The 68,000-nt window shown below is 46.0% G+C and overlaps 1 protein-coding gene and 1 non-coding gene across 2 annotated transcripts; one reads left to right on the forward strand and one right to left on the reverse strand.

Annotated features, from left to right (window-relative positions):
- Nucleotides 1–11,411: 11,411 nt before the first annotated feature.
- LOC143409061 (small nucleolar RNA SNORD78) lies at nucleotides 11,412–11,472 on the reverse strand. Its single transcript, XR_013092573.1, has one exon. It is a non-coding gene; the product is annotated as a small nucleolar RNA SNORD78 (small nucleolar RNA).
- A 19,151-nt stretch (nucleotides 11,473–30,623) lies between these two features.
- Nucleotides 30,624–56,640, forward strand: Muc4 (mucin 4, cell surface associated). Its single transcript, XM_076867003.1, has 23 exons — nucleotides 30,624–30,651; nucleotides 31,126–31,259; nucleotides 32,505–32,669; nucleotides 33,507–33,662; nucleotides 34,287–34,417; nucleotides 36,218–36,306; nucleotides 40,716–40,895; nucleotides 41,066–41,191; nucleotides 41,830–41,949; nucleotides 42,287–42,495; nucleotides 42,984–43,074; nucleotides 43,501–43,668; nucleotides 44,010–44,111; nucleotides 44,577–44,807; nucleotides 45,751–45,888; nucleotides 47,362–47,543; nucleotides 49,144–49,303; nucleotides 50,179–50,358; nucleotides 50,754–50,827; nucleotides 52,122–52,186; nucleotides 52,268–52,500; nucleotides 55,066–55,228; nucleotides 56,445–56,640. The coding sequence occupies exons 1-23, from the start codon at nucleotides 30,624–30,626 to the stop codon at nucleotides 56,638–56,640; spliced, it is 3,321 nt and encodes a 1,106-aa protein (XP_076723118.1).
- The last annotated feature ends 11,360 nt before the right edge of the window (nucleotides 56,641–68,000 follow it).

Genomic DNA, 68,000 nt, shown 5'->3' on the forward strand with positions numbered 1-68,000 from the left:
CAGGGGGTCAAAATAGGGTGTGTGGGATCTGAGCCCAGGTCTCCAGGAGCATCCCCTCCTCTCCCCTATGTCTCTGACCCACATTCTACCCAGGTTCTACCTCAATCCCACTCCCCACACCAGAGCCCTCAAACTCCTTTTGCTGATTGCCTTGGGCTCTCTGGACCCTCATGCAGGCTCCCTGTCCCAGGAAGGAGAAATCTATCGTGTAGTAAGAGTCTTCCACGTGCTGGCACTGAGAAGATAGTCTAAGCCCACCACCCCTTTCCAAAACATGGCTTATAGGGTATTTCCAACTTCTAATCCTCACCTCAAGTGGTCCCTCCCCGTTCCCCATGCCCATGTTTCTTAGGGACTCTACATATCTCTCTCCTTCAGAGCCCCATTCTTCCCCATCCTCCCACCCTTTCTTCTGAAATGTAGCTGCAGCCATCTGCACCCTGAGAGAAGGGGAAAAGGACCCAGGACCACAGCTAGAGGGTGCCCAGCTCATTTCCAGTATGTCTAGTTTCTCTTTCCTCACATGTCCCTCCCACCCACCCCCAACCCCCTACCTTGGCTCAGGGTGAGGAGAGCAGAGCAATGGGTGTATCGGTAATTTTTTCCAGGTGGGGGAAGAAGGTGGAGATTGAGGAAAGAAAAGACCAGGCAAGGATGATTGGCACTGGGCCCCGCCTTCTTTTGTCCTCTTCCCTGGTACTCACTCTGGCCCCTTCAGGGAAGTACACCTGTTTGAGGCCAGCAGCCAGTGGGGACAGGCTCGGCTCTGCTCCTCGCGCTGCTGCTTCTGTGCTGGGGAGCTTTCTCCAGGGAAGACTGAGGGACTCTTTCAGGAACCATGAAGGGGGCCCACTGGAGGAGTTTCCCCTGGGTGCTCCTGTGCTCCTGCCTCCTTGGTCCAGCGGCCACCAACACAAGTAAGTAATGCACCTGGGGAAGCATGGGGGTGGGCAGGGAAAGAGGACTTCCAGGTCCCATCAGGGAAGCCGGGACCTGTCAGAGAGAGAGGGAGGGAGGGAGGGAAAGAGAGAGAGGTGTGTGGATGGGCAGAGGTGGGACAAGACAGGGGAGAACACTAGAAAGACACAGAAAAGAGACAAGCAGAGAGAAGCAGAGATGTCTGGGGGTGGGCAGAGGGTGGTCTGATTTGGGGAGCTCACGGAGGGAGCTGGGCTTATTTTACACAGAGCAATAGGCAGAGCAACAGCCAGGGGTAGAGACAGCGTCGAGGAGAAACTATGATTAAAAATCAGGAAAGCTGGTGACAGAAATGGAAGAAAAGCCATTTCAGAGGACAAGACGTGAGAAATGTATGAATCAAGGGATGGTCAACTGGTTGACCTGACGTTGGGTTTACAAACTTCCTCTTGGGCTAATGCCCTGGCACTGGCCTTGGCCTCCTGCCTATTCCCTTCCCCATCATGAACATAGCAGAGGGTGGGGTAGGCAGAAGGCCTGTTGGGGATGTGCCCCTCTGGGTCCCCCAGTTCTCTTCCCGCCACTTTCCAGGCTGCCCCTCTAGCTCCAGGATGGGGTTTTGTTCTGTTTCTGGTCACCTGAGCCTTCTGGGAGGATCTAGAGTCCAGGAGAGTGAGAGGCGTCAGACCCCAGACCAAAGTCAGAATCCCAGGTCCTTTCCCGCCTCACAGGCCTGGGGAAGAATCACACACTCTACAGATAGTAAGAGACACTGGGCTGGTAAAGTGGAATATTCTGCCTTCCTTGAAATTTTTAAGGGCTCGGCTAAGAGCAAATAAAACAAACCCCACCTCCCCGAACCTCAACCTCCTCATATACAGTGAAGAAATGGAGGCCAGAAGAGCCAGCCATGGCCAGCCACTCAGGGGCTTCTCCTGAGGACGGGGAAGAAGGAGTTGCCATGGAAACTGACTCTCAGGGCCTTGTGTGTGTGTGTGTGTGTGTGTGTGTGTGTGTGTGGTGGCAGCTTGAATTCAGGGGCCCTGGGTCACGCCTTGGCTTTACTGCTAACTGTCCTGGTCCTTGTGACCAGTTCCTATCCTAGCTCCCCAGGCCTTGCTTCTCCTGTGTTAAAAGCAGCGTGGTGACTGATGTGACCCTGACCCCAAGGTTCCTAAGTTTGTTTGTTGGTTGTCCTAGGAATTGAACCCGTGTTAAGCGCACACTTCGCCACTGAGCTACACCTCTAGCCTGGTTCTTAAATTTTGACATTCTGTGATTTAAAGTCAACTCTAAAAGTGTTAGGTACCAACTCTGCACTCAGCCTCGAAGTGCTAGGGTCATCAAACTCAGGAGAAGCCAGGAAGTGGGGTCTGCAGAGAAGATCCCTAGGGGCAAGAAGTAGGGTAGGAATGAGCCGGAAAAACAGAAAAGCAGGACCCAGAGAAGGAGGGAAGGATGATGAGGGTGGCAGCACATCCCCATAATGGCCTGACAAGATGTGGCCATGCCCAGGAGCTCCGAGACCTGTGCACTGCTAAAGGGGACCACAGGGAGCAAGGCCACGAGAGTAGGTGGGAATGGTGCTTGAGGTGGCGCCTGAGCACCTTGGTGAGGGAAAGCAGCCTCTAGGACAGAAGTGAGTCATACCGCTTGGGGCAGCTTCTAGGAGCCGAGGGGCCTGTCAGTTCTGTTCCTTGGGGATCCCTGGGCGGGTCGAGTCCAGGCTCTGCTTTCACACTTGCCGGCAGAACCCTCTCTTGAGCCTGGGTCACCTCTGAGGCAGTTGTTAGAGCCTCCTCTGGGAGGCTCCTTGGGCCACAGGGAAACCCTGGGTTTCTATGAAGGAAGTGCCATGCAAAGGCTTCCTTTAGGGAAAGCCCTGGCTCTCCAGGGTGAAGGTTGGAAAACGGGGTGGACATAGGTGGGCTGGACAAGGAGCAAGCAGAAACACAGTGGCCCCTGGTGGCTGAAGCAGAATGACTTAGAGGAAGCCCAGCCGTTCTACTTCTTTGCCTCACAGTTAGGAAGCTGGTCTGGCATAAGCCTCCATCTCCAGGATTATCAGTGGCCCAGTCACTGAGGGGAGGCCGCCACCCTGAGTGGCCACAACCAGGTTAGGGAGCTGTTTAGCAGGTAGAGGGTGGGGAGGAGACCCACAGCCACAGGGGACCCAGAGGGACAGGGTCCTGCAGGCCTTTTCTCAGAGAACCTCCTTGTCAGTCAGTCTGGGAGAGGCCTCCCAACCTGCCACCCAGGGCCCCAAAACCTGTACCTCTGTCCCCATCCTTGTAGGAAACCCTCTCTGTGTCAGGGACACCCAAAAGGAGAGCATTCCTGGACAAGAGGTCCTGTTAAGAAAATCATCCAAATTCAGGTCCATGGCTCAATGAAGAGCAGGATCTTAAAATCAGAGACTAGCATCAATATTGCCACTTATTGCCACTTTACCAGGGAGATCAGGTAAAGTCCCTTTAGCTCTGAAGTCTCAGGGTCTCAATGGCAAAACAAACTGGATGGGAAAGGGCTGACACAGAGGTGTTATGGGGATAAACCGTTCCACATCTGGTATAAGGTGGAAAAGCCTTGCAAACTTCATGGAGAGGGGCCACTTCATTTCAGAACAGGGAGGTGTGGGGCAAGGAGGGATCAGGAATGGAGTGGGAACCTCTGTTGTCTCAGGGCACATTCATTTACCCAAGGAGCTTGCACCTCTCCAGAGCCACCCCTTCCTTCCTGTGGCTTGGTTTATTTGAAATGTGGCTTACTGTGAACTGACCCTGAATACCAACCGTAGCCATTGAGCAGAGGCATGCTTGACCTGACAGCTCTGTTTCCTGGCTCCCTGCCCAGCAATCGCCTGCACACCGTGGTATCCGGGCTCAGCTTGGGGCAGAGATTGGCCTGTTACTGTTATTTGACATATGAATGCTTGTTTCTCCATTACCAGGACAGGCTGAGAAGCAATTGGCCTTTTATATGCTCACATAAGTGTTTTTGCCACCGCCTCTGTTCTCTGGTTTCCTGGAGTATTCAATACTTCCATAGGCACGTTGTGCAGCCCTTGGATCTGCTTCTCTTTGGGCCAGAACTGAGACCCCATTGGCCAGGTCTCCTCCAACATTTCAACCTTTTGCCTCAGATGTACATCTTTCCTTCTCTTAGGCTAAGTTAACTCCCTGGCACATGCTGAGTTGTCAAATCAAAATGAATTGAATTTGTTAGGTCTTCAAAGAGGTTTGAGTACTCAGCCTTTTCCCTGAGACTCTGAAGTGTTCCTCAAGAGGCCTCCACAAAGGTGGTCGTGTTCTTGGGGGACATCTCTCTGCATTGTAGGCATCTCTGCTGTACACACTGACTATATATAAATACTCCAACTTCCGTTGTGGTTTGGGTTCCCAAAGACCAGTTGACAATGGATTTGGGGGAATTCAGAAGAAGAAAGAGCTCACACTTTTGAGTTATTCATTCACTTGCAGGACTTCTACTTGTGCCAGGGTAAGTCCTGGTCCCTGCCTCCCAAAGCTCTCTAAGTGACCTGTTTAAGATCACATGACCTGGAAGTGGGACTGCTGGGACTAGAATCCAGGTCTCTTGAATCCAGGTTTCCATGGCAGTGCATAACTTTCCACAAACAAACTTCCAGACCAGCCTAGCCCATTCATGGAGGGAAGAACAGAAACATCCCCTGCTGAGCGAGTCACTCATTCATTCATTTATTAATTCAAAAACACCTACCATGCATCTGACATTGCTCTGTATATACACAGTGAAGAATGAAATAAATATGGCCCAGCCTCCTGGAGCTAAGATCGTGCCATATATAAACAGACATCGATAATTATAGACAAGTTCCCAACTGCAAATGCAGCCAACGCTATGTGGAACAAGCACAGGGTGCAATGACAGTAAATGGGGCTATGTTTAGATGGGTGAGTCTGGGAGGGCTCTCTTCAGGAAGTGCGAACTGAGACTGTGAACTGAGACTGAAGGCTGAGGAGGGAGCTGGGGAGGATGCACCAGGCACAAGCAGGCAGGGGAAGAGCTCATGTCGCATGGTAAAAAGTGTGGCCTGTTGGGGACTTAAAAGAGGTAGGCAGGTGCTAAAGTGTGCAGGGCCTTGTAAGGGGAGGAATGGATTATGGACTTTAAGTAACTCCCCTGCAGACAGTGAGGGGTTTTAGGTTAAGGAGGGAGGTGTTCAGGTGTCCTAATAATCTTTGAAATGAACTTTGGAATGATCACTCTGGAAACTATGAGGAAAATGGATTGGAAGGGGGCAAGGGTGAGATGGGAGACCAGTTAGGAGCCACATGGGCACCCACGCAGAAGATGGTGTGGCATGGCCGAGTGGCAGCTGCAGAGGTCTGGCAGTTGTAAAACCAACAGCAAGCAGAGGTTCTGCTCTAGTAAGGACACAGCCCCAAGGACTGTTGAGTGTGCCAGGACCTCAGAACTTTGCAGAGACAAGATAATCATGTAAAGCAGAACGTATTGAACCAAGTCAAGTAACTTACCCAAGTCCTACAGCAATGCTGGTCAGTCTAACTCTAGATCCCATCCTCTTAAGCACTCCATGGTCTCCATGTGGTCTTGGAGTACCAGAAATATCAGTGACATCTTCCCAGCTCTCTCAAGCTCCCCTTCTTTTTCCTCAATAGGTAGGATGATCATCAGGTTGGCCTGATGATCTTTAAGTTTAGTGGTGCATACCTGTAATCCCAGCAGCTTGGGAGGCTGAAATAGGAGGATTGCAAGTTCAAAGCCAAGCTCAGCAACTTAACGATGCACTGAGCAACTCAGGGAGACCCTGTCTATAGATAAATATAAAAAAGGGCTGGGGATGTAGCTCATTGTTTAAGTATCCCTGGGTTCAATCCCTGGTATAAAAAAGAAAAAGTTTATGTCAATAACATCAGGGAAAATAATTTAGAATTCACCCTTCTAGGCTGACTTTAAGGCAATAGCTTCACCTCTTATTTCCAACTATTCTTGCTAAAGTCATACCCAACAATGCCTGTCAACCAGACAGTTCTTTACCTTGGATACTGTCACAGGTCACTGGACTTCATTCTCTCAGCTTTTGGTGTGGCAGCACCTTGGCTACCCTGATGATAGCTCTATAAGTTTCAGGACAAGTCAAGAAGCACGAATTCCCAGCTGTAACCACTGCATCCCAACCCAGCCCCCACTTCCTCCTTTCCCTCATACCTCCTTCTCCTTAGATAAAGTTTGATCTCTAGTCTCCACCATCTTGGTTTTGGAGCTCATCTCTCCTGGCTCCCAACTGAGATGGGCACACCCTCCTAACCTTGGGTTGCCCTTGGAAGCTTGGTTATTGTCTGCGATGGTGGTAGTCACATCTTTCAGACCGTAACTGTCAGATCAGCTCCTGCTGGTCTTGGGACCACCATGACAGTTACGGGAGAAACAGATGCAACCTCATCCTCCTTCCAACCTCAGGTGAAGGAACCAGAAACCAGGGTTTGGAGACATAGAGTTCATTCACTCAACAGATGTTTATGAGGTTATTCCTCTATGCCAGGCACACTCCAAGGGCTCGACCAGTTAGTGTATTACCTTCTCCTGAATTTTAGGAGCAACAGGGGAAAAATATGTAACAACAGACACAACACTGGTCACAGGTGATTCTGAGGCTGATACAGGAATAGCCCCTGGCTCCTCATCTGGGGCTGCAGGTCCCTCAATCTCTTCACATTTTTCAGGATACCTGATGCTCATGTGTGAATATGTCTCCTCCTCAAGTGCTTTGCTTGGGCTCTTCCCTACTTTAGGCAGAGCTGAAAAGAGCCCCACCAATCTAGAAAGAGCAGCAGAGAAGGAGATATGGTTTATGGGTTCCTTACCTCCGATTCCAGGAAAAACTCATGACAAACAGATCAGGCACTAAGAAGAAGCTCGGCGCACAGCACACACAGGGTGCAGGCTGGCTGTCTCTTTAGGGAGTGACTTTACTACCCAGGTGGAATGTTATCTCTCATCCTCATCATTACCAAGGCCACCACTCCTCCTCCTGAATCAACAACACACCCCTCACCTTCTCACACCTGTGAGTCACCAGAGGGCCCCTTATGGGGTGTGGGGAGCAATGCCAACTTTGCCATCCTGAGAGGCACAGTGCAAGGGAGAAAAGTGGCCACCTCGCTGAGGGCTTTCTGACTCAAGTGGTGGCAGAGACCAGATGAGGTTTCAGGGACTCAGGTTTGAGGAAGGTCCCTCCCTCAGTGCTCTCACCATCACGCCCCCTGCTCTGATGGCATTTCTCAAGAACTTCTGTTTTAGAGTGTATCACACACGTGTCATCCCGTAGGGGTCTCGTCACCCTAAGGGGTCAACAGCCATCACAATTCACTGCACAACTCACAATTCATCCTCAGAGAAAGTAAATACCAATAAAATAGGCAAGAAATAGCTCAGTGTCATCATTTGCTCCCGAAAATGAGCCAGACTTGTCCTTAGGCCTCTCTGCATGTGGCAGGCTAAGAAGTTGGGGCAGGTCGGTCACCATTGCTCCAACTCGATTTCAACTCTCCACCTGCTTAGTGCCGGGGGCTGGGCGACAGCTGACCTCCTAGCACCTTGGCTCCTACCCTGGAGTCAGCCCCGCTGCTTGTCAGATATATGATGTTAGGCAAGTTGCTGGGCTTCTCCAAATCTGTTCCCTTACCTGTGAAGTGGGGGCCACCGTTAGTGAGATCAGCTATAAAGCACTGTACAAATATGAGAGATTAACATTTCTGTTATCCACTGAGTCAAAATGTGCCTACGGATGTATGGACTAGTTAATCACAAAAGACGGTCGCCACTCAGGAGCTCAGAGTGAAGGAGATGTCTCCCAGGGAAACTGTCTACAGTGTGGATGTGTCTTGGTAGTGCTCCTTCCTTCTGCAGACAGACCTATTCAGAGGAGTCTTAGGCACTCTCTCAGCCACAACCAGAGGAAGGACAGCCATCGAGAGTGGTCTGCCTCTGAAGAGAATGGCTCTGGGACCCTGGTTTCTGGCACTGTTATCACAGTCATGAGGGAGTGAGAGGAGCAGTTCTAACACCAGTCTCCATGGCACAGATGAGTCAACCAGACCCATGCCCTCAGGATCTAAGCAGCTGCTTTCCAGGGCAGGCAATTCAGGTCACTTCTAAGGACTCCTTGCTAAGGAGATGATAGAAAAAAAATCCCTCTTTGGTCCCTGTAATCAAGGATCAACACAACAGTGGTGTGTTAGAAGTTTGGAGTGGGGTGTACTAGTAAACTTTTAATTACTATAATGAAATACCCGAGGCAGGCTAACTTTATAAAGAAAAGAGGTTTATTTAGCTCACAGTTTGGGAAGAAAGGTGCATGCTCTGGTGAGGACCTCATGGTGGAAGAGTAGGAGCTTATGGGAATGAGCAATCACATTGCCCAAATTAGAAGCCATAGAGTGACTAGGGTCTCACGGTCCCTTCCAGTGGCACACCTCCATTGACCTAAGGACCTCCCATTAGGCCCCACCACTTTGGGGTCCCACCACCACATGAGGGCCAAGCCACCAACAGATGAAGCTCTGGGGGACAAACTCAAACCACATCCAAACAATAAACAGGGGTGGGAGAACCGGAATCAGGAGGCACAATTAAGAGGGCGAGGCTTCAGAGTAACAAGAATGAACAGCAAAGTGATGGGAGAGATAATTTGGCTGAGAAAGAGTTGGTGCCAAACTATGATGTTGGGGACAGGGAAGAGGAAGGAATTAAAGATGACTCAGAGGTTTCTGGCCTGGGAATCTGGGGGACAATTGGTACAATTACAAATACGGTTGAAGGAAGATGGGAGAAGCAGTCAACCTGGGCATGTTTCCCTGGACGAGAGGCAGAAAGTCCCTGAAGGTGAGTCTGGGTTGTGGGCGAGAAGTCAGGAAGAATCATAGATGTGTAAGGCTTGAAGATAGGTGTGATGTAGCCAGAAACAGGGGGGCAGGAGAGAGGGCAGAAGATGTCACCCAGAAGCACCGTGGGGGGTGGTAAAGGGAAGTAAAAAGCACACGGAGCAGAAGTGGAAAAGTGGAGCAGGGGCAAGAATCACGAATCATTCTGCTTCCCAGAGGGTGATACCCTGCGATGCCAGGGGACACCAGGCAAGGGGAGAATGTTGAGATGGTGCTGCAAAAATGTTTCTTAAATGAATGAACAGAAGAGTCCAGATGTTACATAGAGAGAGTGAAGCCTGATAATTCAGTTATTCTGGGTGATTAGGAAGGACAGTCACCGGGACGTCAGTGATGTAACTGAGGTAGAGGGTGAGTGACAGGAGGGCAGGATGAAGAAGAGGTGGGTGGTGTCAGCAGCTCTTTCAAGATGCTTAAGGGAGAAACCAAAGATAGGAACAAGGAGGGACAAGATGAATGATCGATGTTCATTGACAACTGCAGTTTAGTTGTAGTCAATGAAAATCCCTTTCTCCTCACAACAAGCCCATAGATTTAGGGATGGTGCGCCTACTCCCCAGACAATAAAACTGCATCTTCAATGTGCCCTGTTCCCTTGCCTTCCTATCTGCTGCAGCAGGAGACTCTAATCAATCCATCATGATTAGAAAGTTCTTCAAATAAACATTTGAAAGAAAGATTGCTAGCTTACCGCCCTGTTTGGCGAGATTTAAAATCAGGACTGCAAAAGTCTCTAAAGACACCTAACTGTATGTGACTGTTGGTGGAAGAGAAGGGGCGATGCAGAGAGATGCTGGGACAAGAGAACTGGTGGATGAGGCCATCAGGAAGGAGGGAGGAGAGCAGTCAGGACACTAAGGAGGGGACAGCCTTTGAGTGGAGATGTAACCTCTTTCTTAAGATGAGACAGGGACCTGGAGAAGTCACAAGGGTTTCCTGTTGAGAGGGTTCCAGGACTGGAAGGAGATCAAGATTCACAGCTTATACGATGTTGTGTCATGGGAAGTGAGAAGAGAGGAGAGGAGAGGATGGGTCTCTTTCTCTCAAATAGCAACTCCAGACAGTCAGCTCTCCTGCTCTCTGCTCTGCATTTGGCCAGAGTGAGATAAACAAGCTGCAGCTGTCTAACCATGGCTGGAACCTGCGCAGCCTGACTTTTTGCACTCTGGGAAAAGACAAGGTCGGTGCATTCTGGCAACGCTAGAGCAGCAGGCACAAGGCTGAGCGAGTGTATTTTTCAGAACACAACTTGATCAAAGACCCTGACTTTCTGTGCCTTTCAACTTCAGTAAGACGGCGTTAGTTTACAAACATTTCACCGGTTTTTGGTGGTGGTATTGTTTTTGCTTCGTTTGGTTTTGGTGCTGGGGACCAAACTCAGGGCCAGGCACATGCTCAACCATGCTCTGCCACTGAGCTACATCTCCAGTCCCTAAGAACATTTTAAAAAGCAGAGGCTATCAGTTTATTTTAAAGGCAGCATGCGGTCCATAGACCACCTTATCAGAATCACCCTGGGCATCTGTTAAAATACATATTCCTGGCCTCACCCCAGAATGAAATTAGACTCTCAAGGTCAGCCCAAGGATGCATTTTTATAAACTTCCCCAGGGATTCTGATTCATCCTATCTTTTTAGGACTATTCTTACCAAAAAGAACTCTACCCCACCAGTGTTTCTCTTTTTAATTTTTTTTTTTTTTTAATTAGAGCTTTATAGTTTTACATAATCGTTGGGTTCATCTCGACAAATTCACACATGTATGGGATTCAATTTTGGTTCATAATCCCCCTTTCCCTCCTGTCCTCCCACCTCACCAGTGTTTCTTAACTAAGAATAATCTATTTAAGATTAGTAGATTGAGTAATCTGCAAACTGTTTTCTTAAACAGCTGAATAATCTGTTGAAGGAGTAGCTCAAGATTTATTGTTCAAACAGTAGTGAAAGAAAAATACAGTAACTGAAGTTTTGTTGTACTGAATGAAAATCCCTTCCTCCTCACAACAAGCCCCATAGATTTACAGAGATGTTGCACCTACTCCCAAGACAAAACCGTCATTAACGTGCACTGGCTTCCTGGCCTTCCTGTCTGCTGGAGCAGGAAACTCTAATCAATCAATCTTGATTAGAAAGTTCTTTAAATAAACATTTGAAAGGAGGACTGCCAGGTCACTGCCTGGTTTGGCAAGATTTAAAATCAGAACTGCAAAGCAAAGAGATTCTCAAAGGGAGGGGAGACTGGGCGACTGGGACACCTCATACACAGCCAGCGGGACTGGAAATGGGCACAGCCTTTCTGCAAAGAAATTTGGCAGAGGGTATGAATAACACAAAAATTTGTCTAACAGTGTTAGCCTCATTCTACCAACAAAAATTTACATTAAGGAAGTGAGCTGAAATAATGAAAACCAAACAGAACCCTACCCACGAAGACAGTCATCAAAGCTTTATTTATAAATAGCAATATACTGAAAACAGCCTAAATGTCCAGGAATAAGTTAATTATAAGCTTTCCCTATGGTGGAATATTTATTTAATGTTTTTTCCTTCTTCAATGTTAAATTTGTCTACATGCTCATTTCAGTTCATCTGATCAGCATCATTACAGATATTTAATATTTGAAGGGCTGCATCCAGTGTTCCACAGGGGCATAGATAAACACACTCACACACACACACACACACACACACATGCACACACACGCACGCACTCACGCATGCATGCATGCACAAGTGCAGATACCAGTTCATTCCAGCTGTTCATACCAGCAACAAATGGAATAAGCATAAAGCAAGGTTTACTGGGGGAAGACTTGCAAGCCAGAAACAGTAGCATGCCCATGATCCTGAGCTCACATTTTTGCACAGAGAGGTTGGCTTGCTATAGGATGTGCTCCTATTTGCAGGGACATGGAAATTTGGCAATGGAAGTTTCCAGATAGGGGAATGGCTTTATTAAGAATGGGGAGGGGATGGAGGGGTGCCTTCAGAGCTCAATATAGAGAGTTTTCATACAACACCAAAGTTCTTGCTTTTGGGTTGAGCTCACCCAGTCCCCTGAGCCGGCTCTTCCAGGCCTCCAAAATGGGGCAGGGAAAAGAACTGTCATCCAAGACATAAAAGATTGGTCTCTACTTGGGCTATGTTCACAAGAATAATAACACAAAGAAATCCTCAGTGATATCAAGTAAAGTTAAAATTGTGTATAGTGGGTAAGTTCATATATATATAATTTTTTTATGGTATCAGGGATTGAATCCAGGGGTGCTTAACCACTGAGCTACATCCCCAGCCCTTTTGACTTTTGATTTTGAGACAGGGTTTTGCCAAGTTGCTGAGGGTCTCACTGAGTCTGGCTTTGAACTTGCAATCCTCCTGCCTCAGGCACTGGAGCCTCTGGCATTACAGACATGTGCCACTATGCCCAGCGAAACCACATGTATTTTTAAAGTATAGGGAAAATCTTGGAAGGAAAAAACAATGTTGTTGTCTGGGTAGTGAGATTATGGAATTTTGGTCCTTTAATTATCTGTATTTTCTTTTTTTTTCCTTTTTTTTTTAAAGAGAGAGTGAGAGAGAGAGAATTTTTTTTAATATTTATTTTTTTTAGTTTTCGGCGGACACAACATCTTTGTTTGTATGTGGTGCTGAGGATCGAACCCGGGCCGCACGCATGCCAGGCAAGCGTGCTACCGCTTGAGCTACATCCCCAGCCCTAATTATCTGTATTTTCTAAAATGTATATAATACTTTGTTTAGTGTATTTCAATTGAAATTACATAACTTTGTCCATAAAGATGAAGCTCATCTTTTATTAGACTTATTCTTAAATTCTTTATATTTTGTTACTATCATAAATATCATAGTTTTCAAAATATTGTTTTCTTTCATTGATGCATACAAATACAGCTATTTTTAAAAAATTTGATCATGTATATGGAAATTTGATTACAATTAATAAAATTAAGAGGATTTCTTTATTTTTTTTTTTTTCTTTTCATGGTGTTGGGGCTCCAACTTAAGTTCTCATGCATGCTAGGCAAGTGCTTTACCATCTCCCTCTAAGCTACACCCCCAGCTTTAAGAGACTTTCTTATGTAAATGATTATATTATTGGCAAATATTCATAGATTTGTTTCTTTCTTTCCATGGGAAAATGAAATTCTTTATACCCTCATGTCTTTTGTTTATTTTTCCTGTTTTATTGCACTGCCTAGCAGCTCCAACCTAATGTTTGTGCCATATTTTGTTTTGTTTGGTGTTGCTGAGGTTCAAACCTAGGGCTTTGCACACATTAGGCAAAGCCACACCTCCAGCCAATCAACGTTGATGCCTATAAAACACTGGATGCCTTTAAAATTAAGCAGTGAACACTGATATTCTTTTTTTTAAAGAGAGAGTGAGAGAGAATTTTTAAAAAATATTTATTTTTCAGTTTTCAGCCGACACAACATCTTTGTTTGTATGTGGTGCTGAGGATCTAACCCGGGCCACACGCATGCCAGGCAAGCGCGCTACCGCTTGAGCCACATCCCCAGCCCCAACACTAATATTCTTATTCCAGATTTTAAAGAAAATATTTCCAGTGGTTAAGTATTATGTTTACCATGGGCTTTTGATTGATATTGTTGATGAGGTCAAGGGAGTTAACTTGTATTTTTCACTTGCTAGGACTTGTAATAGGAATGAGTGTTGACTTTTTATCAAGTACCTTTCCTGTATCTGCTGGATAGTCAGGTTTTCCCTCCATTCTGTTTATTTGGTGACGTACATCAACAAGTCTTATATTTATCTTGTATTTCTGGTTTAAACTGAGTTTGATCCAAGTATACCAGTTTCAAAATCCAATATTAGATTTGGCTTGCCGATATTTTGTTTACAATGTTTCAATGTATAATATTACTGATAATCAATCCATAGTTTTCCTTTTTTATTCTGTCTTTGTTTGGTTTGTGTACTACTGTTATATTAACATTATAACATTAGACATGGATAGTGTTTTTCAAAACTTTGGGAGAATTAGTATAAAATTGAAATTGCCTATTCCTTGAATTGCCTATAAAATTATCTTGTTCTATCTATTTTTGGAGGAAGATAGATCCTCTTTTTTTATTTCTTTTACTTTTTCTTTTTCTTTTTTTTTTGTGATGAAAGAAATTGAACCCAGATCTCTAGCATGTTCTGTATTACTGACCTTCACCTCCAGACCCTAGATTCTTTTTTGAAAGTGCTGGCAATTTCAAATAGCTTATTTTGGGTGTTTTTTGTTGGTTTTTATTTTTGTTTTGTACTGGGGTTTGAACCCAGTACCTGGCACATGCTAGGCAAGTGCTCTGTCCCCTGCACTATACTTCCTGCCCCTTATAATAGTTTATATCTGGGTTTTCTGAGTTCAAATTTGATAAATTGTAAATTTAAAAAATTTCAATTTGTTCAAGTTTTACATTTTTTATAAATTCATCAGAGCATTATCTTTCTTAAACTTTTTTTCTGAAGATATATCCCCTTTTAAAAATTCCTATAATCTTCTTTTCTTATCCATATTCCTCCTTCCCAATTTCCTCCTTTCCCTTTCATTTCTTTCTCTCTTAACTTTGCCAGGAGGTTGGTTATTTTATCTTAGGAAAAAAAAATCTCAACTTTGGGCTACATTAATTCTATTTTTAATCCATGTCTTTGTTTAGTCCGCTTAGAAGTGTGTCTCTAGGAAATAGTTATTATTAATGAAAGTACACAATCAAGTGAGTCACTTCTTTCTTAATAGTCAGAGCTGATTCATAATCACTCCCACTCATTTGAAAGTCTAAATGACTCTCTCAAGAAGAGAAAGTGCTGGAATTACAGTCAACTGTAGGAACTGGACTTGAACCTAAATTCTTCCCTGGGAGTTCATCTCCCTGTGAACTTCCTCCTGTGAGCAATGAGGTTAAAAAAAAGCTGGGGGCAGTGGTGCACACCTGTAATTCCAGTGACTTGGAGAGCTGAGGCAGGAGGACTATAAGTTTGAGGCCAGTGTAGGTGACTTGGTGAGACCCTCTCTCAAAATAAAATAAAAAGGGCTCAAGATGCACTGGTAGAGCATCCCTGGATTCAATCCTCAGTACAAAAAAAGTTTGAGAGGCTGGGAGTTTAGATCAGTGTTTCAGTGGTAGAGCACTTGCCTAGCAAGTGTGAGGCCCCTGGTTTGATCCCTAGCACCACAAAAACAAAAAATAAACAAAATGTGACTAGTTAAATTAACATCTGGTTAGGATATGATCAGGGCCAGAATATGTATACCTACTCTCACCTTTCTGCCAGATTGGCATAAATGTTAAATTTTTTTTCTAAAAATGTAGGAATTTGTGGCTCAGTGGTAGAGCACTTGCCTAGCATGCATGAGGCACTGGGTTTGATCCTTAGCATCACATTAAAAAATAAACAAATATAATAAAGGTATTGTGTCATCTATAACTTTAAAAAAGTAGGAATTTAATTTACTCTAAACATAACACTGTACAGAAAATTCCAGATGTGAGCAATTCATAAATCTTAAATAAATTTTATCACAATGTATCATTCTATTTTTTATTAGTTATTGTTAATCTTTTTCTGTGCCTAATTTATAATAGAACTTTGTTATAGGTATGTATATATAAGATAGTATATGTAGGGCTCAGTTCTATTAGAGGTCTCAGGCATCCACTGGGCTCTTGGAATATGTGCCCAGGGAAGACATGTATTGGTGTGGTTCAGTGTAATATTTCCACACATGCATACAATATGCACTGAGCAAATTCCACCTTCCTTTGTCCTCCTCCCCCCACCACACACACTTTCCGACTGCTAGAATTCTAAAACTGGCTATTGTCACCTTGGAGAAAGCAACACTGTCCAAGGAAAGAGCAGTGCCACAGCCTCGCTGTTCATATTTCTTAAGAGAATGACACCTCTTGATTTATAGAAAAGGATTTTTAATGAAGAAGCAAATACTGCAAATGTGTTAAAACTATGTTTGCTGGTGTACCACAATAATGGTTATTTCTCAGCATCGGCCTAAGGGTTGAGTCAGAAAGAACTTAGCTCTGTGATTTTTTTGGTTTTTGTTTTTGCTTTTTTGTTGATGATGGAGGTACTGGGGATTGAGCCCAGGGGCTCTTTACCACTGAGCCAAATCCCTTTTTATTTTGAGACAGTCTTGCAAACTTGCTGGGGCTGCCCTTGAACTTGCAATCCTCCTGCCTCAGCCTCTCAGTTGCTGAGATTACACGTGTGCACCACCATACCCAGTTTAGCTCTGGGATTTTTTTTTATTGTAGATGGACACAATACCTTTATTTTGTTTTTTCTTTCCATGTGGTGCTGAGGATCAAACCCAGTGCCTCAAACACTGTGCAAGGCAAACACTCTACTGCTGCTCCACAACCCTAGCCCAGCTTTGTGATTTTTTTTAAACAAAACTTTCACTTTGGGGAAGCTGTTTTGTTGTTATTGTTGAAAAACATCAGTACAAGCTACTCAAACTAATGGAAAATAAAAAATGAAATTAGATGGTTTTCAAACGACTTCTGTGGTCCTTATCTCTTTATCTATTAAGGGCCACATCTCAGGCCCTAGGTATTTTTGCCTTCCTCAGCACCTTCTGCAAAAACCCAAAACCAACAAACCAAACAAAAAACCACTAATGCAATTGCAGTTGGATTCATTGATTTTTATGTTGATTTTTTCCCTTTCTTATTGTAAAAGAAATTAATATGAAAATATTCTGTAGGCCCCTAAAAGTATCTTGGGTCCCCAAATTTAGTGGCCTCCAGGCTTCACTTCTCCGCTGCCTTGCAGGCCATCACAGAGACATGGGGCCTTGGGAAACTGCCCATGAAGATTTGTTTTGAGTTCAGCCACATCCTCCCTATGTGATTTTGAAAATAGAACAGAATCAACTCCTCTTCCCAGTTAAAAAGAAAAAATGAAGTGGGAAGGGGACGTTCAGATTGAAAGTAGAGGGGACCAACGAATGAAGGACTGTCCATGAGGAAAACAAAAGGAGATCAAGACAATTATGTATCTGAAGATAAGGCAGGAGACCCTCCCCACCCCCGGCTCCCTAGGTCCTCACATTGTCCCCAGAAGGAGGGAGTGGCACTTTGGCTTGAGTTCTCCTAAATTCTCCTGTATTATTGTGTACTTTCTCAATCACTTTATACCAAGTAAATGAAGCTGTGTAACCAGGTGCCCTAGCAGAGGAGTTTAAGCAGGAAGGGTGTTCACAACGTGTCTCCTCATGGTGAGGACACCTTCTGAGAAATGCACTGCTAGGGTCATCACATCATTGTGCAAACACCAGAGTACTCTCGAACAAAGAGGGCTACAGCATCACTTGGGGTCACAACCTCATGCGACCACAGTTCAAGGAGGTCCACTGAAGTGTCCTTATATGGCTCATGACTATCCACATTCACAGCATTTTTTCTGCCTCTTCTTTCTAAAGAAGGTCCTGTTGGGCTGGCAAGGTCCTTGGGCTTTTCAGGTGGGTAATTGAGAAAGAAGAGAGGAAAAGAGGATCATGGAGCTCTTGCTGGGGTGAGAGATTTGAGGGGATGGGTTGTGTTTAACCCCAGGGCTGAAAATGCCCCAGTGTACTGTTTATTGACTGCCGCAGTCTGGCTGGGCACAAAATAACTGATTCAAACAGCAACTCTTTATTCCCGAACTCTCACCGGCACTCTACCCACACTACCTGGGAAATACACTCCCTCCACCGGGCTCTGCGTACCAATTCTCTCAGAACCCCGCCAGAACTCAACAGGAACTCCAAAGGAGCAGGCGCCTGAGGCAGCAGGATATGCCCTAATCCTGGAGCTGCCCTATTCCCAGCAGGATCCACCCTAAACCCAAAGCCACCCTAATCCTTGAGCAGGGTCAGCTTTCAACCCAAAATGCCATGCGTCATTCCTACTTGGCTATGGCTCTCAGCATCTCCCCCCTTCTGTTTAATTAAACAACAAGCAATGTGGCTTAGGGACCATGCCTGTTAGGTCGTCCAATACTACATATGGTCCTTACCCATCATCGGATGAGCTGACCTCTAGGCGTCAGCCTCCTGTCTTAGGTTGGTACCACTGCAATTGGATCATACCCGTCACTGACTACCGGTCCAGCATACAGCCATACTTGTGGATAGGCCTATGCACCAGTGTGGGGGGGGTGAGGTTCTTTGCCTCACCTCTGTTGGCCCCCAAATTTGGCCTTGGTGGTAGTGGGGGGGTGAGTTTCTTTGCCTCACCTCTGTGGGCCCCCAAATTTTAGACCATCACTAGCAGAAGGGAGGAGGATACAGAAATGCCATGACACCAAGCCAATTGACGACTCCTTTGGAAAAATTGTATCACCGGTAACACCATCAGCAAAGATAGGCCAGCACTACCACAATTCACTGCACCAACAGATAGTTCACAATGCATGCAAGTGATACATAGTCCAGGCAAGTTCTGCAAGCAGTTCAAAGCGGAGGAATCTATCAATATGTCCATTTCCTCCCAAAGTAAATCAACTCCTTGATTGAGCATTACTTGTTGAGTTATTATTCATTGATGCATCAGTTTATACAGTTTACTGTGATAGCTATCATAGAAGCTGTAGTTTGGTTTTATTTTTGTCTTCACCGGCACTGGGATGAAGATAGGAATTCTGGCAATGCTGCTAAAAAGAAATTATGTAACATTCCAACAGGTACTAAGAAAACAATTTTCTGAACAATTTATATTATCCTGAACAGAATTATTAAATATAATGAAAAGGAAAGGTGAAAGTAAACAAACAGATCTGTTAACCTCCTTATTTGTACACATATTAAAACAATCCTCAACAGCTGTTTACCCAATTTAAATTAAACCATTAAAATCATGTGAATAATAAAAATTTGGATCCATTTTTTCATGAGCACTCCTCATATATGATATATGGACATACGCACACACAGACATACAACACAAAACACAAGTGTGCACACAAACATACAACACATAAGACAATAATAAAGGCCTTGTAGCTTTACACAGGTGAAATCTCCATTGCAATGTTTAAAAACTCCATAGTCAAAAAATAAAACTGATCAGAAAAACATTAGCCTAGTCTGTATGAGCTCAAAAAATAAAATAGAACTTTATGATGTGGGAAAAGGCAATAATAAAATAGATATTGAAAAAAGCATCCTGGTTAATCACTGTTGCAGATATAAGAATAGCCAAGCTGGAGCTCTGGATATCAGCTGTTGTGGATTTGAGTCAAATCATCTTCTTTTTGGTCTGTAGAAATCGCTTTGGTTAGTCTCTCTAGAATCCAAATCGGCTGCTGTTCTCCCTGTGAAAACACACAAACAGAACCCCGACTCCAGACAATCACTGGGTCAGAACCTTTCCATTGTCCTGTTAGAATATCCTTCCAAAGTACCTTAGGCTTATGTTCATTTTTTGGATACATATGCCTTTCTGCAGCACTAAGTCCTGATGAATCCAAATTTAAAAAGTTTAGAGTAAAAAGGGTTATTTTAAGTTTATCTTTGGGGGATATATATATCCCTTTCCAATTCCCTCTTTTTGTTTTAATAAGTACATTTTAATAGTTTGATGAGCCCTTTTAACTATGCCTTATCCCTGTGGATTGTATGGAATTCCTGTTAAGTAAAACATTAACTGATTTTTCTTCAGGGATGATGTTCCAAAATATCCTATATGCATCCTTTGGAAATTTAAAGATCCTTTTAAATTCAAGTCTTCCAAAAGCATTTTGCCTTAGTTTTTAGAATTACTTTAGTCCTTTTAATTTTTTGATGTGGTTTTAAACCAATTTCCTTCTAGTTTAATGTTTTCTAAATTGGCTCTTGTCTATAAATTTTAACACCCTCATCTGATACTTCTAATTTCTGCACCACCAGAAATTAAAGTTGATGGGCTTTTTGAAAAAAATTACTAATAATCTCCTTGTTCTTCTATTTTATCCAATATTTGACTTTAAACTTCTCTCTTCTACCTTTTTCTATCTTGAATGTCTGTGTCTAATAGTTGTCTTAGCCTTTTGCATTTTCTATCTGAAATACCTTTACTTGACATTTTTAACCATTTTCTATCTTATTTCTATCTTCTAGTTTTTTTTTTTTCCTAAGGTTTGTACATTCACCCTTAGTTGCTTTTTTTCCTCCTAGTTTTCTTTTGTTTCCTATTTTGTGGGTTTAAAATTCTTGTCTTCCTACATCTTCTCTATCTTCCTACATCTTTTCTATCTTTTTTCACCTTCCTATACTTATGTCTTCAAAGTTTTTCACTTCAATTTTCTAATATTCTTTCTGCAAATTGTTTTTATCCTATTATCTTCCCATTTTCATGTTTTTTTTTAAGTAATGCTTTTAAGATTAACTAGGCTTCGAAGATGCAATCTTTCCTCCATCATGAAGGCATCTTAACCACCTTCAATTTAACCTTTTAAAGACTTTTGAAACTTACTTAGACATTTTACAACTTTTTACTTTACCACACAAAGATTATCTCATCTAGAAACATTTCTTTTTTTAACCTTTATATTAAAATATATTTCCACATCTTGAATCTTTTTATATCTCTTTTGTAGCTGTTAACCCTTTTTAAAAATTTATATTGTGAAACAACCCTTACAAAATTTATGAATTTAGATCCGTAGCACTGAGCCCAAATGAATCCAAATTTAAAAAGTTTAGAGTAAAAAGGGTTATTTTAAGTTTATCTTTGGGGAATATATACCCCTTTCCAATTTCCTCTTTTTGTTTTAATAAGTACATTTTAATAGTTTGATGAGTTTTTTTTAAACTATGTTTTGTCCCTGTGGATTGTATGGGATTTTTGTTATGTGAGTAAAGCAATCTTTTTTCGCCATGAAGGTATCTCGACCACCTTCAATTTAACCTTTTAAAGCCTTCCAATTATCATCTATACTGTACTTTTAAATGTACCTTTTCACCACCTACAGCTTCACTCTTTTAAACGAGGCTTAGATTCTGTTTAAATCGCTTAATGTTAGTTTACATGGCTGCCCTTCAACTAAAGGCTTTTTTTTTTTTTTTACTCCATTAAGAAGCTTTGTCTCAATCTGCCATGTACAAATACCTTTTTCTTCTTTCTTCCTTTCTCAAGCTTTTAAAGTAAATCTAGTTTCCTCAAAATCTTTTTAAATGGCATTTTACAACTTTTTCTTTACCGCACAGAGAGTATCTCATCTAGAAACATTTCCTTTTTTTAACCTTTATATTAAAATATATTTCCACATCTTGAATCTTTTTATATCTCTGTTGTAGCTGTTAACCCTTTTTATAAATTCACATTCTGAAACAACCCTTATACAATTTCTGAATTTAGACAAATTACTCCACTTTAATAAGATGAAATACTTTCATGTTTTTTATGGTACTATAATACTATAATTGAAACCCAAATGAAAATTCTTCTACTCTTTGTATATAAATTACACCTGATAGAATCTTAACTCTTAGTAACCTTGTTTCAGCAAAGACACAGACACAAAGCAACATTAAACTTTTTTTTTCATTTACCAATTTATGAAAACACATTAATATTTAAATATATTATATATTTAAACATATTACCTTATGGAAATTAATAAGTAAAGTTTGAATATATTACCTTATGGAACTTAATAAGTAAAGAGTACTTGATTTTATATTTAGTGGTTGATGTTTCAGCACTTTAGCTTTGTAAATTAATCAGATGTCTGTAAAAACCAAGATCTTAGACAAGTGTAGTAAACAGAACTAGCCATCTCTTTCTTGTTGAAGAAAAATCCTTCTACAGGATACCATGATGGGTCCATTGATATACTTAATAACTCGTCTTTAAAAAGCCATGGGCTACATTTTTGTATTGTATCAACATATGTCCTAACTGTTCTTGGTCTTACTGGGGTGCCTCCTTCCTCTAACAATTTCTCTTCCTCGGGGGCGAACAACTTCAAACCTTGAGTCAACCATTTTCCCCAGTTTGCCTGAGAAAGTTCTAGGAACAGGCAACTTGAAATAAAAACAAAATAAATAAAAACAAGAACACATTTTTTTTTTGAAATGGTCACCCATTCTTTTGCTCTCCTTCAGGGGCGAGCAATTTCACTTACCTCCAAGCTTCAGGCTTTCCCAGTACGGGCCACCAAATGCCGCAGTCTGGCTGGGCACAAAATAACCGAGCCACCACAAAGCCTTGTAGATTCAAACAGCAACTCTTTATTCCCGAACTCTCACCGGCACTCTACCCACACTACCTGGGAAATACACTCCCTCCACCGGGCTCTGCGTACCAATTCTCTCAGAACCCCACCAGAACTCAACAGGAATTCCAAAGGAGCGGGCGCCTGAGGCAGCAGGATACGCCCTAATCCTGGAGTACCCTATTCCCAGCAGGATCCACCCTAAACCTGGAGCCGCCCTATTCCCAGCAGGATCCACCCTAAACCCGGAGCCACCCTAATCCCTGAGCAGGGTCACCTTTCAACCCAAAATGCCATGTGTCATTCTTACTTGGCTATGGCTTTCAGCAATTGATCCCAAAGGAAGAACTTGAACTCCACAGAGAGGTTTTGGACATTGTGTCACTCCCTCACTTCTTGGCAGCAGGAGGGGACACCATGGAGAGCTGTCCATGCCTACAAGCAGGGGAATATACAGGATGAGGTGCATTCCCACTGGGCAGGTGGGTTTCTTCTGACGTTTTAGGAGTACATTCCTTTACTTTAGAACCAAGATCATTTTATTTAGATCCTCTCACAAGGACTGAAAACAAGGAGGGGGGCCATCTCCCCTCTCCATTTCCCTCCTTACCACTTCTTTAGAGACCTTCTCATCTCGCTGCAAGGATTCCTAGGCACTGGGTAGTATTTACCCCAACAGATTAGAAGATGAGTAGAACAGGGAAACTGCTAGGAGTCAGTACTAGATGAAGGAGAAGAAGAAGGGGCCATGAAAGAGAAGAAGACTACTACTCATCACCGTGGCAGTGTATAGGACATAGGGAAACTTTAATTTTTTTTAACTGCATGATCTGTGTGTATATTTTAACTAAAGAATATTTGACTGAAGCACAGGGACCTGAGCTTTAAAACATCACATGGGGAAGGTAAGAGGTGCACTTGATCAATTATACCTATAGGATAACCATTGCATTAGCATATTTGCCTACTACAAAGGGAAAAGGTGGCTGCACATACTTTGTTGTGTTTGCTTTAAAGGTAGGGATGGGCTGCTGTGGTAGAATCCCTAGCACTGGTTAAAGACTAGAGCCTTATGGTAAACATTCCAGAGGAAATTAAAATGGAATGAAAAAATTGGGTCAAAAATTTTGATTTCAGTGAGCTAAACACTAACTCCAGACTAAAAACATCCTTGTAACTTATATGACACATCAGTGACTCCCTTCCTTAAACTCTTTCAGCAGTACAATCAACTTCACGGCATACATGTAGTAAAACCCCGTCCACAGTGATAACAGAGGTATCCACCACGACAGCATCCACAGACTCTACAGTAAAAAGCATAGGGGCCACATCACAGCCTGGAACTACAAGTCTTCCAACAGCCACCTCAGAGGTTTCCAGGAAAAAAACAGAACCATCAACTGTTCCAACACCCAGCTCCTCCACCCAGGAAACATCTGCTTCTCCTCCACCCAGCCCCTCCCCAGAGGGGACCACATCAACCCTATCAACCTCCCTGAGTGGAAACACTCTGCCAATGACCATTTCAGCAGAGACATCCTCTCCTGGTGAGTCCACGAGCTTGTCCTCTTCCAGTGTCAGCAACACACCTACAATGACAACAGAGCTGTCCACCACAACAGCCTCCACAGATTCCACTGCAGAAAACACAGGGACCACATCACAACCCGGAACTACAAGTCTTCCAACAGCCACCTCAGCGGTTTCCAGCACAACAGGACCAGAACCATCAACTGTTCCAACACCCAGCTCCTCCACCCAGGAAACAACTGCTTCTCCTCCACCCAGCCGCTCCCCAGAGGGGACCACATCAACCCTATTAACCTCCCTGAGTGGAAACACTCTGCCAGTGACCATTTCAGCAGATGCATCCTCTCCTAGTGAGCCCATCAGCTTGTCCTCTTCCAGTGTCAGCAACACACCTACAGTGACAACAGAGGTGTCCACCACAACAGCCTCCAAAGATTCCACTGCAGAAAACACAGGGACCACATCACAGCCTGGAACTGCAAGTCTTCCAACAGCCACCTCAGGGGTTTCCAGGACAAAACCAGAACCATCAACTGTTCCAACACCCAGCTCCTCCACCCAGGAAACAACTTCATCTCCTCCACCCAGCCCCTCCCCAGTGGGGACCACATCAACCCTATCAACCTCCCTGAGTGGAAACACTCTGCCAGTGACTCTTTCTGCAGAGACATCCCCTCCTGGTGAGCCCACCAGCTTGTCCTCTTCCAGTGTCAGCAACACACCCACAGTGACAACAGAGCTGTCCACCACAACAGCCTCCACAGACTCCACTGCAGAAAACACAGGGGCCACATCACAACCCGGAACTGCAAGTTTTACAACAGCCACTTCAGGGGTTTCCAGAACAACAGGACCAGAACCATCAACTGTTCCCAGCTCCTCCACCCAGGAAACATCTGCATCTCCTCCACCCAGCCCCTCCCCAGAGGGGACCACATCAACCCTATCAACCTCCCTGAGTGGAAACACTCTGCCAGTGACCATTTCTGCAGAGACATCCCCTCAGGGGGAAGCCACCAGCTTGTCTTCTTCCAGTGTCAGCAACACACCTACAGTGACAACAGAGGTGTCCACCACAACAGCCTCCACAGATTCCACTGCAGAAAACACAAGGGCCACATCACAACCCGGAACTGCAAGTCTTCCAACAGCCACCTCAGGGGTTTCCAGGACAACAGGACCAGAACCATCAACTGTTCCAACACCCAGCTCCTCCACCCAGGAAACAACTTCATCTCCTCCACCCAGCCCCTCCCCAGAGGGGACCACATCAACCCTATTAACCTCCCTGAGTGGAAACACTCTGCTGGTGACTCTTTCTGCAGAGACATACTCTCCTGGTGAGCTCACCAGCTTGTCTTCTTCCAGTGTCAGCAACACACCCACAGTGACAACAGAGGTGCCCACCATGACAGCCTCTACAGACTCCACTGCAGAAAACACAGGGACCACATCACAACCCAGAACTACAAGTCTTCCAACAGCCACCTCAGGGGTTTCCAGGACAACAGGACCAGAACCATCAACTGTTCCCAGCTCCTCCACCCAGGAAAAAACTTCATCTCCTCCACCCAGCCCCTCCCCAGAGGGGACCACATCAACCCTATCAACCTCCCTGAGTGGAAATACTCTGCCAGTGACCATTTCAGCAGAGACATCCCCTCCTGGTGAGCCCACCAGCTTGTCCTCTTCCAGTGTCAGCAACACACCTACAGTGACAACAGAGGTGTCCACCACAACAGCCTCCACAGACTCCACTGCAGAAAACACAGGGACCACATCACAGCCTGGAACTGCAAGTCTTCCAACAGCCACCTCAGGGGTTTCCAGAACAACAGGACCAGAACCATCAACTGTTCCCAGCTCATCCACCCAGGAAACATCTGCTTCTCCTCCACCCAACCCCTCCCCAGAGGGGACCACATCAACCCTATCAACCTCCCTGAGTGGAAACACTCTGCCAGTGACCATTTCTGCAGAGACATCCCCTCAGGGGGAAGCCACCAGCTTGTCCTCTTCCAGTGTCAGCAACACACCTACAGTGACAACAGAGCTGTCCACCACAACAGCCTCCACAGACTCCACTGCAGAAAACACAGGGACCACATCACAGCCTGGAACTGCAAGTCTTCCAACAGCCACCTCAGGGGTTTCCAGGACAACAGGACCAGAACCATCAACTGTTCCAACACCCAGCTCCTCCACCCAGGAAACAACTGCTTCTCCTCCACCCAGCCCCTCCCCAGTGGGGACCACATCAACCCTATCAACCTCCCTGAGTGGAAACACTCTGCCAGTGACCATTTCAGCAGATGCATCCTCTCCTGGTGAGCCCACCAGCTTGTCCTCTTCCAGTGTCAGCAACACACCTACAGTGACAACAGAGGTGTCTACCACAACAGCCTCCACAGACTCCACTGCAGAAAACACAGGGACCACATCACAACCCAGAACTACAAGTCTTCCAACAGCCACCTCAGGGGTTTCCAGGACAACAGGACCAGAACCATCAACTGTTCCAACACCCAGCTCCTCCACCCAGGAAACAACTGCTTCTCCTCCACCCAGCCCCTCCCCAGAGGGGACCACATCAACCCTATCAACCTCCCTGAGTGGAAACACTCTGCCAGTGACCATTTCAGCAGAGACATCCCCTCAGGGGGAAGCCACCACCTTGTCCTCTTCCAGTGTCAGCAACACACCTACAGTGACAACAGAGCTGTCCACCACAACAGCCTCCACAGACTCCACTGCAGAAAACACAGGGACCACATCACAACCCGGATCTGCAAGTCTTCCAACAGCCACCTCAGGGGTTTCCAGGACAACAGGACCAGAACCATCAACTGTTCCCAGCTCCTCCACCCAGGAAACAACTGCTTCTCCTCCACCCAGCCCCTCCCCAGAGGGGACCACATCAACCCTATTAACCTCCCTGAGTGGAAACACTCTGCCAGTGACCATTTCAGCAGATGCATCCTCTCCTGGTGAGCCCACCAGCTTGTCTTCTTCCAGTGTCAGCAACACACCTACAGTGACAACAGAGGTGCCCACCATGACAGCCTCTACAGACTCCACTGCAGAAAACACAGGGACCACATCACAACCCAGAACTACAAGTCTTCCAACAGCCACCTCAGGGGTTTCCAGGACAACAGGACCAGAACCATCAACTGTTCCAACACCCAGCTCCTCCACCCAGGAAACAAGTGCTTCTCCTCCACCCAGCCCCTCCCCAGAGGGGACCACATCAACCCTATCAACCTCCCTGAGTGGAAACACTCTGCCAGTGACCATTTCAGCAGAGACATCCCCTCAGGGGGAAGCCACCACCTTGTCCTCTTCCAGTGTCAGCAACACACCTACAGTGACAACAGAGCTGTCCACCACAACAGCCTCCACAGACTCCACTGCAGAAAACACAGGGACCACATCACAACCCGGATCTGCAAGTCTTCCAACAGCCACCTCAGGGGTTTCCAGGACAACAGGACCAGAACCATCAACTGTTCCCAGCTCATCCACCCAGGAAACATCTGCTTCTCCTCCACCCAGCTCCTCCCCAGAGGGGACCACATCAACCCTATTAACCTCCCTGAGTGGAAACACTCTGCCAGTGACCATTTCAGCAGATGCATCCTCTCCTGGTGAGCCCACCAGCTTGTCTTCTTCCAGTGTCAGCAACATACCCACAGTGACAACAGAGGTGCCCACCATGACAGCCTCCACAGACTCCACTGCAGAAAACACAGGAACCACATCACAACCTGGAACTGCAAGTCTTCCAATAGCCACCTCAGGGGTTTCCAGGACAACAGGACCAGAACCATCAACTGTTCCAACACCCAGCTCCTCCACCCAGGAAACAACTGCTTCTCCTCCACCCAGCCCCTCCCCAGAGGGGACCACATCAACCCTATCAACCTCCCTGAGTGGAAACACTCTGCCAGTGACCATTTCAGCAGAGACATCCCCTCAGGGGGAAGCTACCACCTTGTCCTCTTCCAGTGTCAGCAACACACCTACAGTGACAACAGAGCTGTCCACCACAACAGCCTCCACAGACTCCACTGCAGAAAACACAGGGACCACATCACAACCCAGATCTGCAAGTCTTCCAACAGCCACCTCAGGGGTTTCCAGAACAACAGGACCAGAACCATCAACTGTTCCAACACCCAGCTCCTCCACCCAGGAAACAACTGCTTCTCCTCCACCCAGCCCCTCCCCAGAGGGGACCACATCAACCCTATCAACCTCCCTGAGTGGAAACACTCTGCCAATGACCATTTCAGCAGAGACATCCCCTCAGGGGGAAGCCACCACCTTGTCCTCTTCCAGTGTCAGCAACACACCTACAGTGACAACAGAGCTGTCCACCACAACAGCCTCCACAGACTCCACTGCAGAAAACACAGGGACCACATCACAGCCTGGAACTGCAAGTCTTCCAACAGCCACCTCAGGGGTTTCCAGGACAACAGGACCAGAACCATCAACTGTTCCCAGCTCCTCCACCCAGGAAACATCTGCATCTCCTCCACCCAGCCCCTCCCCAGAGGGGACCACATCAACCCTATTAACCTCCCTGAGTGGAAACACTCTGCCAGTGACCATTTCTGCAGAGACATCCCCTCCTGGTGAGCCCACCAGCTTGTCCTCTTCCAGTGTCAGCAACACACCTACAGTGACAACAGAGCTGTCCACCACAACAGCCTTCACAGACCCCACTTCAGAAAACACAGGGACCACATCACAACCCGGAACTGCAAGTCTTCCAACAGCCACCTCAGGGGTTTCCAGGACAACAGGACCAGAACCATCAACTGTTCCCAGCTCCTCCACCCAGGAAACATCTGCATCTCCTCCACCCAGCCCCTCCCCAGAGGGGACCACATCAACCCTATTAACCTCCCTGAGTGGAAACACTCTGCCAGTGACCATTTCAGCAGAGACATCCCCTCAGGGGGAAGCCACCACCTTGTCCTCTTCCAGTGTCAGCAACACACCTACAATGACAACAGAGCTGTCTACCACAACAGCCTCCACAGACTCCACTGCAGAAAACACAGGGACCACATCACAACCCGGATCTGCAAGTCTTCCAACAGCCACCTCAGGGGTTTCCAGGACAACAGGACCAGAACCATCAACTGTTCCCAGCTCCTCCACCCAGGAAACAACTGCTTCTCCTCCACCCAGCCCCTCCCCAGAGGGGACCACATCAACCCTATTAACCTCCCTGAGTGGAAACACTCTGCCAGTGACCATTTCAGCAGATGCATCCTCTCCTGGTGAGCCCACCAGCTTGTCCTCTTCCAGTGTCAGCAACACACCTACAGTGACAACAGAGGTGTCCACCACAACAGCCTCCACAGATTCCACTGCAGAAAACACAGGGACCACATCACAGCCTGGAACTGCAAGTCTTCCAACAGCCACCTCAGGGGTTTCCAGGACAAAACCAGAACCATCAACTGTTCCAACACCCAGCTCCTCCACCCAGGAAACAACTTCATCTCCTCCACCCAGCCCCTCCCCAGTGGGAACCACATCAACCCTATTAACCTCCCTGAGTGGAAACACTCTGCAAGTGACCCTTTCTGCACAGACATCCCCTCACGGGCCAGCCGCCAGCACAGCAATACCTCCACCTTCTAAAACCTCTCTGACTCTTACAACCCCTGCTCTCACCACATCTACAACTTCCCACCCAACAACTTCCCCACACCCTATACAGGTGGGGCAAGGTGAGTGATGCTGTGGAGGTGGTAGCTCTCCCCCTGCAACTGAACTAGATGTGAAGGCTGCAGTGGTGGTAGCTAGACTGAATTTGCCAATGAAGTCCCTGGTGTGTAGTTGAGGGAACCAGTTCTCTGGGTACCTCACTGCCCCAAATGAGCCATGGAAATACAGTCTGTCTGCATATTCCCTTAGATGGGTGGTCTGACTCAGTGCTCAGTCTCAGCATAGCTTGCTCATTTTCTACTCTCTTGGTCAGAATGATCCTTACAGGAGACATTTGGAAGTAGAATTGGGTTCTACAGGTAGGTTTGTGCATGGCACTGGCCAGGAGCTGGAGATAGGGAAATGATCATGTGCCATTCATTAGGGGACAGATCAACTCTCTTATAGATGCCAGTCCAGGAAACTAGGAGCACAAAATGGAAAGCCCCCAAAGGATGTGGGAATGGGTTCAAGGTGGACAAGATGCTTTCAGGCAGGAGTGAATAGAAGTGCAAGCTGGACACTCCAGGCAGGGAGAAGGATCTGAGCAATGGAACAAATGCCTGGAAGTGAAAAAAAGCATCCCAGTGTCACCTGGAGAGGAGATCCTCAAAGCATTTGGGGTTGCCAGAAGTAAGGTGAAGAATATGGGAAAGCTGGTGTGTGCAAGAATCCCTTAGGTAAGGGAAACCAGGAGGACACAGACTTGCCTTGTATGAATGGCGCTGTGGCCGCTGGTGTGGACACACTCGCAGGAGGGGTTAGTGAAGAGGCCAAGGGAGGTGGTCAGGCCACTGCAGTACCCAAGCTAGATCAAGAGAGGGCGCCAAGGAGTCAGCAGCTCTCAATAAGGAAGCAAGATCCATTTGAAAAACGTTTAGGACAAGGTCTCTCAAACTGGAGCCCAGGAATCTTTAGGTTCTAGAACAAATTCTAGGAAATCTTCAAGTTTATTTGGAGAAATACTATTTTAGGAAACAAGTCCCATTCTATGAAAAGTCCTTTCAATTACTAATCTTTACTGCATCAGAGTTTAATATTTTAATTCTTAAAAGAATTAGGACTCCCAAAACAGCTATATAGAATGGTTTGTCTGTGTTCTGACAGCAGGACTGTTTTTTCTCCAGACTGGGGGATGGTAAGTGTTTTAGTCAGCTTTTTCGCTGCTGTGACTAAAAGATCTGACCAGAGCTATTTTAGAGGAGGAAAAGTTTATTTGAAAGTTGACAGTTTCAGAGGTCTCAGTTCATAGACAACTGGCTTTCCTCTGGGTTCAAGATGAGGCTGAACATCATGGAAGAAGAGGGTGCCTCTTCTTGTGTGGCATAGGGAAGCAGCTCACATGATGATCAGAAAGGAGAATGAGAGAAACTCCAATTGCCAAGTACAAATATAGACCCTAAAGCACACCCCAGTGACCCACGTCCTCCAGCCACACCCTTCAGCTACCACTCAGCTAATCCCATCAGGATGTTAATTCACTGACTGGGTTAAGGTCTCACAACCCAATCTTTTCTCCGCTAAGCTTTCTTGCATTGTCTCACACATAAACTTTTGGGGGACCCCTCACATCCAAACCATAACAGTAAGAGTAAATGAGGAGATGTGTTAAATACGTGGAGAGAAGAGTCATTGATGGCTCCCAGCCAGGACCTGCTGGTACACCTTGAGGAACAGAGGACAAGGGTGAGGAACAGCTTGGGGATCCCTAGGGATCACTTTGAGCCTGAAAGGAGGTCATAGTCCACAAGGACTTTGTACTCTTCTCTGTCCTGGCCAGGTGTTCTCCTCTTCCCTTATGGGTTCAGCTCTGGAGACCTGCAGTTGTCTATCAGGACTGTGGACTTCACCTCGCAGCTCTTCAAGCTCCAGATTGGCTTCCCACTTGGCTTCTCTCTGCGGGATTCTCTCTACGTGAGTCTCTGACTACAGCTCTAGTGGCAAGACCTGTGCTTTCTGGGCCCTGCTTCTCTGTTCAGCGTTGAAGATGACCCTGTGACCAAAAGGAAGGGAGGATGGAAGCCATCTTTTCTAGGCATCATTTTGACATTTACAGCCTTCTTTAATGTCAGAGCTCTAGCTGAGGAAAACAGGAGTGAGGCAAACTCCCTCCCCTGTAAAGAAGACCAAAAAGAGACAGAAGCAAGCAAGGTGCAGGGGCAAAGTCAAAAGGGCTGCTTATCTGAGCTGCAAAGCTTTATTTCTATCCATAGGTTACATTAGGTCATTGACATCATTAGTACATATTGCTCATTGTATAAAGTTACAGTTTTGAGGGCAGGTTTAGGCCCAGTGACACGTTAGTGTTGTCTAAGAAAGTTCCTTTATTCCCAGAAGCTGAGTGTCTGAGATTAAGGTTGAGGCTGAGAAGACTCTAACACAGAGCCTCCTTGTGAAGGACATTACCATAGCAGCTGGGCATTGGGCGTGTATCAGTCATCTTACTAGTTCCAGGGAGAAACTGTAGAATATTCCAAGTGTGGATAACAGGGAGCCTGTTACCCTCCAAGAGTTTGCTCACCAGAGGAATGCTGCCTTGTACATTTCCACAGCCAGAATCCTTACACTCCCCATGTGGACCAAATGTCCTTACCCCAGTAAAAAGAGAAGAGGGCCCAGTCAGCTCACCCCTGTTTTCATGGGGCTTTTTTATGAATAGGAAGCTGTACTTGGCAAACTTGAGCAGTTTACGTGCTACCTCCCTCTTCTATAATTACTTCCTGGTCCTCTCTGGCCCATGTCTCCCAAGGAAGATTTGTACACAGAATTGGCCCCTGTTGCCCTCAGGGAGGGCCCTTAGGACACAAGATGAGGAGGAAACAAAGGTGAAAGCGAGGGTGTCAATTTCTTTGGCCTCATCTGAGGGTTCACAGGCTTCAGGATGGAGCTGGGCAAAAGCCTGGGGTCTACATCAAGACAGGACACAGCCTATCACCCTCAGATATGAAGACTGTCCTGAGGTTGGCAAGTATTTGTGAGGTTATTATGTAAAGAGCTCTCCCAGAAGACAGAAAGTGGAGAGGTGAGCCTCCAGGGGTGGTTGACATGTCTGATCTGCCCAGAGAGGCCGTGGAGGGCCATGCTTCTGAGGAGCTGGCCCAAAGCTAGGTTGGCTCCTCACTTTCTCCCTGAATGCTAACCAAAAACTCCGGTTCTCAGTTCACAGACAATGGCCAGATCATTTTCCCCAAGTCAGATTACCAGAAGTTCTCCTACCCCAATCCACCTCTAGGAGGCTTCACAGGAAGGGAACCTGTGGCCATGGTGGCTCCATTCTGGGATGATGCTGACTTTTCCAGCAGCAGGGGAACCATATTTTACCAGGTGTGTCTTTCAAAGCCTGGGAACCAGGATCCTGGAAGTGTCACTTCTGTCATTGCCTGGGCTCACGTGGGTAGGGATTGAGACTTAATATGGGATAGGGAGGCTAAGCCAATAAGGAATATTAAACAGACTCAAGAATATCCTAATCCAACCATGTGAAGTCTTGCAGGCAACAGAAATAGGGATGGGCAGGTCAGCAACTGATTTTAAAATAGAGCTGTAGGTGGGCATGTAGCTCAGTGGTAGAGTGCTTGCCTAGTATGTGCGAGGCCCTGGGTTTAATCCCCAGTGCCTCAAGAATCAAACAAACAAAATACAGGGCTGCAGAGAGTCGATTCGAACAAGTCTGAGTCAAACAGGCCCCTCCTGTGCTCCTAGATTGGGTTAATAATTCCAGACAGTGGGAGCATATGATGAAGGCTACTGCAGCAAATGTGTTTTGTGCCCTTGCCATAATGCACTGCAGAGGCTCCAAAGATGGAGAGACCATGCCTGTCCTCAAGGAGCTTCCAGTCAGACATGGGGAGGTAAAAATAGGCACACATGGTTACTCCATCTGAGCTGGTTTGAGGTAAGAGATGCATGAGTTCAAGTCCAAAGGACTTAGATTTCTGGGTGGGGACTCCTCCACCCCATTCCATGTTTTCCTGCAGTCCAAATTTAAATTGATATTAAGGTCTAAAGAGCTCATTGTAAAAACACAGGCCTAGAACAGGAAACCAGGGGCAGTATGGGAGCATTAAAATGAGTATGATTCCTAAGCAGAAAGTTGGGGTTCCCTCAGGGGTCTTGAATGGAACCCTCATTTTCTTGTTCTTATCTGCCTTCCTTTTCTAGGAATATGAGACACTCTATGATGAATATAACCCGACAGTTCGGCAGGTGGAGACTTGGATTGAAAAGTTCACAAACACCTGGAGCTATAAAGCCAAGTGGACCCTCAAGGTCACATGGGTCGATGCTCCTGCCTATCCTGCCCAGTGGACCTTTGGAGTGAGTGAACCAAAAATGGCTCCTTGTGAGACATGTGGGGGTCAGCCATCCTAGAATCCCAGAGAGGGGCTACTCTTCTAGAACCCTCTCTGACTCAAGGAAAGTAGGAAGCTTGTTGATTATAGCAATTCCTGCCAGAACTAATTGCTGAGCACACATCGTGTGCCAGGCCTGCCTCAGCCCTTTCTTATACGACTTCACAATGGCCTGGAAACCAGAAACAGGAAATGGCATTTTTTTTGATCAAATATGTCTGACTATTGGCAATTTCATATGATTTATATATTAGTCAGTTTTGTATTACCATGATAAAATACCTGAAACAGGATACTTATGAAGAAAAGAGGTTTATTTAACCTGCAGTTCCGGAGGATGAAAGTCCAAACTGTAGTGCAGGTTCATTGAGGGCCCCTGTTGGCTGCATCACCTCATGGCAAGGATAGCAATGCAGGAGCAAATGTAGGAGCCAGCAAATAATTACATCTCAAACCAAATCTGCAAGGAGCCAGATTCACTCTTTTTATTACAACCTTCTTGAGAGAACTCAAGGGGTCACATGAGAACTACTACTAGACCCAATGTCTCTCATAGGCATCCTTATTTTTGTCTCCTACCAATCTCCAGACCAACACCTACCAAGCCATCCTCTCCACAGATGGGAGCAGATCCTATGCCCTGTTTCTCTACCAGAGTAATGGGATGCGGTGGGACCTAACCCAGCGCTGGGGCAACGGGGTCCTCATGGGCTTCTCCAGGTAAGACATGGAGGCAAGTCTTCGGTACTGAGCAGCACACTCCAACCCCCGCACAAGGCATGGCTCCTCCTTACTGATGCATGTGATTCACACTCACTTCACTTCCCACAGTGCCTCCTTCATTGCTATTTCTGATGAAAAATGCCCCAATTCGTCCTGCCATCTTTCCTACCCTAGTCCCTGGGCATTGCACTATTTTTTTTTTTTAATTTGCATTCCCTAGTTTCCATTGACATGTTTGATTTCTCTTCACTCCTCAGATACCATAATAACAGCCATGTTAAAACCTTACTATGTTAAAAACTTCATAGACATTATTTTAGTGATTATCACAACCATCCATGAGGTAGAACTATTTGTTATGCTCATTCTGTAGATAACGAAACTAAGATACAAACAGATAAGCAATTATCTCAAAGTCTGATTTGAACTGAAACATCTGAGGCTGGAATCTGCTTTCCTGGCTTCCTGAGAATTATCTACCTACCCAGGGGCACCTGGCAGCTTAGATGGCACCGGACGTAGAGGAGGGAAGGGAGGGGTCTGTGGATGGGTGCAATGTGGGTACCTGTGTGAGGACGTGACCCAGCCTCTGACATAATGGATCCCAACCATATGCTGGTGTGTGGCATACTCAGTATGAAGGTTACATGCCATTTATTACTGGCCATTGCTGCATATGGTTTTCTCTTACATTACAGTGTATTCAGGTTGTCCTATAATTGCATTTATTTTACTTGATTGTTTTTCTTTCTCTCTCTCTCTTTTTTTTTTTTTTTGGTACTGCTGATTGAACCCAGGGGGCACTTCACCACTGAGACACATCCCCAGCCCTTTCTCTATATTTTATTTAGAGACAGGGTCTTGCTAAATTACTTAGGGCCTTACTAAGTTGCTGAGGCAGGCTTTGAACTCACTATCCTTCTGCCTCAGCCTCCCAGGCCGCTGAGATTACAGGCATGTGCCACAGTGCTCGGCTTCACTGGATTCTTGATGTGCTGTAAAGGAGAAAGGAGTGGGATTACCCAGCTGGCAAGGAATCTCACACCACCCTGAAAACATCTAAATGACATGTGTATGTCATTTGCCTGTGTCACAGAAGAGCAAAGATCAGGAGTCACTGCTCTGTGTCATACGCCCAGAGTGAGGCTACAGGCTATGGGGGTAGTGAGATTCCTGGCTTTCCTCCGGTCTGGACCTACACTGAGGATGCGATGGCAGTGGTAGAGGTGGTGGTGCCATCGTATAGGGTCCTCACTCAGTTCTGAGGCTGTGTGCAGATGTTACTGCATTGAATACTCACAATGCTGTGAAGTAGATATTACTGTGATACCTTTTATCCATGGTCATTAAGCTAGGAAGAGTTGGGATCATCAGTTGACTCCAGGATTGTCTGACTCAGAGTCCAGCTCTGAACCAATGCAATATGTTGGCCCCTGGCGTCTGTCCCTCTCCATCCCTAGTTTAAGGGAAAGAAATGATAAGGAAGCCTGAACTCTTGTTATTTTCACATTTCTACCTCATGACCTAGTGGACCTACTGGTTTCTTGCAGTCAGAAATCAGATGTGGAATAAACAGAATCTTTCCAGCCCTGCCTATCATCTCCTCCCTTCTCCTTAGTACTGGAACTCAGGGATTTAAGGTGGCTGCCCATCTGACCAACTGAGTAATAGGCTACCAGCTGCTGACTGCTGACCAACTGAACTGAGTGCTGGCAGACTAACTGAATTAATGTCTTTCAAAGCACGGGGAAGAACCTATGAGTGACAGAGGACTAAGAGTCTTTCTTTTGCCTGCAGTGGAGATGGGTATTTTGAAAACAGCCCACTGATGTCCCGGCCATTGTGGGAGAAGTATCGTCCAGACCAATTCTTGAATTCCAAATTAGGTAAAAACACCACCTTATCATACTTTAGGTGGACTCAATCTTCTCTTGTCCCTCTCTCTGTATGTCATGGCAGTCTTATAAAGTGGGTCCCTAACTTCTCCATCATCCTGAAAACCTTTCCCTGCATAGTCTGACAGCCTACCCGTACACTCTGGACCTGGGAGAGCCCAAGGAACAACTAGTGCCTTCCATACCCTTAGATACTGTGCCATATATGGAGCTCTGTCTCACATGAGCCAAATCAGATATGCCAAATCCAGAAGGTCTGTCAGTGGGGGCCCAGATCCTAGAAGTAAGGAAAATGGGAGATGGGGATATAAGTGGACAGTTAGGACCATACTCCAAATGTCCTGTCTCAGAGCTGAAATGAAAGCCCAGATAAGATCCTTTAAGAGAATCTACCAAAAGGAGTTCCAGAGATCTGAAGTTCAGTCAACAATTATTTAGCACCTCGGTGTGCTGAATAAAAGTTAAAAGGTCAACTATGTTTGCTATGGAACAGCTTTCACTCTGGTAAAAAAGACTTCAGTATCCAGAGGCAAACCATGTTGCTTCCTCCATGACTCAATGCAATGTGCAGAGACCCCAAAGAGAAAGAAATTATAGTTTCCAGAATGTGATAGAGTAAAGGGTGCTTTAGCATTGAAGGTCAGCCATGTAAGTAGTTATTCAAATGAATAACCTACCAGTTCATCTCAAGGTTTCACAAAACCAAGAGCAAAGCAAACCAAAGATCAGTAGAATGAAAGAGTCAAGATCAAGGTGAAAATAAATGAAATAGAGACTAAAAGAATAATACAAAGGATCAATGAAACAAGTTGGTTCTTTGAAAAGAAACAAAATTGACGAACATTTAGCTAACTTAAGAAAAGAAAGAGAAGGAAGACACAAATAAATAAAACTAGAGGTGACAAAGGAGACATTACAAGACACCACTGAAATCCAAAGGATCCTTAGAGAATTTTGAAAAAAAAAAAACTATATGTGGATAAATTGGAAAATCTAGAAGAAATGGACAAATTTCTAGACACATATGACATACCCAATTGAGCCAAAGGGCATTAAAAAACACCCTAAATATATAAATAACAAGTGAGCAGATTGAAACAGTAAAAAAAGAGAGTCTACTAACAAAGAATTTTACCAGACTTTTAAAGAAAAACAATGCTTCTGAAACTATTCTATAAAAGGAAAGGGGAATAGGGCTGGGGATGTGGCTCAAGTGGTAGCGCGCTCACCTGGCATGCGTGCAGTCCGGGTTCGATCCTCAGCACCACATACAAACAAAGTTGTTGTGTCCACCGATAACTAAAGAATAAATATTTAAAAATTCTCTCTCTCTCTCTCTCTCTCTCTCTCTCTCTCTAAAAAAAAAAAAAAAAAAGGAAAGGGGAATACACTTTCAAATTCATTCTATGAATCCAGTGTTTTCCTACTAACAAAACCTGGTAAGGACACAATAACAAAAAAAGAAAACTATAGGCCAGTATTCACGATAAACATAGGTGCAAAAGTCATCAATTAAATACTTGCAAATTTAATACAAGGTACATTATAAAGATCATACTCTGTGATCAAGTTGATTTAATTCCAAGGATGCAAGGATGGTTCAACATACACAAATCAATAAATGTAATACAAAAAAATGTAATACAGCACAAAAACAGAATCAATGACAAAAGTTTTTAAAAAATATTTATTTTTAAAATATTTTTAAACAACTGGAGGTTTACATGCAGAAGACTACTGCTGAGCCACAATCCCAGCCCCGACAAAAGTTTTATGACCATCTCAATAGATACAGAAAAAGATTTTGATAAAATTCAATATTCCTTTATCATAAAAGCCCTGAATAAATTAGGCATAGAAAGATCATACCTCAATATAATAAGGACTATATATGGCAAATACATTGCCAATATCCTATTGAATGGGGAAAAACTGAGAGCATTTCCCCTAAGATCAGGAGTGAGATAGAGGTGACCAGTCTCATCACTCTTATTTACTACAGTGCTAGAAAGTATAACCAAAGCAATTAGGCAAGATAAAGGAAGGAAGGAAGGAAGGGAGGGAGGGAGGGAGGGGCATATAAATTGGAAAGGAGAAAGTCAAATTATCAATGTTTGCTGATGATATAATTTTATACATAGAAAATTCCAAAAACTCCACCAAAATACTTTTAGAACTAAAAAATTCAGTATAGTAACAGGAGGAAAAACCAATACATAAAAACCAGTAGCTTTTCTCTACACCTATAAAATGAATTTGCTGAGAAAGAAATCAGAAAAGTAATCCCACTCACTATAGACACACACACACACACACACACACACACACACACACACACACGACCCTACTACCCAAAATGCAGATTTAATGCAATCTCCATTAAAATACCAATGACATTCTTCACGGAAATAGAAAAAAAAAAAATGATACGGCAGCACAAGAGACCCAGAATAGCAAAAGCCATCCTAAACAAAAAGCATCATACTGGAGGCATCACAACACCTGATTTTAAAACATACTACAAAGCCATGGTAATGAATTCAGCATGGTATTGACACAAAAATAGACACTTGCACCAATGGAACAGAAATGAGGGCCCAGAAATCAATTCACACCTCTTCAGTCAACTGATTCCACAAAGGTGCCAAAGACATGCCCTGGAGATGAGACAGTCCCTTCAACAAATGCTCATGGAACAACTGGAGGTTCACATGCAGAAGACTAAAATTAGATCTCTAGCTCAACTTGTACAAAAATCAACTCAAAATGGATCAAAGACCTTAATGTAAGACCTAAAACTTTGAAACTACTATAATAAAACACAGGGGAAACACTTCAAAATAGTGGCACAGGAAATGATTTTCTGGCTAGGAATCCAATAGGTCTGGTAACAAAAACAAGAATTAACAAATGGGATTATATCAAATTAAGAAGCTCTGCACAGCACAGGAAACAATCAACAGAGTGAAGAATCAGCCTGCAGAATGGGAGAAAATCTTTGCCAACTATTTGTCGGACAGAGGATTAATAGCCACAATATATAAAGAAAGCTCAAAAAACCTTAACAACAACAAAGTAATTCAGTCAAAAAATGGGCAAATGATCTGAATAGATACTTCTCAAAAGAAGAAGTACAAATAGACAATAAGAAATATGAAAAAAATGCTCAATGTCTTTAGCCATCAGGGAAATGCAAGTCAAAACTTCATTGAAGGCTGGGTTTAGTTTAGTGTTAGAGTATTTGCCCAGCACACACCTGAGTTCTATCCCTAGCACCGCAAAACAAACACAATTTTTTCACCCCAGTTAGAATAGCCATTTAGCAAAACAAACAAATGCTGGGGAAGATGTTGAGAAATAGGAACCTTTGTACACTATTGATATAAATGTAAGTTGTATAGCCACTATGGAAAATAGTATGGATATTTATTGACAATGGCCATGATGTGGAATTAGCCTAGGCACCTGTCAACAGATAAATAGGTAAAGAAAACATAGTATATACACAGTGGAGTTCAGCCATAAAGAAGAATGAAAATGGATGGGAACTAGAAAACATCAGGTTAAGGGGAATTAGCGAGACACAAAAAGACAAGTATCACATGTTCTACATGTACCTTGTTTGTGGAAGCTGAAACAAATCAAGAAATATATTTAAAATGACCTGAAGGTAGAAGAGGGACTCTTAGGGACTGGAAAGAGGACCAGGGAGTGCGGGGAAGGTGAAAGAGGCCAGAAGGGAGGATGAATAATGTACAGAACTATCCCAGGGAAACCCATTGCTTTGTACAAATTAATATGTGTTAATAAAAAAGAAAAACAGATGTTCCCTGGATGCAGAGGAAGACTCCTCAGCTGCAGGGTGTTGCAGCAAGTCTCTGCTTCACATGCCAGCTTCTCGGTGGCTCCCAGATGGCCTTTGGGCATCAGCTTCTGTCCTGGCTGCTCTGGCCACTGGAGGGTCTTTGCTGGTGGAGAGCAAGGGTGAGGCATGAAGACAGTGTCTCCTGGCATGACTGAGTGGAGGTCGGTGTCACTGACCACAATGCAGTGTGCATGAAGCAGAACTGATCTGGAGGGATTGGAAGGTGTTAGAGCTTAGAGGAAGGGATGGGAGGTTGGGAGGTGGGTGGGTAAAACCAGGGTTTGACTCGAGCTGGATCAAGGCAAGGCCTGCCTGCCTAGCACTTGCACAGAGTTTTGCCCTGAAAGCCAAAGTTTGAGGGCTTTGGAGCTCATATCCAAAGGGTTTGAGGGAAGGAATCACTGCCAATCTGAAAAGGGCCCCATCCCAGGAAGACCTGCACAGAGAGGCAGTGAGAGACATGGGGGTGCATTCGCTGAAACAGAGCCTGTGGCCCCAGGTCCCGGGCTAACTCCCTCTTCTCTTGCCTCTCTAGGCCTCCGGGGGCTGCAGGTCTACAGGCTGCACGGGGAAGAAAGGCCCAACTACCGTCTCAAGTGCCTCTGGTGGTTAAAGAGCCAGCCTCAGTGGCCCAGCTGGAACTGGAACCAGATCTCTTGCCCTTGTTCCTGGCAGCAGGGGCAATGGGACTTACGGTTCCAGCAGGTCAACATAGGTGACACCTTCTTCCTGATCCCCACAAGCCCACCTTCCATCTCCTCTGTTCATACTGTCACTCCCCTTTCTAATACACTCTCAGCCCCTTCCCCAGAGACTCCTCCTTATCATCCCTGCCCCACCTCAGGCACCCAAGCCTGCGCCTGAGGACTCCCTGCCTTATTACAGGATGGTGGGGCTTCCGCCGCAGACACTTGTGCAGCTTCTCATCCTGGCGTAGTGGCGTGTGCTGCAGCTATGGGCCCTGGGGAGAGTTTCAAGAAGGCTTTCATGTGCAGAGTCCTTGGGAGATTGGTATGTGCATCCCGGGAGATCTCACTCCCATCTGCTCTGGTGCCCAATGCTCTTCCCGACCCTCCATATGAAGCCTCTTGTCCCCATTCCTTCCCAGCTCTTTCCCCTTGGTCCTCAATTCTCTGATCTTGTGAAGTTAGGAAGTTTCCACCATCCCTGTCTGTTAGCATTCTAGAGATTTATGACTAAGGGCCTCTTGCCCCATTTCCACTTGGCCCCATGGCCCCCTGCCTGGACATATTTTCAGGCAAGGGGAGAATACTTAGCCTGAATCAGTCCCTGAGCCCACATCAGCAGGCCATTTGGGGGAAGACAGAATCTTTTCCCTGCAGAGACCCTCCAAGGGAGCTAGAAAACATGGAGGTCTGGGTGAGTGGGTGCAGGATGATCTGTGTTCACCCACCTTCCGTCTGTACCATCATAGTCTCCATTCTCCCCATATCCTCCCCACTCTGGCTCTTTGGGAGCCTTGGGACTCCACACCTGCAAGGGAGACAGAATCTGATCCATCACCATGAGAGTGGGATGGGAACTGCTCTGTGCCTGATTCCAAACCCATGCTCTTGCCACTGATGCCATCTTGCAGCTGTTCTCCAAGGCCTCCCCTCTGACCCCCAACACACCCATCTCCTCCACAGACAAGGAACTGGAGACACAGAACTGGTGCTGCCGCTGGAACGACAAGCCCTCCTTCTGTATCCTGTACCAGCAAAGGCGGCCCCGCGTCAGCTGTGCTAGATACACACCCCCGCGGCCCGGTGAGGACTGAGGCCCCCACAGAGCATCCCCTTGGCCTCTGGGATGTGGAGCCAGGACTGGGAGAGGACCAGATTCCTGGGGCAGACCTGGGGGTCACAAGGGAAGATGGGGACAATTCCTATGTGGGGCTGACAGCAAATAAAGGGGCTTTGAATACAGAGTTAGGAAAGGGATGCGGATGGGGTCGGGGAACACAAGTACAAAAGACTTGGGGGCAGGTTCTATACCCCCTGAGCATCTGCCCAGGGTTGGGTCCACTTGGCAGAAGCCCTGCCTGGTGGGCAGGGGGAATCTCAGCCCTGGTTTGTTAGTAATGTGTTATCTCCTTGTTTCCAGCCTGGATGTTTGGAGACCCCCACATCACCACCTTGGATGGTGCCAATTATACCTTCAATGGGCTGGGGGACTTCCTGCTGGTCCGAGCCAGGGATGGAAACTCCTCCTTCCTGCTGCAGGGCCGTACTGCCCAGACGGGCTCAGCCAGGGCCACCAACTTCATCGCCTTTGCTGCTCAATATAATTCCAGCAGCCTGGGCCCCATCACAGTGAGTGGAGGACGCCCAGAGTATCCCTGCACCGCTCCCCCACCACCACTAGAGAGCCCCTCAGGGACCTTCAGCTGATACCAAGGCCCAGAAGGAGGAAGAGAACAAAGAATGGGAAGGGGCAGAAAGAGGGGGGGACACATCCTGCCAGTGGAGCCCCCAGAGTAAAACCTCTAAATGGCAGGATTAGGGTCCCGCCTCCACCTCTTACCAGCTGTTTCACTTTGAAAAACCACTGAGCTTCCTGTGTTGCTTTTTTCTTGTGGTAAAGTGTGGATGTTGTGAAATTTAAATAAGATAATCCAAGAAATGTGCCATGCCAACCTTTCTGTACACGTCAGCTGGCAGAACCTCATTGCCACCCTCCTTATCGCCTTCCTCTCCTTCCAGAGACCAGGTCCTAGCCGAGTTGCTCTCTAGAGACTCCTTTCTGGACCTTGGCTCCACCTACTCCGATGGAAATGAAGTTTCCTCCAATTACTTTCCAGGTTCAGTGGCTCCTTGAGCGGGAAGACACAATCCATGTTCTGCACAATAACCAGAATGTGACATTTGAGACCAACCGTGAAGACACAGAAGGTAGGCTAGGGAGGGCTGTCAGTCACCCTTTCCTGAGTCCCAGGGTAGGAGGTCAGAGGGCGCTCAGCACCCTGGGAGCAGTGTGCTGGGGAATAGAGATGGCAGCATTGGGCAGAGCAGAGCAGTCACCACCCCTGTAGTCCCTTTGGCATTACATTTTCTCTCCTTGCTTCCCTCCTTCCTTCCAGTGCTGTGAGTCTGCTCCTTCGGTAGCCCCCATCTCCAGGCTCAAGGAAGAAGGAGGTGCAGTGGGCCTTGAGGGTGGCCTGAGTGCTTGGGATGGGGCCTCTAGATGAGACACTCTCAGAACATCCCAGACCTGCTTTTAGAGTCTCCTCTGGGTCATGAGCCCTCACTGCTGCCAAGTCCTGTGGCCTCCAGGGTGCTGGTACTGGCTGTCTCGTCACTTGCCTCCCCATCTTCTAGGCCTAGAGATATTCAACAGCACTGGAGTCCTACTGACCCGAAATGGCTCCCAGGTTTCAGCCAGCTTTGATGGGACGGTGGCCATCTCAGTCATCGCTCTCTCCAACATCCTCCATGCCTCCTCTAGCCTCCCAGAGGAGTATCGAAACCACACAGAGGGGCTCCTGGGTAAGAAGCAGGAGCTGAGACCCCAGATGGAGCCTGGTCCTTCTCCTGCCACTCTAGGGAAAATGGCCGCCCTGCCCACTTCCTGTCTCCCATATCTGTCCTTCTTTTCTCTTTGCCTTCCACATTCCCCCTAGCAGGGTTGGGGGGAATTGCCTTCCTCCATTTTCTTCATTTCCTTCTTTCCCGCCCCCTGAAGAAGAGGGGTGGGGTATAAGGTCATGGTCCCCTTCTTTCCTTCTGGGACCCAAACTGAGATCCATTGTAACTGACCTGTTGGATGCTCCCCAGGGAAGGGAAGAGCCACATTCCTTTGGTGGCCAACCTCCTACTCTGTCCCTCAGGGGTATGGAATGACAATCCAGAAGACGACTTCATGATGCCCAATGGCTCAGCTGTTCCCAGAAACAGCTCTGAGGAGACACTTTTTCACTATGGAATGACCTGTAAGTGTGCGCCTCAGGGTCCTCAGGGCAGACGGGGGAGACCAAGTCTCTGTATGTTGTCTCCCTCAGGGCTGTGGGGGCTAGACCTCCATCCTTGGTAAGGGTCTGAGGATTCTGCAGACACCCTAGATAGGCACCCCTCCAATCCTACCTACATGTCTCGACTGGGAAGAGAGGACAGGGGAAGGGGTGGCCCTAAGTAATGATCGAAACTTCCAGGCTCAGCAGCTGGATGCCGGTGCTGGGGTGTAGCTCAGTAGCAGAGTGCCTGTCTAGCATGCATGAAGCCCTAGTTTAAACCCCCAACACCTAAAAAGAGAAGAAAAACAGAAGCCAAATCCATGCCTCTTCCCTGCCTCCTCCCCTGCCTGAACATTATATGGTGAGGATAAGAAGTGGGTGCAGCTGAAATATGGCTGGAGTCCCACCCCTGGTACCACCACTGTCGCTCCTCCTGTGTCATAGGGAAGGTCAACGGATCAGGCCTCCTTGGCAAGAGGATCGACCACCCGCCTTCCAATTTCACCCCTGTCTTTTATGACCAACTCATAAACAAGTCCTTGGATAAACTTTTGATCTCAGAGTGTAATGGAGAGAGGCAATGCATCTACGACTCCCTGGCCACAAACAACACGGACACCGGGCTGCACACCAAGATGCTCTTTAGAAGCTACCAGCAGATGAACACCTCCATCAGTAAGTGGCAGGGGCCCAGGGAAGGGGCGGTCATGTAAAGAGCCCCCCTCCCACAGCGCCTCCTTCAGTGGGTCATTTTACTGGTGTCACTCCTCTGAAGATGAGGACACTGCCCTCACCGTGGCCTCTGTGGTTCTATTCAATATGCTCCCGTGGCCTCCTCTTTCCAGCACTCCCTGCCTTGCTTTCTCCACTCCTGACCCAGGGGCTCCTTTGGGTTCTTCAAACATTCTTCTCCACTCAGACCTCCCTGGAAGGCCGTTTTCCCCAGACACCTACCAGCTGCCCCTCTGCTCCCTCTGAGTCCCTTCCTCAGTGAGCTCTTCTTGGCCACCCTATCTAAAGTTTCACGCTCACCACACTTCCTAGTCACCTGTCCTACTTATTTTTCCCCTTTGTATTTATAACTACTTGTATTTTGTGATGTCCATAGGTATCTTTTTTTCACAGCTTGCTTCTTGCTATGTCCTAGAGTAGCACCATTTACATATTAGGTGTTCAATAAATATTTGTTGACTGACTGACTGACTGAATGAATGAATGAACAATGGAATGAAAATAGCAGGTCTCCAAGAAAGAGACCATTGAAAAGGTCCAACTGCCTCTATTTCTAGGCTAATGCAGTGTCCAGGTAGACATCAACCTCATGGTTTTCAGCACTTTCTCAATGATAAAATTGATGATCTGAACAGGAAAGGGCTTGAGATGAGCCCTGTTCAAGGGGAGGCAGAGAAAGAGAATCTAAAGATTTGGGCAGGTGGACAAGGACACGGTCAACGTGCTCTGCCTAGGTCTGAGGGCAGGGATAAGACTAACTCCTGCCTCCAGAGGTGGGGCACTGACCCGGGTCTGTCTCACACAGGTCAGAGGGGAAAAAGTGGAGAGAAAGCTCCCCCTCTGTCCACCAGACCCTGTCTCACATCCGGTCCCCTCTCTGCTCTAGATGAGTACCCGCCCTTTATAGATGGTTGCCAGGAGATCGAAGCCTACAGGGGGCAGACCAAGAGAATTCAGTGTACCAGCAACTCTCAAGATGTCACTTTCACCCTCAGAAACCACAATCCTGATGTGAATCTCTTTGGTAAGAATCTGGGGGGGGGGTGGGAGTGGTCAGAGGATGAGCTCAAAGTCAAGCTGGGTCATTTTACATTTCTTTACCCTGCAACAATTTTTATTTGACTCTCCAGGACCAGCATTTCTTAGGAAGGATATCTACAATTCAAACAGGCACTTCTCCCCAGCAAAATAGCAGTGACAGGCTTATGAAGATTTGACCAGATGGCTAGGCTGACTCTGGGCATAGACAATTGATTCAAAGACCAGTTAATTTTCATCTAATAATATGCAATTCTTTTTTATTGTTACTTTTTAGTTTTTCATTTTTTATGCAATGATCTTTCATTGTCATTATGCATTCATCAAATTATTAGAACGATCAAGTACAGCAATTAAAACTACTACTTTACAACATTTTTATATCTATTAAAAGAAGGATAGAAGGTGGGACAAGATTTAAAGAAACACAAACACCTCCTCTTGGTGCCTTTCTCACTATTTTTGCTTTGGTTAACCACATTTTCCTGGCTCTGTCCCTTTTTGTCTGGTTTTCTGTGCTGGGACCAAGCAGAGCTGGTCCTGCCCTCTGGAAAAAGTGTTAGAGACCCCCAGGCTTGCATCTATGATCTGGGTCAAAGGATCAAAGCACAGGGACGTAGCTTCCCTTCTGTTGCCTGCAGTCACTGTGCTGGTGACCATTCTTTGCTAAATCAAAGCTTGCAAAGTCCTTATTCTGAGCTCTGACTGCCTCTTTCTCTGTGCAAAAGGAGGGAGTGCTTTGTCTGCATCCCTTTTATTCCATGTGGCATCTGCCCTGGTGCAAGACAATGACCTCTGAAGATTTTCTTCTCCATTGGGCTCCTCTCCTCAAGAGTCGTGGTTGGGGAGTTATTCCCATGTATTTCCTACTATTGGCTCCTTTCAACTTGCTGTTTAAAGGAAACTTTTCTTATTTTCTTGAAAAACAAAAGAAGAAGAAAGAAAAGAAAACATAAGACATGTTTGATCACAGATATCTAGGAGTGTTTTCCCATAGTCTGGTGTCTGAAGGGGTAGCTGGTCAGAGGTCCAGGAAGTTAAAGGGGAGGGGTTTGAGAAATCAGGGTGAGGGGAAGAGGCTGCTCTGACGTGAAGCCAGGGTGGCCTGCAGTGTAGCCTGGGGAAGTGTTGGGAGGATCCTGGTCTTCATCCTTCATTGCGCAGCACATCCTGGTACAGGCCCAGGCAGGATTCTCTTCAGGGGGAGAGGGTCTTCCCCTTTGTGGAGTTCCACCTACCATCAGTAAGTGGAGTCTGGTGTGTTCTTTTGGAGCATGACCAGGATCACCCCTGTATGCAGCCCTGCTCAAAGGAGATGCTTAATAAGATTTGGGGGGGAGGTCTGAGGTGGATGGGGTGGAGCCCAGAGCCAGCAATCAGGGTATTAGTTGGGAGGTCACCTCATACCACAGAGCAGAGGAGTCTCCTAGCCCTTACCTACTTCGTCTTCCCCGGACAGAGAATGGCACTCTGCTATGGACACCAAAGGTGCTGGAGCCATTCACTCTGGAGATTCTAGCAAGAAAAGCCAACGTTAACTTGTCATCTGTACTCCAGCCCAAGGCTGTGGTCTGCTTTTGCAGTGCAGAGAGCCAGTGTTTATACAATCAGACCAGATGGGTGGGCAATTCCTCCATGGAGGTGAGTGTGGGGAATGGGAGGAAGAAGGTTTCTGTGTTGAGAGGAAAGAAAGTGGGAATTGAAGCGTGGTGATGATTCAGCCTCTCCTGGGGAAGGTGCTTGTTGGGGATGTGGGAGGAGCCGTGGTGGCTGAGTACAGGCCACACACCCAGGCCACACACTCGGGTGAAGACAGAGAACTTCCTTGCCTGTGGCTCCATTCTTCCAGGCTGGTAGGGATCTTCCACGTAGGCCTTTCCTACATTTCCCCAGCATGGGCCGCTGAGGTGTGGGTGGGAAGGTGCTGTTCTCCCTGGGCAGATGCACCCAGGCTCCAGCACAGCTCTGCCAGCCCGCCCTGTGGCCCCAGGGCACATGGCACTGCTGCTGTGCTGTGCTCATGCCCAGGAAACCTGCCTGAGATGCTCGCTTATGGGCCTTCTGCCTAGAGCAGCACCCAGACCTTTCTCTCTGGGACCTTATCATCGTGGCATTGGAAGAGAGGTGAAAGCCCCTCTGTCTCAACTCCCCCAAGCTCCTTTGTTTTCTTCTTTACTCTCTCCCTCTCCAGTTTAAGGGAGTCTCTTTTTTAGCTCAGAGATACTCTTCTTCAACAATGTTTCCAGCCAAGATACTCACCCAGGAGTCTTGTCCAGCTGACATATTTTTTTTCTCCCTCTCCTCCTTCCCTGTCTTACTCCAGTAAGGATTCCAGGGAAGAAGATATGGTGTGAGAAGGCTGAGTTTGAGATCCTGCTCAATGGCCAGGCAGGGGGATTAGGGTAAAGAGTAGCCCAGGAAGGCTGAGTGGACAGGAGGGTCATGTGGTTTTAGGCAGGATTTGCAGGCCCAGCCTGGTCAAGAAGGTGTTAATAACAGCAGAATTTACAATAGCCATGCTTGGAGTCCACCTAGGTTCCCTTCAACAGGTGAATGGAAAAATAAAATGTGATATATATATATATATATATATATATATATATATATATATATATATATATATATTACTCAGAAGAATGACTTTATGGGCATTTGCCAGTAAATGGATAGAATTAGAGACTATCGTGCTAAGTGAAATAAGCCAGTCCCAAAAGGTAAAAAGTCAAATGTTTTCTCTGATATGCAGAAGCTAACCCAAGATAAGTGGGGGAGATTAAAAGTAAAAGAATAGAAGAAAAATCAGCAGACAAAGAGGAAGGAAGGGAAGGGAGAGAGATGGGATAGGGAAAGACAGTGAAATGACTCAGACCTAACTGTCCTAGGTACATCTGTGAATATACCACAGTGAATCTCACCATCATGTAATCCACAAGAAAATAGCAGAAAGATCAGGAGAGCAGAGGGAACAGAACGGGGGAGGAAGGAGGGGAGGAGGAGGGGAAGTACTGGGGGCTGAAATAGAACGAATTATATGCTATGCATTTATTACTAAGTCAAAATGAATCCTATTGTCATGTATAACTAAAAAGAACCAATAATGAAAAAAAAAAACTTTGTTTAGTAGATACTAAGGACTCGGGTCCATGGGTTCCCATACCAGAGAGGTCGGTAGTACAGAGACACCCAGAAGCCCTCAGTGGCTCAGTCTTTTGGCCAACCAGTGGTCGGCACCCTGTTTCAGGTGGCCAGCTGCAAGTGTGATGGGGAGACCTTTGGCCAGTACTGTGAACGCTCCAGGGATCCGTGTGATGAGCAGTGCTTCCCCGGTGTGCAGTGCCATCCTGGGATGGGCTGCGGGGCCTGCCCTCCACACATGACCGGGGACGGACATCACTGTGCAGGTGAGCTGGGAACAGGGCCCTGGCGGGAGGAGGTTCTGGGGCCAGGTGACATCTCAAGGGCAAGGGCAACCAAAGGCAAACCATTGGTCTTCCTTTTCTAGTAAGTCTTTAGAGTTCTCACCACGGGAAGCCAGGGTAAGGATGGCTTGGATAGGGGGCAGTGGCTGGCATGGCACTGAGGGAAAAGAGGTTGTCCAAGCAGAGGGGAGGGGCCAGGGCAGAGCAGCTCTGAGACTCTGAAGGAGATAATCCAGAGCAAAAGACTCAAATTGTCTGAAATCCAAAGAATCAGAGACAAGCTGGGGCCTGAGGACTCGTTGCGGGTCTTCAGAGACTCCAGGCCCCGAGGCTCTGCATTTCACAAGTCAGGGCATTTTTCCTTTGAATCCTCTGCCACTCATCTGTTCCTTCCCCTGGGGGCCTCTGTAGTCACCATGAAGGAGATCACAAGGAGGTTGCCCCTCAAGCCCCTGAAGGTGACCAAAGAAAGTCAGCAGAACATGGTGTCTTCTAAGCAGAAGCCAGAATGGGCAGAGCCACAGCCTAAGAGGAGGTGAAAGTGCAGGGCAAGGGGCTCTTCTCCCACTAGCCTTTCGGGTTCTTCCCGGATATAGAGGCTCTGACAAACACACTACTCCTTCAGCAGAAGTGAAAGAATACCTCCCGGCAGAGGTAAAGGGGTCACCTTGCAAGAAAGCCTGGGAAAGGGGAGGATAGTTCAAAGTTCAGCATGGTCCACCAGCAGAGCACAGATTGAAGGGGTAGTGGGGGAAGGAAACTGAGATGCCCCTAAAACAGTTTCCCAAGGCTGTCCCTCCCTCCCCACCCCCAGCTGCCCCAGTGTGGTATTGCTGACCTCCCTACTCCCTCTGCAGCTGTGGAGGACACATTTGCCTGTTGGAACCATTCCTGTCGTATAAATTACTGCTACAACCACGGCCACTGCTACGTCTCCCAGACACTGGGCTGCAAGCCCACTTGCACCTGTCCCCCAGCCTTCACTGACGACCGCTGCTTAGTGGCTGGGAACAATTTCACTCCAACCGTCCATAGAGGTAGGACCAGGTGCACCTGCCGGCTTGGCCTCCACACTCTTCTCATCTTTGGGGAAGGTGGGGAAACTAGAGTCCAGGGCTAAGTTCCTCAAACTCACAGAATAAAACCCTGAACTGCTTCCTCACATGGTAAGCTGTAGGCTGTGGGGGTCATGAGGGCAGCTGCCAAAGCCCTAACCATGGACCTGCTGAGGGGAGGCGGAAACAGAGGCCTCCCCGCCCAGTGAGGCAGGCTCCGCAGATGCCCTGCCAGCCTAGAAGGAGAACCAGGGTGAGAGCAGGAAGTGGCCAGTGACTGTCACTGGGGAATGAAATGGTCCCCGTGGGCTGGCCCAATGACTTCTCGGACAAGTCTGGATAGAGATGGTGATGACCCTGGCTTCTTCCACCTCCAGAGCTTCCCCTCAGAATCATCCGGCTCTTTCTCACTGAAGAACAAAACGCCTCCATCGCAGATGTCAATGCCTCGGTCAGTGCTGTGTGCTGGGCTGGGGCTGGGGCTGGGCCATCATTTATGTGTCCCTTTCCTAGATCCACTGGCCAGAGGAGGCTGGAGCCTCTTGCCCAGAGGAGGTCCGTGGTTGGGGTAGGGAACCAGGAAGCCTCAGGTTAGAGACCCCAGAAGGGGTGAGACTCACCCATCGCCATGAGCAGAACCTAGGGTGCCAAGTCACCTCAGCCTCTCCCTTCGAGTGTCTCTCAAGACCTGTACTTCTGGGGTGTTATGTGGAAGAAGCACAAGTGGTCACTTCACTTCTACTCTGACTTCCCAGGGGGAACTGGGGGTCCTGCCCCTTGGCCCCATGTCCTTGTCCACACCTCAACCGCAGGCAAAGCAGCCCAGTTGATGAGTGGCTGAAGCTCTGGAATGCCAGACATGGGCTTCAGATCCCTGCCCTACCACTTACTAGAGCAGGTATAATAATTAGACAAGATTTTTACTGCTCATTTGTATAAGTAGGGATAATAATAGTACCGAAATCAATAGGTTGTATCTAGGTTTAAATGATAATGTATAGCACAGTGCCTGAAACATGACAAGCGTTCAAAAAATTATTATTACTCCCTGGGGTGGTGGTGCATGCCTATAATCCTAGCAGCTCAGGAGGCTGAGGCAGGAGGACCACAAGTTCAAAGCCAGCCTCAGCAATTTAGCAAGGCCCTAAGCAACTTAGTAAGACCCTTTCTCAAAATAAAAAAAATCAAAAGAGCTGAGGATGTGGCTCAGTGAATAAGCACCCCTGGGTTCAGTCTCCGGTACCAAACAAGTATGCAATCACTATTACTACCCCTACTATCAGAGCACCCCACCCTGAAATGCCAAAATCCATAGACGCTTATCTACTGCACCTGACATGGGCTCTTTGAGTGCAGTCTCTTCCTAAGTTACCTTGAGATCCCAGCACCTGTCCATTCCTCTGTGTGGCTAAGCAACTGATGTTCAGTACACATGAGGGGAAGCTATGGTTTGGTGAGTCAGGGACCAGAGGCAAGCTGGGGTCATTCATTTCAGAGTCCCCTCTTGTCAATGTGAGGTGGAGGGGGAAAGAATGGAAAGCCCTTCACTTACCAATAACTCATCTCTGGGCTTGGCTGGAGTGTGGGGATGCAGAGATGGGTGGGAAGTGATCTGGGGATCCTGGGTTCACTTTCAAAGGTGAAACCAGTCAGGGATAAAGAAATGCATTGCAGTGGAAGGGGTCTCCTCTCTAATTTGGGCTTCACCACCTCCCTGCCCTCCTGTTGCCCATCCTCCATCACAGGTAGCCTACCGACTGGGGACCCTGAACGTGCGGGCCTTTCTCTGGAACAGTCATGTGGAACAAATGTAAGTGAGACTGTCCCTGCTTGGCCCCCACATGTCTCATCTCCCCACCCCTGAAGTCCTCACTGACCCCCTCCCACATAGCTCTCTCCCAGCATCAGCCTCAGGAAAATCCATTCAGCATTGGGTGGTCATCTCGGAGTTCCAGTACCGTCCTCGGGGCCCCGTCATACACTTCTTGAATGAGCAGCTGCGGGAGGCCGTGGTGGAGGCCTTCCTCTTCCCAGTAACCTCAGAGAGTTGGAAGAGTCAGGAGCCCCGCATAGATGTTGTCTTCCACCCCATCTCCTGGGAAGATGTGCGGGATGTGATGGCCCGTGAGTCACTCTATCTTGGGAACAACTGGGAGAGGGTGAGGTAGGGAATAGAGGGAACCGGTTTCAGATCTTCAGGCTACACAAACTCATGGTGGTCCCCAGACAAGGAAGAAGCAAGTTAATTTAGTTTTGTTGTTTGTAATGTTTGAGAAAAATTTCTCTCTCAAAAGCTGAGATTCCAAGCAGGGGCACAAAATTCTGCTAATGTCCCCAACATGTATAGTTTCACACTGCAGTTTGCCAACCCTGGCCTTCCATATATGCCCCCAGCTGCACTCTGGGCCAGGGAACAGGGGATTGAACCCAGGACCTTGGGCATGCTAGGCAAGCACTCTACCACTGAGCTATGTCCCCAGTTGATCCAGGCCTTCCTGACTATTGCTACTAATGGTTTTCTTTTCTTTACAAAAATTGCTTATTATTTTCTTAAAATGCCCATTGTGCTTAAATATGCACAAGGGACCAGGCACAGTGACCCATACCTGTGATCCCAGCGACTCAGGAGGCTGAGGCAAGAGGATCACAAGTTCAAAGCCAGCCTCAGCAACCTTAGTTAGACCTGTCTAAAAGTAAAAAATAATAAGGACTGGGGATATAGCTCAGAGGTAGAGCTCCCCTTGGTTCAATTCCAGTACAAAACAAATAAACAAACAAAAAACCCAACAAACATACACAAGGACATCCCTTCACCTTTGCCCTCTACCTGGAGGATCTTAAGTTGGAACCTGAAGACTGGCCAGGGGCAGAGATACCCCACTACTGAAAGGGTGTGGCCTGTGTGAGCACCTTCCCCAAGCCAAGCCTTAACACCTCTGTCTGGAAAATGACATGAGATTTCTGAGGCCCTTCTTGGTTTGGGCAGCCCCTGGTTCTCCTGGGATGGGAATCAGCGAGAACAAGGAATAACCCATTCTATTTTTTCCGGATGGGGCAGACTACAGGACAATGACCATTCCCAACATAACAGAAACTGCTGTTCCACTTGGGTCTAGAGCCAGGCAAGAGTTCCTTCAAAACCAGTTCAAGCCCCTTCCTGGGCAACAAGGAGAAATCCCTCAGGGCTATGATACGCTGAGCAATCAGGGTGGGAGGAATGGGTGGCAGGAATGGGTGAAGGAATGGGAGCAATGACCCTGGCCATGACTGTGATGTCTGTAAAGAAAATCCACAGTTTTTATTATACAAGTACAGTATTTTATTGCTGAAACTTTAGTAAATAAACCAAAAAAAAAAAAAAAAACCCAAAAAACACCCCCCCAAAAAAAGAAAGAAAATAACCTGTAATCCCAACCCCCATAGATGACACTTTGTATACATCTTTCTGAACTTTTTTTTATGACTAGAGACCTTCACATATTGATTTTTAAAATAAGGGATCAAGGCCTGGGATTGCGGCTCAGCAGTAGAGCCTTAACGAGACCCTGGGTTCCATCCTCAGCACCACATATAAATAAATAAAATAAAGATATTGTGCCCAACTACAACTAAAAAATAAATAAGTGTTAAATAAAATAAAATAAGGGATCAAATTGTACCTAATATCTGATAGCCTCCTCATTAAGTAATGGTGAGTATCTTATCTCATGAATTGTATACATACTCCCATTTGATATTGTTCAAACCCAGGGCTGCAAATGCCCCAGTGTACTGTTTATGGATCCAAAGGAAGAACTCAAAGGACTCCACAGAGAGGTTTTGGACATTTTATCACTCCCTCCCTCCTCAATAGCGGGCAGGGATGCAATTGAGCCCCCACACACACCTATAAGCAGGAGGAATAGACAGGATCGGGTGCATGCCCACCACGCAGGTGGGTTTCCTCAGATATTTTATGAGAACATTCCTTTACTTTACAACTAGGGTCACTCTCTTCAGATCCTCTCCCAAGGACTGAAGATAAGGAGAGTGGCCAGCTCCCCTCTCCATTTCCCTCCTTACCACATTCTTTTAGAGACCTTCTTATCTCACTGCAAGCTTTCCTAGGCACTGCGTAGTATTCAACTCAACCGATTTATTATATTATTTTATGTTTTATTTAAATGTAGTATCATGATATATTTTAAACAGTATGATAATTGTTGCCTTATTGGGGGCTCACTCTATGTCAAGCACTATACTATGTACTCTGCATATGACATTTCATTTAAATTTCACAGCAAGGTCAATGCTATTATTATAATTTTCTTTTAAAAATAGGAAAACTGAAATTAAAAAAAAAAATAGAGAAACTGAGTCTGAGAAAAATTTCCCTATCAGACAACTAGTTAGTAACAGAGTTTGAATTTCAATTCAGCTTCAAAGTTTTGTTCTTTACCGGTGCATTTCCATACCTTAGAAACTGCCATTCCTTTGGTAAGGGTATACAGTCTTATTTACCAAGACCCCTTCCTTTTAAACTTTGTTGACATTATCAACGGTGCTGATCTGAGTACCCATAGATATGTATTTGTGTACTCTTTTAACTATTTCTTAGGATAAATACTTGAAAATGAAATTCTCGGTTGAAAGGTATGAATTTAGTGTTAATCAGTTACTTTCCATGTGCGTCTTTGTCCAACCTGACAGTGAACCTGAGCATGCTGGATGATTACTTCAAATGCAATGGCTACAAGGACTATCACCTTGTCTACAGCCCCCAAAGCGGCGTCACTTGTGTGTCCCCATGCACTTTAGGCTACTGTCAACATGGAGGCCAGTGCCAACACCTGCCTAATGGACCCCGCTGCAGGTTTGTAGATCTCTAGGCAGAAGGTGGAAACAGTGCAGGGGAATCTAATTTGGGCAAGACACTGCAAAGTTTCCTTTGTAATTAGCAAGAATAGGGACCAAAGGAAAAGGGATGGTGGGTGCCCAGGAAGGACCCTGGGAAATAGATTCCAGATCCCAGCAGGTAAAAGAAGGTGTGAGGCACAGTTGGGATAGCAGATATCCTTTATTCAAAGGTGGTGGCAGTCACTGAGCCTTTCCATAGGATTTTTTTATATGCAGGTCACAGAATGCACAGTGGGAAGTGAGCGTATGCTCACAAGTAGTTTTTTATGACCTTGAGTACATATGCTGAATCAGGGCATTTATGACCTTGGCTACCTACTAAAAATGTAGCCTGCTGGAAGTCTTGGCCAGGGAGCCTAACTATAGCCATCTTGGGCCTACCCTACAGTGGGAAATGAGAGTGGTGCATCCTTACTCTGTGTGGAGAGTAAAGATGCTATATTACCTCTGAAACTCAAACCAGCCACAAAGTAGGTATCAGAACTATTTTGAAGATGAGAGAATTGCAGGTGAGGGGTGAGAAGAAACAAACCAGTATGCTAAGAAGCAGGGTATGGTTTCCTGAGTCAAACTCCTTCAAACTGATTGTGCTTCTCCAGAATGGATACTCAGGTGGTCCACTTTGCATGAAAAAGGAGTCCGTTTTCTTGTGTTTTGGGCCAACCCTGCCCCTCCATAAGAGCACCCATCCTCAGAAAGCCCCTTAATCTAGTGCCTTATGAATGCTTGGGTTCATTAACACTCTGAGCAGCGGCCTTGAGGACAGCAGTAAGGCTTCAGATCCATCCCAGATTCGGCTTCTGTCCCCTTAGGGCCCTGGGTCTACCCCTGGCCCACTGCAGTTCCAGATCCCATCAAAGTAGAGGGTGGTTTGAGTTGAGGCAGGAGCCCCGCCCTGTGGGTGGTTATGGGGTGGGATGCGGTTTGTGACTGCGCCTGCGCACCTGTGGGGAGCCCCAGTCCTTCCTGTCCTGGTGGAGCTAACTCCAGGTAAACTTACACCCATATTTATGAGGTCCAGGCCTAACTCCTTCGCCCAGTGGCCTCGCTTTAGCATGGCCTCAGGGCTGACACAGCCCCTGTCCCCAGTGGGTGGGCCCAGGCTGCCCTGAACAGCCTCCCCTGTGGATGGACCTCCCCGCCATGACAGCGCTGTCTCTCTCTGTCCCCAGCTGTGTGCCCTTCTCCATCTACACGCCCTGGGGCGAGCATTGTGAACACCTGAGTATGAAACTCGGCGCATTCTTTGGGATCCTCTTTGGGGCCCTAGGAGCCCTCCTGCTGCTGGGGATTGTGGCGTTTGTGATCCTGCACTTCTGGCGCAGCTCCAGAACCAGGAGCTCCTACCCGCTGGACTCGGAGAGTTGAGAACTCGCCCCGAATGGGCAGCTGTGGCCGAAGATACCTCAGGACCCACCCCATCCTCAATACTCACTTCAGGCACCATTGCTTCAGGGAGACTGGAAAGGGAAAGGTGAAAGCTGGTGATTGGGGGTTCTTCAAGAATGAATAATGCGAATGAAGTCAAGACCGTACCTTATTAGGAGATCCAACTGCCCAGGCAGGAGCCATAAAGACCAAAGCATGTGAATAGTTGGATTTTCTCGCACAGACATACATAGGCTTAAGGAGGACACTGGCCCACTGTGAATGAACACACACACACACACACACACACACACGCAGTGAGTTGTTAATGGGGTGACTGGCTCTAAGTTAACAAAAGTGCTTTTGCCAAAATTCTCTGTTTTACTTCTGATTAAAGTCTATTTAAATAAAATCTCTCAGACTTGTGTCTCCAAACCATGATTCCATTCCTGATTTTCTCCTGGTGATGCAAGAGCTGGACACAGACTTGTCCAGCCACCAGAAGACACACGGCATGGAAGTTAAACATTAGGCAGGTGGCAGGAAAGCAGGGGGCTGGGCCCAGTCCTATCTCAGTTCTTAGTTACTCCATACTGGGAGGACTCGGTTGCCACAATCCTAACTTGAGTCCTCATTTCCTATCACCTTCTTTCCCTACCCCAACAGACACTGCAATGCTTTAGACGTGGTTTGCCCCCCCCCCCCCCCCCCCCCCGCCCCACCAAAGATGCATGTGCTGGAGGCCTGGTCTTCTGTGGCAATGTTGAGGTGGGAGATCCTTTAAGAGTAGGGCCTAGTGCAAGATAGTTAGTTAGGTCAAGGGGGCATTGCCCTCAGAAGGGACTGACAAACTTTTTGAAGAGCTCTCAGTTTTGAGAGGGGGTTTTTGTGAAGTGAGCATACTTCATGGTTTTGGTGCTCTCGCATGCAGCAGGTTACTTTTCTGTTTTTTTCCTGTGTTGTGACCTGGTCAAGGAGACCCTCACCAGAAGTCAAAAGATGAGGCCACCCAATCTTGGGTTTTCAACCTCTGAAATTGTGAACTAAATAATCTTCTTTATTAAGCACCCTGCTTCAGACATTTTGTTATAGCAACAGAAAATATTGGGAGAGGTGGTATTAAAAGTATAGTTGTCAGGAAATAAAAATATGGGATGCCCAGTTAAAATTAAAATTCAGAAAAATTACCACCACAAATAAGTTTTTAGTATAAGAATGTCCCATTGAATATTTTTACAAAGTTATTTATTGTTTACCTAACATCACTGGTAGTCTGTATCTTATCAGGCAACCCTGGTCAAAACAGTTTCAGAAAGGAAAGCAGTGGAGACCATGTGGAGGGTAGTTTGGGGTGGGGTGGGGGGGAGATAGTTCCATTTAAAGAAAATAAGAGGACAAAATAATATCACATGAACTTCTTTCTTTTCATGATAATAAACATACACCTCAACATTTCTTCATGGATTCTGCATTATTTTCTGAAGATAAACTAAGAATGAAATTGCTGGTTTAAAGGGATCTATGTTTTTCTCTTGTGGTACTGGGAATTCCATCCATGGTCTCATACATGCTAAGCAAATGCTCTATGACTGTGCTATATCTCAGGCTTTTTAAATTTTATTTTAAGACAGGATCTTATTTAGTTGCCCAGGCTGGCCTCAAACTTGTCATTCTCCTGCCTCAGTCTCTGGAGTAAGTGGGACTATAGGCATGTGCCACCATGCCTGGCTTGGGATCCACATTTTAAAGCCTTTAGATAAATAGTCAAGAAGATAAATCCAAAAAGATTGTACCAATTTCATTCATGGTAGGAGTGTTTAAGGATGCCCATCAGTATGGATATTATAATTCTTATAAATCTTTACCTATTTGACACAGTAAACAGTATCTCACGGTATTAATTTGCCCCTTTTTAGCTAGTGTAGTCAACTCTTCTTTTTCATGACAGGGCTTTTATGTTCCTTCTTCTGTGAATTGCCTATCCTCTCCATCCATTTACTTTCCTTTTTTAAATTTTAATTTGTTATACATGATGGCAGAATGCAATTCATTTCATATGACACATATAGAGCATACTTTTTCAAGTCACTGGTTGTACACAAAGTATTTTCACACCATTTGTGTCTTATACATGTACTTAGGGTAATGCTGTCTAACTCATTCCACCATCATTCCTACCTCCTTTGCCCTCTCCCTTTAAATCCCAAGTTAAATCCCCAGTACCCCCAAAAAATGGTTCTGAGAATTTTGGTTTGACCAATAAAAGGATGTAATTGACATTCGCAGAGATGGGGAAGATGCAGCAGAGCAGGTGTAAGGGAAAAGATCAGAGCTTCCATTTTGGAGATGTTGAATGTGAGGTATCTCTTTAACAACCACGTGGAGAGGGTGAGTTAGCAATTGAATATATTTATTAATAATAGTAGTATAGAAGAGGTGGGATTTTTTTTCTTTCTTTTTCCCTCCTCTTCCCACTTTTATTTTTGCTGCTTCTTTTTGGGGGGGGTGTGGGGTGGGGACTAGGGATTGACCACTGAGCCACATCCCCAGCCCTAGTTTATATTTTTATTTAGAGACAGGGGTTTCACTGAGTTGCTTAGTACCTCACCATTGCTGAGGCTGGCTTTGAACTCCAGATCCTCCTGCCTCAGCCTCCTGAGCCGGGGGAGGCGTATACCACCATATCCGGCTATTTTTGCTTCTTCTTTTTGAATTTTTCAAAATTTTAAAATCTGAAGTAAGATTTGCCTTTACAACAGGAAAAAAAAAACAGTAAACCGTGTCTAATTTAAAACACAATTATGTGAGCTATGAGCTATGGGAGGAATACTTGAATACTGTAGACTTTCCTTTAAATCTGCTTGAGTCCAAAACTTAAAATTTAAGTTTATTCAACAAACATTCTCTTGACATTTTGTGTGACGTACAGGTCAGGTGCTCTGCTAGGTTCAAGGGAATCTGAGAAGAACAAATATTGTCCTTTCCTGAAGGAGCTTATTATAGTTTGAATATGTTTCTCAAAGGCCCGTGTATTAAAGGCTTGGTACCAGGGGGCTCTATTAGGAGACAGTGGAACCGATAGGAGATGAGGCCTAGTGGGAGGTCCTTAGGTCCCTGGGACCTTGAAGGGGATTGCAGTACCCCAGCCCCTTCTTCATTTCTTTTGTCTCTGACCCAATTATCTCAGATATTTTGTTATATTAATGGAGAACTTACTATTACGAGTTTAAGGTTCAACAAGTTCCAGAGCTGGCTTCAGTAAGGGCAAAATCAAGGTTCAAACCAAGAACTGGGAACACGAAGAATAGAGGGAACAGTAGGGATGTATAAAATCCCTATATAATAAAAATGTCAGCACATACAGGTCACATAGATAACCTCTGGGACACACTGAGTGTAATTTTAGTACAAGATGGAAGCACAGGGATGGGTGATGGGTCTCTCTTTACTGAAATACAATACATAGGCCCAATCTAAAGGACCCCTCTGGGAGCAGGCGACACACTCCTTTCCACATACATAGAGTCAGGTGTTAAGTGAGCCAGGGTCCTTTGGCCACGTCTGGGGTAAAGGGCTCGAACCAGCTGGCCTTCATGGGAACCTTCTGGGTAATGTCAGCATAGCAACGTGGCTCCGGTCTATTGGTGAGGGCTCAGACCACGGGAAGCACTGCTTCTTTCTCAGCAGAAGGTATATACCTGGCTTCAGCTGATGTTCGTTAGCCTCTCCGGATGCGCAGTAAGGAGACTTGGATGAGAGGCAGGTGGGTATGCAGTTCACACTGGAGCTGGAGAGCAGGAGGAGACAGAGGGTACACTCAGCGCATCCAGCCCAGGAGCTCCCCACAGGCCAAGGACAGGCAAGGACAGTGGGAGAGAATACCAACAATGCTTCCTGATCCTCCCACATGATAAACTGAACTAGGTGCTTTGCCTATATTATATCATTGAAACCTCATAGCAATCTTGTAAAGCAGGGATTATTATCCTTGTTTTATAAGGGATAAAGGTAATAATGAAAACCTCACCCAAGGTCATACAGTGAGGAACTAGAATTCACACCCAAATCTATCACCCAGAGCTCCAGAGTTCACTGACTGACCCCTGATCCCTAAACCATTGGTCAGTCCCAAGAACAGACACCCAACCCCATGTGGCCTGATTCCTACATCTCAGCTGCCTGAACTGCTCCTAATCTCCCACTTTCTTCCTGACCCCTAAAAAAATCCCAGTTTGGAGGCTCAGACATGTCACTCGACTCTGGCTTCCCTCTTTGACTGGGATTCCTCCTCACTTTTTTGTGAGCAGAGGGCATTGCCATCTGTTTGGCCACCCCACATCAAAACTCCTGGGAACTCCTGGCTGGGTGAGTCCTGACGAGCTTGCTGCTACTGAGAGAACTCAAGGACCCAGATATTCCCTCCTCTTTTCCCCTGGCAGTGATCTGTGGACACAAGAACTAAGCTTACACTATTGGATGTTCCCACTCAAGACTTTGACTCTGGAACATGTGACCCAAAGGTAAGAGGCAGTGAGAAGCCATTTGCAATAGAGCATGCAGGCAGCATGATGTCCATTGACTGTGACAGTATCCAAGAGTGACAGTAATCAGCAAGAATGACAGGGTCCCACCAGGGATGGTAGTGGACACCTGTAATCCGAGTGGCTTGGGAGGCTGAAGCAGGAGGATCACAAGTTCAAAGCCAGCCTCAGCTACTTAATGAGTCCCTAAGCAGCTCAGCAAGACCCTGTCTCTAAATAAACTGTAAAAAAGGGCTTGGGATGTGCTTCAGTAGTTAAGCACCTCTGGGTTTAATCCCTAGTCCAAAAAAAAAAAAAAAAAAAAAGACAGGGTCCTAGCCAGAATGTTCCTTCTGCTCTTCTGGCAATCCTTTAATCCTTTGATTCTATGCACCTGGGACTCTGCCAAGAAATCCCCTTTTTGCTTAGGATAGACCGTGGTTTTCTTTTACTTGAAATGGTTGTCTCCTGTCTTCACCTGCCAAGGGTAACCACCTCACCTGTCCAGCTTGGATATAGAACTCTACCTGACGTTGGCCCCCCCGAGTTGGCACCTCTGCCAGGTTTACCCCTGCAGGGGATAACCCCAAGCCTGCACTGCTGACAAGCTGTGTGATACCTATGGACTGTGACAGGTGCTGGTTGCAAGCTTGAGGCATGGGCAGGGGCACTGCTGAAGGGACAATCCACTTAGTTTGTGCAGTGAATCTGTTTTCACTGATTATACCGGGACAGAACGTAAACACTTCCTACTACATCACACTCCGTCTCCTATTTGGTGAAATCTACACTCTGCAAGGCCAGTGAAACCTACACTGAGCTGACCCAGTCGAATTTCCAGTGATTCACACTGTCCCCCAAAACCCCGATCCCAGAATTTTATCACCAGAAACCCTGTCCAACAATCTTGGTTTAAGAGAATTTTCTTAACTTGCTCTACAAGTATCTCCCAATCTTGATTCCTCTCTAGAGAATGTATCTGTTGTGTTTTTTTGTTTTTTTTTTCTACCTACTATCCGTATTTCATCCGGGGCCTATCCTTCTCAATCTATGTGGTAATGATTGGGCTGTGAGTCATGGGGGCTGTTGTAGGCCAATGAGACCAGCCCTTTTATTGATGATTTTGGGAAAAGTAAGTTCCTTGTGAATCTAGAGCTGTCAGAGTCACCTTCCCATATGTAGGGAGAAAGACTGAATAATGAAAGAAGCAGAGCTGACAGTAAGAGAGACTTAAAAACAAATCTCATGATCATATTTGAGCTGCTGGATCCAGTCACAACTGAAGCTAGAGGAGCTACCATAGGTTTCTTGGATTCTTGGACCTTGCCTTGTCTATGTAAACTACTTTGACTTCGGTTTCTTCCATAATCCATCAAGTGTCCTGTTTCCCTGCCCATGGGACTTCTCATCAGGGACCAGAAACCCAATACTTCCTAGGACCTGAAGAAATTGGAAATGGGGGAAAGAATTTGTTTACATTGCAGAAAAGATGAAATTAATTCAAAGAAGAAAGGAAGAAGCAAAACCAGGCAGAGAGTCTTCAATTCAGCTTCTAACACTCCACGAGACATTAGACCTCCTTCTGGGTAGTAGTTACTCTTCTGCAGCCTGAAGAACCCTGCTGTCCCTGAGAACCATTCATTTAACTTCCCTGGCTCTGCAAGCATCCACTCACCTGCTGCATGAGGCTCTCTGCCTGGCTGGGCTCAGTGAGGTCTGCTGGGGAGGCCACACTCAGCCGCACTAGGAGGAAGCCTCCATCACCACCTTTGAGTTGAGAAAGAAGATGGAAGTAGTCAGTTTAGGAATAAGGATGTGCCTCCCACTAAACCCTCCTCTGCCCCCTCTGCATATAAGCGTGTGCACTCTTACATATAAATGTGTCTTACATTTACATGGGATCTTACGTGTGCTGGCTACAAAGATTCCTTCTCTAGGATAATTGCAGCCATTCCTGCGTCCTCCCAACAAGAGTGAAAGGCTTAAGAGTGGTGGCTTAAGGCACTTCCCACGCTTGAAGAAGCCAAAGGAAGAGAGAGGAGGAAGAAATGGAAGCTGAATTAGAATGTTCTCAAGTCCAGGAGGTCCTGGGTGGAGTGGAAGGAAGGGCCCCCAGAGGAAGAGAGCTGGAGAGTGGCTGGCTCCCTGGGGAGATGCCTTCTGCCAGTTCTTCCAGCTTTAAATTGGTAGGGGACGGATGGGGTCATCTAATCCAGCCTTCCTGGTTTAGCAGCTCTGCAAGAAAGTTCTGCCTTTTGTTAAGCCCTAATCTTCTTGCCTTAGCTGGGCAGTGGGCACACACCTGTAATCCCAGGAACATGAGAATTGAAGCAAAAGGATTACAAGTTCTAGGCCAGCCTCAGCAACATAGCAAGGCCCCAAGCAACATAGCAAGACCCTCTCAAAATAAAAAGATATATCTCTGAGACCTGCCAAACCATCACATATTCATTTATTAATATTTCAGGACACTCTCTGTGGCAGAGAGCCCAGCAAGTACATCCAGCAGGAGCCACTTTCACAGAGTTCCAGCTACTCAGAGAGCAATAATTGGCTATGATGCCCACAGCCTTCCCCTCTGTGTGGTTATGGCTGGACCAGAGGCTCTCAAAGGCTGAGGACCAGGTCTGTTAAATAAGAGCTGGGACCTTGCCACATGCACCGTAGTTACTCAGCACTAACTTCATGGAAGGTCGGAGCTGGAAAGGCCGACCAGTGCAATCCCTGATAGCTAAGGGTGGGGAAACTGAGGCTCAGAGAGGGAGAGAGACTGGGCCAGGTTTGTTCAGCTTGTTAAGGCAGAGCCAGGGCCACTAGAAGACCATGAAGAGGCCACATTGTTGAGAGGTCAGCATAGCCCCACACCCACCTGTCCTTCCTCCCACCTCCTGAAGCATGCAGGCATCCAGAGACCCCAAACCCCCAATCCCAAGGATCACATGGGAAGTCACTTACCTGCAGGGACTTCTGTGGTCTGCCTTGTCTGAGCAGTGGTGGGAGTGGCTGTTGGGGACTCTGGTGGGGCTGTGGCCTTGCTGAAGGTGAAGTGTGTCTCTTGGCTGCTGCTGGCTGTAGAGGGATGGGCAGAAGGAAGGGGGCTCCTGCTGGTGGGGAAGGACCCCGTGGTTATGCCCTCTGTGGCAAAAGTCTCTGAGGGGGTGGAGACCTGGATGGTGGCTGCCTCTGAGGAGCTGTAGACGGAGGCTCTGGGCCCAGCAGAGGAAGTCACTGTGCCCACTGTTGACCCAGCGTCCATGGGGTGTGTCCCAAGTCCCGTGACCTCCAAGTGGCGTGTTGTCCCAGCAGAGAGGGCTGAGGTTTCCTCCCAGGGGCTGGAGCTGCCTGCCACCAAGGTTCCACTGGGGGTGGGGGTGGGGGTGAGGGTCTGGGCTGCTGTTTCTGTCTCTGTGGCGCGACTGGTGGGCAGTGGGGCCTCAGGGGTGGAGTCAGGGGAGGCTGACTCTGAGGCCCTGGCTGTTGACAAGGTCTCAGCAGAGGCTGTGGTCTTGGGGATGTGTGATTTGGCCTCAGTGGAGGTGGACAGAGCTGATGTCTCAGGGGTGGACACGGCCTGCCCTCCTGTGGGGCTGTAGTTTGAGTCCAAGGTCCCAGGGGTGGTGGCCCACAGAGTGTTAGCTAAATAAATAATGAGAAAGCAAAATGGAATATTGAGCAGTCGTAAAAAAGAACAATTCACTGGGGGTGGGAAATGGGAGTTGCTATTCAAGGGAAGAAAATTTTACTTTTGCCAGTTGTAAGTTCTAGAAATGTGCTGCACAGTGTGCCTGCGTGAACAATACCATACTGTGCTCTAAAAATCTGCTGAAGGTAGATCTCATGTCAGGTGCTCTTACCACACACACACACACACACACACACACACACACAAACAAACAAAAACAAAAAAACTAAGGGAATAAAATCAAAGAGACAAAATATGAAGTAACGAACCTAAACTTAAACTATGAAATAAATTAAAACCTTTTTCTTCCCTTGTCAAACACACACACACACGAAAAAAAAAAAAAAAAAAAGAGAGATTTCTCATAGAAATGTGAGTTTACCATAGGCTCCACTTGGGTAAAAAAGGAGTATATGGATATATATATATCAAATATATGTATATGCTGAGCTCTAATCAACCTTACTGATACTCTAAACAATAATGTAGCTATGGTACTGATGACCTAATGTAACCTATTGGTATAAATAAACGTGGTCACTTGGACAAGAAGCCACTCTGCCACTTTCCTGCCTTTGCACCTTGACACTGGGTCTCCCCTCTTTATTATTATTTCTTTATAACTAGCATCCAACGTTGGGGCAGGAGAAGAGTTCTCTCCCCAAAAGGCCTCCCAGTCCACAGTGAGTTTGGGACAACATAATCACCTTAATAGAGACCCTTCCGCACTGTTGATAGGTAACGGGGGAAGGGAGTAGCTTACTTATGCCTGGAACAGGCTTTTGACCTGCATCTATTTCATCGGCTGGTACTGATCTCTAATCAATTCTCTATCTGTATATGATACTCTACAACGTCATCAGGCCGAGCTTTCTCTCCTACTTAGCAAGGCTGGACCTACCCTAAATACTGCTAATCTTACTGCCTTGTTGACAGAGATAAGTTCTTGTTGTCCTTTTTATCAAGAAACTGGGACACTAAATTTGAGAGACTGGGAGAAAATAGGTGAAACGCTTCACAAGAAGCCACAGACTTGTATACCTGTGCTTCAAACTCGGTTTCTTTGTAGAGATGCAATTGATAAACCCTCTATCAATCTGCCTGCTCCTCTCCTTCTGTGCCTGGCTATGCGGTCCCTTTAAATCCCCCGCCGCTTCCCCCACAGCAGTGGCACAACCCTGGCAACAACACTCTGCCCTGAGCTGTCCTGGAGCCTCCCACACTTATGACTCCTCTAACTAATTCACTGCCATTGCCTCCTTGGCTGGCTGTGGCAGCCACCCTGCCCCCAGCTAGATCCCAGTTAATTGAGTGCTTGGGACAGCTGTGGAGCAGGGAGAGTCTCCTAACTTACCTGTCTGTAAGATAAATTCTGCTAACCAATCTAAATATGATCATTTACCTTTTGCTGTATTTAAAGAGTTACAACCTTTAAACAAAAGGCAAAATACAAGGTTTGAGTCTACTGTCATTGACACATGTTTATCAGTTACTTTAAGTAGACCTAAATTAATTCTTTGTTTAAATGAACAGTCAATTATAGGGTTATTGAACACAAATACTAATGTCATGGTAATAAATACTTTTATGGTATGGTCTTATGCATGGCCTCAAGAGGCCACCCTGGTCTGGGGCAAAGGAAACAAACAAGTGTCCAAAAGCTCCCTGTGGCTAGCTACCATGCTCTATCCTTTCCAACCCACAACAAATCATTACTGATATTCAACCATGTGGAAACTATTACAAGATGTATAAGAGTTAAAATTTTAAAAAAGGAAAAAATAACTCTCCACAAAAAATGCAAACTGCAACACCATGCTTTAAGAAAATTATCTTATAAAAGAAAAAATATGGTTTCAGCAGTTTTACTTATCTTTTAACTTCTGCTGGATCTCTAACTTTCCTAACCTTCTATTTAAAATGTAAATTATAGGACCTACAAGGCTTATGAAAAACCAGTTAAGACGAAAGAAAAAAAGTGTCTCTTTTAAATTCAAACTGCTTGACTGGCTGTCTTATCTGTGTTCAGCTGGCTTTCTTGACCAGTTCCTCTCTAATGTTACAACACAGAAAGACAAAAGTAGAAACATTCTAAATGCACAAGCTTTCTTTTTGAAAAAAAAGCTTTTTCTTAAGAATTTCACAGGCTTCCAACGGACTCTTATTGAGCTAAAAGTACACTCTGATCTGATGAAAAAATTAGTATTACGATGATGTAAGTTTTAAAATATTCTATATAAGTTGATGTATTTTTCTGATTCGTCTTGTTTTATCTAACTATAAAAGTTTTTACATTCTGTCTGGTGATGTGGCTCAAGAGGTAGCGCGCTCACCTGGCATGCGCGGGGCGCTGGGTTCAATCCTCAGCACCACATAAAAATAAAGATAAAGATGTTGTGTCCACCGAAAACTAAAAAATAAATATTAAAAAAATTCTCTCTCTTAAAAAAAAAAAAAAAAAGTTTTTACATTTATCTTTATCCAAATGCCAATTTCTCCAGAGTTAAGTCTCAAATACATTCAAAAATGTCTTTTAATAAATCCTTAGGAGGATATAAATATGATTGTGTTGGGAATGGGCCTGATAAGTATCAAGGACAAAAGTGCCAGCTAACCTGAAACTCTTGATTTCAGTGTCCATGATACCTTTTAGAGTTTTATACCTGACATTTCCAATTGTATAGGCCTGTCTTATATCTACATATTATGTACTTGATATCAAAATTGACATTTAAACAAATGTAAATTATATCTCCAATATTTACAGTTCTTCCTCTAAACAAATGAGCACTCATAAATAAAAATTTAAATAATTAAATGGATCCAAATAATTTAATTCAAGTCATATAATTAAATATATAGATGTCTTTAAGGATCTGACTTATGAGGTTTTCTAGAAGACCAAACAATAAAGTCTTAATTTCTAAAAGATATCTAAAATATAATATAATATCCATTACTTCTAAAATTTTTCTTCAAAAAACAGGGATGATTAGTACTATTAATCACTTTTTTCTTATGTTTTTATGTTACAATTAAAATAAGTAAATTAATTTAACAAATGGGATTAATCTTCTTAAGTATAGTTTCTTAAATACATAAATTAAAAACTACAACTGATGTCAAACTGATCTCTCATTTTTTCCAGTTGTTAAAAA

Source organism: Callospermophilus lateralis, chromosome 10 (genome assembly GCF_048772815.1).
Source record: "Callospermophilus lateralis isolate mCalLat2 chromosome 10, mCalLat2.hap1, whole genome shotgun sequence".
Taxonomy (NCBI): domain Eukaryota; kingdom Metazoa; phylum Chordata; class Mammalia; order Rodentia; family Sciuridae; genus Callospermophilus; species Callospermophilus lateralis.

Excerpts from the sequence above, each read along its gene's own strand:
- Muc4 (XM_076867003.1), top strand. The coding sequence starts at position 30,624 with ATGAGGCTGAACATCATGGAAGAAGAGG. Across the intron at positions 32,670-33,506 it reads GGGGAACCATATTTTACCAG|GAATATGAGACACTCTATGA; the intron begins GTGTGTCTTTCA and ends TTCCTTTTCTAG. Across the intron at positions 42,496-42,983 it reads GCAGCCTGGGCCCCATCACA|GTTCAGTGGCTCCTTGAGCG; the intron begins GTGAGTGGAGGA and ends ATTACTTTCCAG.